The 72,089-nt window shown below is 44.0% G+C and overlaps 1 protein-coding gene across 11 annotated transcripts; it reads right to left on the bottom strand.

The window, feature by feature from the left end:
- Window positions 1-4,043: 4,043 nt before the first annotated feature.
- On the bottom strand, window positions 4,044-57,370 carry LOC147616028 (pentatricopeptide repeat-containing protein At3g02330, mitochondrial-like). Of its 11 annotated transcripts, none has more exons than XM_086778680.1 (6): window positions 57,102-57,340; window positions 56,914-56,972; window positions 56,677-56,824; window positions 7,382-7,555; window positions 5,551-7,163; window positions 4,044-5,410 (listed from the first exon to the last, which is right to left on the bottom strand). In XM_086778680.1, the coding sequence occupies exons 4-6, from the start codon at window positions 7,437-7,439 to the stop codon at window positions 5,384-5,386; spliced, it is 1,698 nt and encodes a 565-aa protein (XP_086634806.1). In that variant the 5' UTR covers window positions 7,440-7,555; window positions 56,677-56,824; window positions 56,914-56,972; window positions 57,102-57,340; the 3' UTR covers window positions 4,044-5,383. The 11 variants fall into 11 exon arrangements, with proteins under 11 accessions (XP_086634806.1, XP_086634801.1, XP_086634803.1 ...); XM_086778675.1 differs by having other exon boundaries at window positions 4,044-7,019; window positions 7,092-7,163; window positions 57,102-57,336; XM_086778677.1 differs by lacking the exon at window positions 56,677-56,824 and having other exon boundaries at window positions 4,044-6,925; window positions 7,092-7,163; window positions 57,102-57,370.
- Between the last annotated feature and the right edge of the window lie 14,719 nt (window positions 57,371-72,089).

Raw genomic sequence — 72,089 nt, forward strand, 5'->3', positions numbered from 1 at the left:
AAAAAAATAGTAAAAAGAACAAGAGCACATTAAGAGGAGAGTTATCCGCACACAATTAGAAACAAGATTGACCTGTCTTCATGAACCTACTGATGCTATATCTGTGTTTGCAAATATGGCAGATGCACGAGCATCACACACTTCATCCACTCCCACCTTTGGTGAGAGGTATCATCTGTACCACCTTTCTCAGATATTTCACATGTGCTATCCTGTAATTAAAACCGAATTGGGTCATATAGATGTACTAGCCACAGCGAGGGAAATGTTGAGGAAAGAGAATGGCTAATTTGCCTATTGACCAACGACTGGCCCCTACTCCGTAGTAGAGGACGTATCCCGGATAGCCCAAGTCTTTGCTTTTCCACAGGATGACTATTCTCGCATAGTTACATTCTTGACGAGTCTATGTGGATGGGAGGACGAAGAAGATATATCTGACGATGAATGGACGGATGAGGAACACATCTCTACAACAACTATGTCCACACACTTATGTAATGGGCACCTCTGCATTACAAGCTCATTGTAAGATATTTTTTGTAATTTAATTTATGTTCTTTATGATTCTATGGTTTATTCACGTGTTTATATATGCGATAGATGTTTATCCATCAACAAGCATTGAGTGGCAACTTGTGGAGTCATTCATCCGAACTTTCAAAGCTATGCTGATCTTGGGTATTATTTTTCGATCAACCATCTTCTTTTTTCATTAACAAGCAGATATTTTTATACAACCCTAAGTATATTGACCTTGCAAGACCAAAAGATTATGGAATATTGGAGAGTTTGCCTATACCAAGCCTAAATTCATTAGATTGGGATCTTCCAGAGACAAAGGTACTCTATTAGCATTTAAATATAAGATTATCTTAGATATTCATAGGTCTATGAAAATAGGTAGGATTTTTGAGAGGATTAATCTATCATGGTTTATACCTCTTCATCTATTTGTGGCATGTTTTCGAGAAGAAAACATGAAGAGGAAAAAAGCGATGTGGCTATCTACACATATATTTGAGTTTGACTTGGATAATGCAATTGGAGCAAGATGGAAAGAGACTGAAGTCATCCATAGGGGTGATTTTATAAAATGTAATGCTTGCATTGATTCTGTGGTGATGGCATACATCTCTTGATAAACCTTGTACATCAGCTTAGAGTACATAGTAGAGGGACTTGGATGCCATTGGATTCAGAGGAAAACTTTGTGCAGTATGACCTAATGATCAACTTGAGTGATGATGACAATAGAGTTGTCCCTTTGAATGCAAAATGGACATTGAGGGATGTGCCAACGTCCTTGGAATTTCTATTAGATGCCAAACCATTAGACTTCAAATTTCAGGTAGATGGTATTATGGTGGGAGGAAGATCCGAAAATACTTTTAGTTGTATGAAATGTCTGTCCCCTGTAATCTTGAAGTTTTCTATACAAGATAATTTTACACCCATTTATCTTGTCTTGTGGATTCATTTTGTAAAATATTTATTTAATATTATTAATAATATTAAGGATGTACAAGGCCAAAGTTAAACGAGAAACTAAACTCAATATCAATCTCATATATATATTTATTACAATGGTATCTATACATGCTTGAGTAGAAGGATACATGTGCATGTCTCTCGTCGTGTACACATGTTGCACCTTTGCCTTCTACCCATCTTTTTCTATCTTGAATTCCAAGATATGCCCCTTCCAATGGTATTGTAGGCGAGCCTCTCCTTTGCCTTTTTATCCTATGAGGACTTTTGCATGATGGTTACATGGTCACCCAATCGTTTAACTTGAAGTTTATACCTTTCCACACACCCTGATCATCTTTAACATTATGAAGGATGCATGATGAAATGGAATTAGGAGTGTGCCTTGGGTTAGACTGTTGTCTCGACGTTGTTTGATGATGAGTAGAGGAGAGGATGATGCAAAAAGACAACGAGAAAGAGGTGCAACCGTGCAGACTAGGGAATCTGAAATGTATTTACTCAAATGTACACCTCATTTTGGGCGGAACCTAAATTTCAAATTTTATTTTTTGAAGTACTGACATTTGATACATGAGGGTAGGCCCTTGAAGTTAGAACCCCTAGAAATAGCCGCGGCATATTACATTAAAGTGGTGATAACCATTAAAATAGCCAACTACTGAAGTTAGTGAATGTAGATATATGACACCCAATGTCATATGTATGGTTGAATGGCGTGTTTCTATTGGTGTCCAAAGCTTAATCCGAATCCGATACAAAGTATTAAAATGCGGCCCTTTTTTAATGTTTTTGGCCCTAATGTACAAGACTAGTCAAGATTAATCCTATCATAGAAGAACCTCCTAACAGACCGGATTTCTATATGGAATACCTTGACTCATTAGAGCGGTTCACGATCCATTTCTTGTATCAGTAAGAAATTATCCCCATGCACTCTCATCAACAACAAAGGTTGAGTATAAAGTTACATGCATTGCATCATGTGAGGCATTGTAGCTAAGGACGATTCTATAAGACATGGGAATGGTGTAGAGCAATCTACAGACAACCAAAGTTGCATAGCCATTACCCGAAATCAAGTGTTTCATGCTCGCACAAAACACACAGAGATTCGATATCACTCTATACATGAGCTCATCGTATGTGTAGGGAGATTGAGATGGTGACCCAACGATAGAGAATTGTGGAGATATCTTTACAAAGGCTCTAAGCACAAGGACCGGATGGAATGGTATCTTCATTGACTCTACATCACATCACAAAGGTAGTTCACCTTTGGGTGGACATTGAGGGGGAGTGTTGGATATCAATACTCCCCCCTCATATTTTGTTGTCCAAGCATCAACAAGTTTGTGTTTGTACGGTCTCCATTATGAGAAGTAGTCAACATCCTCGTATTCACAAGGGATGGAAGCCAAATTTTTTACACATATCACACACACACACGCACACACACACACACACACACACAACATATATACACACTTATTTGCACACACATAACATACACAAACAAACACAAATATATTTACACACATGAAACATATACACATATACATACACACACATATATATGCACATATAACATAGATACACACACATATGTAACATACATACACACATATATACGCACACACATATGGCATATATATAAGCACATACACACATTGTTATATCTATATATTCCTTCTTTATTACTTTCATTTTTTTAAAAGGAGCCAAAGGTCAAAGTATCTAAAAAAGAACTTCTGATGAATATTCGTGTAAAAAATAATGAAGTATACTTAATAGCACAAACATATCCTTCATAATGTATATCCACATAGTTTCATGAAGTGGTACATATGGTCATAAGTAGAAATGCTTTAAGGTTTGTAGTATTTGAAGTGATGCGTCATTTTTTGTCACAAGAAACCTAGAGATTTGGGTTAATGCCTGCAATAGCTTTGAATATCTTTTGAATAGTAACAACAATAGGGTGTTTTGCTACCATTCCAAGTTCATATCAACATTTGTAGTGCATTATGTATGATATGCCATGTGTTATACATTATGTATCATGTGTTAGTTATGTGCAATGTTATATTATGTGTGGTCTCACCTTTGAGGTTAGTGGGCATGCCACACAACAAGGCACATATGTGAGGAGGAAAGCTGTAAAAAACAAGTGTCAAAAAAGACTTGTTTTCAATGGCTTTGTTGACGTTGAATTTAAAATCTTAACCTGTCATGTATCTTGTGTTTGTGTCATGTATGGCATGTATGTCATGCATGCCTTAGTGGCAAGAAACATTTAGTTTTTTTTTGGCCTGGTAAAGTCGTTGCATCCTTCAATAAAAAATAATGTGTTTCAAAAAATTAAATTATCAATAAATTTCTAAAAATACTAAAACTAACATACACATTGACTAAGAAACAAATCAAAATTACATAAATAATAGTTTAAAAGCTGGAAACATAGAAGCTTAAAAGCAAAAACTTTAAGAAGCAAAGTTCCAATTTATTGAGAGGGAGAAAATTATTTAAGTGCTGGAGAGGAGCAAATGAGCTAGAGCAAACACAGGATTTCATCTGAATTAGGCGTGCAAAAAAGAGAAAAGCCAAGCAACGAACTCGAGGTGATTTTTTTTTTCTTTTTTGTTTCGAAAATGTTTCGGGGTAGAAACGTTTTACGGGTTTCTAACCCTCAAAACATTTTATCTTGTTTCCCTGATGTGGCATGTGCTATATACCATTTGTATCATGTATGCCACGCATAATATGGCATGTGCTATATATCATGTGTATCATGTATGCCATGCTATAACATGGCATGTGCTATATATTGTTTGTATGCCACACATAATATGCCATGTGTATCCCTACTCCATTAACCAGGAACAGACCCAAAATCGTTGCTTGACAAGATCAAGTCCACAAACCATCAGCACATCTTTCGACTCTGCCTCTCATGCCCACCATCATGGTGACACCTCCATTCGGCCTCCTCTGACAGCTTCTAGCCAGTGATTATTCACATGCACAAGAGATTCAACAGGTCATGATCTCTCACCGATGGGACCACCATACTGGTCATTGGGAGCACCGATGTTCCAACGTTTGCCTCGGATTACCTTGTCTTCCTCCTTTAGAGGAGCTGCTTTTAAGAATATTTAGTTGATTAGTTGATTGTTGTGCATATGACCTTGCACACCAATTCTGTTCCAGAAATTGATTTGTTGAGAGACAAAAGATGCATGGAGGAAACTTTCAAATCAAGTTTTGAGAGGAATGTTTGAGCACCTCGATTTGCGGGGTGACTTTTGCATTCTACAACACTCAATGATTAATTGATAACCTCAATCAAGGCTCGGCCCAGCTTCTTTCTTTCAGATTTCTCAACTCTTCTACATTGGACACCTTCTTAAGCACGCCCACATCAAAATAAATGCTTGACATTAGCATATACCCAGCAGTATCTTTGTGATTCTTTTTTATGACATGAGCAAAGCATTTTCTTCCTAGCTGTATATTACCATGTGTCTTGCAATGACTGAGTAAAGAATTCCATGCAAGAATTTGAGGTCCAAAAGATGGCATGGTCTGGAGCAAGTCTACTGCCTCATTCAAGTGTCCTGCACGGCCAAGCAAATCTGCAACACAGTGATAGTGTTCCGCTCTTGGACTCGCACTCTTATTGTCTGTTAACATACTGAAATATTGACGTCCTTTCTCAGCTATGCCTAACTGACTGCATGCAGATAAAACACATACAAATGTCACTTTATCTGGATTCAACCCTTTGTGTTGCATGTCTTCAAAATATTGCAACGCCAACTTATAGAAACCATAATATGCATATCCTGCAATCATCGCATTCCACGCAACCAAATCATGCTTTGCCCATTTGTCAAATACTTTGTTTGCATCGTGGAAGCTGCCACATTTAAGATACAAGTCAATCAGTGTGCTGCCTACAAACTTGTCCGAGTCGAATCCACTTTCAATAATGAAAGAGTGAATGAGTTTGCCATGACCAATGGCTGTAATGGTAGTGCATGCTCTTAAAATACTCACACACGTAACACCATCTGGCTTGATACCCTCCTGGTGCATCAACAGAAAGAGTTGAAGAGCCTCCTGACTGTACCCAGTTTGGGCATACCCTGCAAGCATAGCATTCCAAGTCACCACATTTAGCTTTGGCGTACTCTCAAACACACTCCTAGCATCCCTTATGCTTGCATAGTTGGCATACATATGAATGAGGGAATTGCAAACAGACACATCTAGATGCAGCCCACTTCCGGCAACAAGGAAATGAATCAATTTCCCAAGTCTGATGGAGGTTTCACTGGAGCAAGCTTTAAGAATGCTGAGAAAAGTGACACCATCAGGCTCCACGCCTTGCTGTTCCATTTGCTGATAAAGTGACAGAGTTTCTTGACCGTGCCCATGTTCAGCATATGCAGCAATGATTGTATTCCATGATACCAAGTTTTTTTTCAACGATTTGTCAAACTCCTGGCGTGAGCTTTTGAGACTCCCACATTTTGCATACATGCCAATGAGGGCATTGCGAACAACTATGTCCACCTTGCAACCACTTTCATTCATAAAAACATGAATCAGCTTGCCCTGATGAAGTCCTGCTATGCTCGCGCATGCTTTCAAGATCCCAATGAATGTGACATTGTCCGGTTGCATGCCCTCCTGTTGCATTGAATTAAAAAGTTGAAAAGCTTCCTGATGGCAACCGTGCTGGGAATATCCAGTGATCAAAGCATTCCATGTCACTACATTTCGCTTTGATAAGTTGCTGAATAGCGTGTGTGCAATTTCAAGGCTCCCACATTTAGCATACATGTCAATGAGGGCACAACAAACAAACATTTCGCATAAAAGGCCAGACTCAATAGCATATGTATGCATTACCTTACCTTGATTCAGAGCTTCTACACATGAGCAAGCTTTAAGAATGCTCACAAAGGTGACACTGTCAGGTTGCATACCTTCCTGTTGCAGATGCTGAAAAAGCCTGAAGGCCTCATGCCCATGCTTATCCTGAGCATATCCTGTGAGGATAGCATTCCAGGTTACCAAGTTTTTATCTGGCAATTGCTCAAACACTCTCCTTGCATCTACCAAGTTCCCACACTTGACGTACATATTGATGAGAGTGCTACCAACGAAGTTATCGAATGCAAATCCACTCTCTTTGATGTGCATATGAATCTTGTTGCCCTCATTTTCTGCTGCTGTGCTTGCACATGCCTTGAGAACAGCAACAAAAACGTGCTCATCAGGCTTAATCCCTGATTGCTGCATCCGATGGTACAATTCAATAGCATGCTCAGAGTATCCATGCATGGCATGAGCTGAGATTGCCGCACTCCATGTATACACAGTTGGTTCAGGGAGTTCCTGAAAAACTTGATTTGCTTCCCACAAACTTCCACATACAGAAAACATGCGAATCAAGTGACTAGACAAAAAAGCATTTCCACAAAGACCGCACCTCTTTACGAGGTCATGCACTTCTGTTCCTGCTGCCAAATCTTTTTTGTCAATGGACAACTGCAGAAGACGATAGAGGAGATCAACTGAAAGTGTAATACCTTGCTGATACAAAACATCCGCTGTCCACAGTGCTTCCAAAAGCCACCCAGACTCACAAAATCTTCTTAAACCTTCAAAATGTTTGTACTGTAAGCAATCCTTGCTTACCTTTACCATAAAATAGACAAAAAATGAATCAACAATACCATTAAAGGGGCAATCTTTCTGAAAGTTGGAGTTAAACAGAGGCTACATTCACAAAAAAAAGAGGCCATGTAGGCCTTTTACAGAGGAAATATAAAATGAAGCAGGTTTTAAAGAGATAAAAAGAACTTACACCATCCTTTACCTTCCTTTGTGCTTTGACTGCCGTCTTTGTGCCAAAGAACGCCCTTGGGAAGAATCATTAGCCAGCTTGCTTAAAAATTCCAGAGTTTCTTCTGCAATACTTGGTCAGCGCATCGCAAACCACAAAGATACGCTTCTTATCCTCTTTTCTTGCATGAATACCTATTTGCATCAGCTTTAAGATAAAAACAACACCCAAGGATTAGACCAATTCCTTTTTCAACCATTTAGTTGCAATTAAACAAGGAGTTCAAAGTGTCTTTCAACAGAACCACTCTTATCCTTTCTCATTTTTTCCTCTCTAAGAATTATGTTCATTTAATCAGGTATTAACTTGTTTGTTGCCATCTATGACTTGAGGTCCAACAAAAAGATGGAAAAATGAGGTTTCTAGGTCATGGCACCTGGTTATCATTTTGAGCATGCATGCTCCGGGCTATCAATGCCCTACATTATATATAGCTTGCTGTCTCATTGAATACGGCCACATGATTACAGGCTTGTTTTGAGACTTTCCTCTACTACTTGCTGCTCCAAGGTAAGTCTTGGACATCAAAGGAAAAAGGTTGCACTTCCTCAACAATAAGGCTCTTTGGAAGAGAGAATATAGACAGCCCTAATCTACTAAATGTGTTTGATACTCTTGTGGATTACAGTCAAGGCTCTTTGGGAGAGAATATAAACAGCAGAGGACTCGAATACCTAACCTACTAAATTTGTTCAATAACTCTTGCAGACACAATCGTCCTTTTAATCCACAAAACACATGAAGACAGCAAGAAACTCACAGAGCACTTGCACAACCACAAACACTACAACAGCACTGGGTCCTAATGGTCAAGTAAAAACAGCAAATGTTTTACCTTAGAAATCGTTATGAAAGTGGATGCTTTTATTTTTCTCTATTAAAGGATCCTCCCCCAAAGCCCCCACTCCCCCCCCCACACATGGGGTCTGCACCTCCTCCGGTTTGGTGTAACATGCACTTGCTATCATAGATGAGAAGACTCCACAGATTTTTCATTGCCCAACTTACCAACGTTCAAACCCGAACATGAATTTGAACCAAAGAGCCGAGGTAGATCTCTCCAAATCACGAGAGGAGGATGAGGTTAGCCTACTGCAATCTAGGTCAATAGGGTGTAGTCCTGTCATGCCAATGGAACAAGTCTATATAACCCTCTTTGCAAGATGTAATGGTTGTACAAGCCAGACCGGACACTTATGCGTCGTAGAGTTGCGTCCATAGCACACGGTGCTAGTTTAGTGATCTAGAAGAGGGCTTCTGTGCATGATTTCATTGTCACAATTTGCGACTAATCTCTTAAATATACCCTAATCTTGATTATTAGTGAAGAGACACTATTCAAAGGTCGGGTCCTATCGCAAGGGTTATTATGAAGAGGCATGTCTTATCTAAAGGATATGACCCTTTGCCCTAAAGACACACCTGTTCACTCAAAAGATATAACTCTTTGATCAAGAGCCACACACCTGCATTCGGGATGTGACTCTTCATTTGTATCTTTTTGGGTCCTATTTAAGAATGGCCCTAATCTCAATGCAACAACACTCACCTTTCCGCTCAAGTCTCTTATGTTCTATCTTGTCTTTAAAATCAGTATTAATCTCTAATCATGTTTAATTATATAGGAAACCCTTACAATGGTATCGATTCAATTCTTTTCAAAAGCCTCACCGACAAGATGGGCCGTCTTCTAACCACCCATGGCGCAAGCAAATCGGATCAACCATAAGGATCAGATTGTGAATATGACTCTGGTTGCAAAAAATCAACCAACAATAGGCATGATTCCCAAACCTCGTTACAGGGACAGCAGAAACCTAGATTGTGCACCATTTGTTCAAGCAATTATCGATGTTTCAATTGTCCCAAACAACCCAATAACTAGCACAATTCCAACATGAACCCCCTACTCCAAAAGAAAGATCTGAGGATTCTTCCAAAGGCAAACGTGCCACGGTGCAACCTCTTCGCGCACAAGCTACAGCTATTACTTCCATGGTTCATGAACAATCTGCCACGCCACACCAAAAGATGGATATAATCAGTTTATTGATGCAGAACATTGCTCAAGTGTTTCAACTCCTTTTTTATGTAGTGTCATGTATATATATTTTTTTGGTGGCATGGAATGATGGATGATTGGATCATGGATCATGGACAGTGGACCATGGTCTATGAATCATGATCATTTGACATTGATGATGGATTCTCAAAGAGCAAACTGGGCTTCCAAGGGGCTCGTCGTGGAACATACCCAGTACCTTTCCAATAATTATTTTTGTTTCCTGTTTCAAGAAGAAGGTATGGCACTCAATGCTCTAGGTGCAGGACAATGGGTCCTGAGAAATTCCCCTTTGTCCCTATTTCGTTGGACAGCTAACTTCTCTCCTGTTGTTCCCAAACCTATCCTTCGCCCTGTCAAGGTAGAACTAACCAACCTACCTCTACATTTACACCCATTAATCAAGCTCCTGCTTGAACCAATCGGAAGACTATTGGGAGTGAGATCAAATGTTGACCTAAACCCACGTTGGCACCCTCAAGCTCTAGTAGAAATAGACATAAGTAAGATCTCCCCAGTTCCTTTATCTATTAATGAAGGAATGGGTTTCATCTTAAACCAACCATTGTTCTTCAAAAACATCCCGAATACCTGCTTTCACTGTGGAGAAAAAGACCATTTTATTAGGAATTGTCCCATTAAATCCCCCCCCCCCAACCACCAGCCCCCCAGACTAAACTTAAAGAAGACAATCAGGGATTTCAATTTGTTGGGAGGAGAGGCAAAGGCCAAGGGCATCCACAAGGCTCTAGAAACAAGCCAAGAAGGAGAAATTACAAGAAGTTATCCTCTACCTCTTTCTCCGAATCACTTTCTTGGAATTGTGTACTTGGTACCTCTTCATCATCCTCCTCACTTGAGGAGTCTTTGATTGTCTAGGTAGGATCAAAAATGTCAACAAAGAGTGGGGAGAACCTTCTCTAATTTCTCCTTCTTGGCTGGTTTCTAGAGCCTTGTGGACACCCTTGGCCTTTGTCTTTCCTCCCAACAAATTGAAATCCCTGACTGTCCTCTTTAAGTTCAACCTGAGGGGCTGGTGGTTGAGGAGGAGGGGGAATTTAATGGGACAATCCTGATAAAATGGTCTTCTGCTCCACATTGGAAGCAGGTAGTCCGGATGTTTTTGAAGACCAATGGTTGGTCTATGTCACCATTTGGTCCATCTCCATTTCTGGAGCCACTTCTATGGCATGTGAAAGGGTCAGACATCTGGTGTCACATGGACGAGAACCAGTTTTGTGCCACCCATGTGGGACCCGTATTGTGCCATATGGACAAGAGCATGTTTGCTACCACACATGTATGTCTAGGATCTCGTCTTACCCATGGGATTGTCACTCCATGGTAGGACTGATATCTGTGCCGAGCTTTGTCTATGGGATTGTCACTCCATAGGAAGGCCCGTGCCAGGACTTGTGTTTTGCCTACGGGACTGTCACTCCATAGAAAAACCAGGACCTGACATTTCTGTCACGCCAGGTTTGTGCCCGACAAGAAATCCTTGTACAAGTTTCATGAAAGGAAGATTTCGTCCAGTTCATGTGCACATACATTCATGTTTACAAGCACAAACTTGTTTTCACATGACTTGTTTTCGTGTGTTTGCCTGCTATGACGTGCCAGTACACTGGACGAGGACGCCCCCAATGTACCGTGGGTGTGTTGTCTGCTGACAAGTTCGTGTGGCGTGTGAACAGGTGGTAAATATTGCCCTTTTCGGCCTTTTCAAATGTAAAATCCATAAAGTAATGTAAACCTTAATGTTTATAAGGTTGGGTGTTCACACATTTAAAATATTGGCCGGACACTTTCTAGTGTGGGTGCCCAAGAGTTAACCTTTGATTAAGGTTTAATAATATTTAAATTAAGGACTGCATGGGAAACATTTCCTCCCCACACATGGATGGTAAGTGGGGGGGGTGGTTGATGGAAGGAGGCGACTGTTGTATGGAGAGGGGGAGAGTGGTTTTCTGAACCCGCCTCCTCCAACCCACCTAGCTGCTGCCCTAAATCCATTTCCTCCAACCCGCCTGCTGATCTGTGCCTGTTGGAGTACACACCTAGTGCTGGACTACCCGCCTGTCTGCTGGAGTACCCGCCTGCTGCTGCTGCCTTGTACCCGCCTACAAGTACCTGCTGCTGCTGCTGCCTTGTACCCACCTACAGGTACCTGTACCCTACACCCGCCTACAGGCACTTGCTGCTGCTGCTCTGTACCCGCCCTTGTACCTTCTGGTTGCAGCTCCTGTATCTACCTTGTACCCGACTTCTGTACCTGCTGGCTACCATACTTGTACCTATTGTTTGCACCGACCGGGATTACATTAAAAGGGGGGAACAGACTCCTCACTTTACAACCAAATTGAATCTTTGTCAGGTACTTGTTTCTGTATTTTCAAATTCAGATAGTATTAAAATTAAATGTTGTTTTTACAAGTCTTGTGTAGGCAAGCATCACCCTCCCTTCACCACGGAAGGCCACCGGGATGGTGATTTTCCCCGTGATTACCCTGGCCGCACCCTCACATTTAGAGGAGCCAGTGAAGGTCATTGGGATATGAGGAAAACTGGGAGCAAAGCTTACTGTGGAGCATCAGGTATCACTCCCTCCGCGGTGTTTCACCCTACCAAGCGTTAGTACGGGCGTGCTTGTTGGTGCACGGTCCCGGAAGACCAGTGAGCGACGGGTGTTCACCCAATGAAGGTGGAAGACTGCCTGTGATTTGGCGTACTGCAACAACCGATTATTCATCGACAAAAATCTTGTTTTTCAATTGTATTCACTCCATGTTATGGAGAAATCTAACCTTGGGACCCGTGAACACTTGTACATATAAATACTCCAAGAAATACAAACTTTATTGAGGGGGAGAGGGGGGGGAGGGAGGGGCGGCCCTTTCCAGCCCCAGTGATGGTGTCAAGTGTTCTTTGTCATTTTGAGTTTTAATGTTGCTAATAATGTCCATTGTTTGTATTAGTTAAGTGATCTAAAAAATGTATATTTTATCTTCCGATTTGTAGGCCTCCTGTAGGGAGCGGTTACATTGGTATCAGAGCCCGGTTGTCTCTCTTTCTCAAGAGGAGACACGGTGTTTTGAGATCGAAAGCAAACACAGACACTTGACTCAATGGACAGCTAAGTCAACCCTTTGGAAGTGCCAAATTCAAGAGGTCAATCAAGTGCCTCTCGCGATTCCGATGCATTGCATGGAAGGCACAAGCCTCTTGAGAGAGTTTATAACAGTGCTTTGATGGGACACCCATCCTGTGGAAAAGAGCCTATGCATGAGGATGAGCCCAATGAATTGAGGACTGAATTGGAGCACATGAAGAAGCTTTTGCAGGCAAAGGAGTAAGAGCTGAAATTTTTGCATGAAGATCCCCATGTACAAAGTGTCATTGAAGCAAGGAAAACTGATGCTATGGTGGATATAACCTTTGAGTCTATGGCTCGTGAAGTGTACAAGAAGCCAAGGGAGTTAGCAATCTCCTATCTCATCCGAAAGGGTGATCTCAAAGAAGGAGAGCATAGGGAGTTAATGTTCAAGAATCCACCTCGTTTGAAGCATGGAGACCCAGGAAACAAATATGTGCATGTTGGAACTAATGGGCGACATGATGGCCTTGTGGATTCAAAGCATGTTATGATGTTTATCATGGAGAGAGTGGTCAGCATGCAAGCCGAAAGACTTTGCCCATTGAGTTGTCTCGTGGTGAGACATTACATCATTTGGGGAGGTCACATGCATCTAGGCCACATATTCATAATGCACATGCCACCGTGCCTCGTGAAACATCTTCGGTTGCCCATGAAACCCATGCAGAGAGAGCTGCCCTATTGGATAGGGAAAAGAGAGAGGGAAGAACATGAATCACATCCCAAAAAGCTCAAGGAGTTTAAGGCAGGAGACAAGTTCGTGAAGTTTGATGTCTTTCATGGAGAGTATGATGCCTCCAAAGTGCTTGCTTTCGTGGCTCAGTTTGACATTGCTTTTAGTGATGAGGACTTCACTGAGAAGTCGAAAATTCGTCATGCAAGCATTTTTTTGAAGGGGACAGCTGCCCATTGGTGGATCACTGAAAAGACCACCAAAGATCCCATTTGTACTTGGAAAGAGTTGAAGGACAGATTTTATGCCCAATTTTTGCCTCCAAATGCGGAGCAAACTCTCACACAAAGTAGGATAGACTTGACCAAAAAGACAATGAGAGTGTGCAACAATATGTCAACAAATTTTGGAAAGTCTTGCTTGAGGTTACTCCCTTTATGCAACTCTCCGAAGATGAAAAGAAAAGAAAGTTTCGCTCCGGGTTGCAACCAGCTTATCTTTCGGGCATCGAATTGCACCCGAAACACACCCTTCAGCAGCTCATAGCATCTGCTCTTGCTACGAAGCAATTGGTGCTTAAAATTAAGCACGATCAAGGAGGTTCTAAGGGCAAAGAGAGGGATGTCCCAAACCTGCAAAAAGGTGGACAGCCACCTAAAAAGAACTTTCGAGAAGCCCAAAAGGGAGGTAAAGCTGAAAATACTCCATCCAAGGACATTGGACCAAAGAAGAACAAGTTTGGCCTGACTCCCGAGCAAAGGGAGCAGTATGCAAAAGAGGGGAAATGCTTTTCTTGTGGTAGTAAAGACCACATGTTTAGGCAATGCCCTACCCGCAAGCAAAAGCAAAAGGACAAGCCACCCAAGGCAAATGTGCATGCCATTCCTGATGATGTAGAGGGTAACACTAAGCATGATGGCAAAGAGAGGATGGTATGCAAAGCTTAGGAGCAAATCAAGGATCAGCCTGCCTTGTTTATGGTTGATGATTGTGCAATAGATAACTTCATCTCTACACAAATGGAAGCCGCCTTGGGCATAGAGATGGGGACATGGGACCCCAGATTGAGACAGAGGCTACTTTTGTTGGCAAAGAGGTGCAGGTGACTCCTCTTATTGGGTAGTTGCGCATACATATACAAGGTTATTTGGATCATGAGCCTTTCTTGATTACTCCACTGAATCTTTGCTCCCGACATCGCCTTCATGACTTCTCAAGGTGGGAGCTATACCCTTCCTTTCATTCCTTTTTTGATCCTTTGTTTTCGTTGTTGTTTCTTTTGAATGTATAAAGTTTTTGGGACTGGTGTTTAAAGTATATCTCTTTTGATTGCTGATTCATGGACTGAAAAACAAATGAAAACGTATTTTATGTTTCACGCCGTGAGAAGAACCCCAAACTGTTTCACGCCGTGAAGAACCCCAAACTGTTTCACGACGTGAACCATTTTATTGTTTCACGCTGTGAAAAAGTACAAGAAGTTCACGCTGTGAAACAGTAAAAATGTGAAATTAATCACAAACTAACACATGGATTGATCATTTAACGTAGCCGCCTTGTCTGACGGCTACACTATAAAAGCGATTGTTCTCTTAATTTCGTCATTTTCACTTGTGATTATGCATTCTCTTTCATTGATTCCTTGCACAAACCAACAGGATCACTTTTATGCATAAAGGCCGCATGCATGTCATTGATGCTGGCAAAGAAGGGGATTCCATCCCAGTTGTTTCTCACATCCAAATTAATAAGGCAATGAAAAAGAGTCTTTCCACGTACTTGGTTTTTGTTCTTGATAAAATTGAACAAAGTAATGTGAATGTGGATGTATGGACTCAAGAAAGGCTGAATTTTCTTAATGCATATAAAGATTGTTTTACCGATGCATTGCCAGGAGAACTAGCTCCTGAGAGACCCGAGAATCATCGCATAGATCTTGTGCCAAGTAGTTCCCCACCTAACAAACCCGCATATCGTGTGAGTGCCCCACAACAAGAGAAGATCATGAAGCAGGTTAATGAGGTTTTGGAGAAGGGTTTGGTTCAGCCAAGCTCCTCACCCTTTTGTTCTCCTGTGCTTCTTGTGCAAAAGAAGGATGGATCCTTCCGCATGTGTGTGGATTATCAAGCTCTAAACAAGCTCACAATCAAGAACCAGTTTCCAATCCCACGCATAGATGACATCTTGGATAAGCTTGATGGCTCGGCTTGTTTCAGCTGTATAGACTTAAAGAGTGGCTATCACTAGATTCGTGTGGTATCCCAGGATGTCCATAAAACCGCATTCAAGACAGCTTTTGGATTGTATGAGTTTTTGGTGATGCCTTTTGGCCTTACCAATGCCCCGGTAACATTCAACCATATGATGGACAGGATATTTCGACCAAGTGTATTCTTTGATGATATCTTGGAATGAGGAGGAGCATAAGACTCATTTGGCTACAGTGTTTGAAGAGTTGCGAAAGCATAAACTCTTCATAAATGCTAAGAAAAGTGAGTTCCTCCTCTCAAAGATACACTATTTGGGACATATTGTATCCAAAGAGGGTGTAAGAATGGATCATGCTAAGATTGAAACCATTCGGAATCGGCCAGAGTTGCAAAATGTACATCAAGTGCGTAGCTTTCTTGGGTTATGTTCATACTATAGGCGATTCATAAAGCATTTCGCTAAGATTGCCTCACCATTGCATGATCTTACAAAGAAGAAAGCCACCTTCCAATGGACTTCGAATGAGCAAGATGCCTTCTTGCAACTCAAAAATGCCATCATTTGTGGGCCCGTGTTGATTGTTCCCGACTTGCAAAAGCCATTCACGGTGGAATGTGATGCATGTGGGAATTGTATAAGAGCTGTCCTAAATCAAGAGGGTCATGCAGTTGCTTATGAGAGCCGTCGATTGCATGATGCCGAGATCTATATGGACATTTACGAAAAAGAGCTCTTGGCTATAATTCATGCGCATTATCTTCTTGGGGCTGAATTTGTAGTCAAGACAGATCACCAAAGCTTGAGGTACTTTCTATCTCAAACAAAGCTCTTGGAGAAGTAAATGAGAATGGCAAACTTTCTTTCCATGTTCCATTTTCAGATTGTACATACTCCAAGAAAGAAGAATGTAGTGGCAGATGCTTTGTCCAGGAAGCCTTATATTGCTGCAGTTTCAGTGGCCTCTCATGGGGACTTATCTGCCATGCATGATTTGTATCATTTGGATGCTGATTTTTCCCATATATGGACTGATTTGATGGCTGGTCACTCGCATGCCTCTTATGTGATCAAAGAGGGTTATCTTATGAAGGATAATTGCCTATGTGTAGGGAAGGATATGCGTCCAAAGGTTATGGAGGAATGTCACGCTCCATCTTATGTTGGTCATAGAGGTATTTTACCTACGACACATATGATAGAAAGATATTTCTTTTGGCCAAGCATATGTAAAGACATTGAGGCTTATGTACACGCATGTATTACTTGCCAAAAGGTGAAATTTGATAGGCAAAAGCCTCCAAGTTTGCTTCAACCTTTGCCTATTCCCTCGCAACCATGAGAAAGCATTACTATGGACTTCGTTATGGACTTACCTAGATCACAGCATGGAAATGATGCTATTTGGACCATAGTTGACAAGTTTAGCAAGCAAGCTCACTTTTTACCCGTCAAGAAAACCATTAAAGTTGATCAAATGGTGAAGCTTTTCCTTGCTCACATATTCAAGCATCATGGTATGCCTAAGTCCATTGTTGGGGATAGAGATCCCAAGACTACGAGCCTCTTTTGGAGGGCTCTATTTGACAACATGGACACTAACCTTCAGTTCTCATCTGCTTATCACCCCCAAACAGATGGTTAAAGTGAGGCTGCAAATTCTGCTTTGTTGGATTTGTTGAAGTGTTATGTGGCAAATCAAAAGAGTGCCTGGGAGAAGTATCTTCCACTGGTAGAGTTTGCCTACAATAACACAGTACATGCCTCCACCGGAAAGGCCCCGTTTGAGATTATTTATAGCAGAGTGGTCTTGCCACCCATCCTACGCACTCAGGATGAGATTTTTGCAGCCGATGAGTATGTGCGTGACTTGGATGTAGCCTTTGCTCAGGTGCGGACAGCCATTGCACGCTCTCAAGACAAGCATAAGAGCGCTGCGGACAGCCATTGCACGCTCTCAAGAGACAAGCATAAGAGCACTGCCGACAATCATAGAAGGGACATGCAAGTCAAGGAAGGTGATTGGGTATTGCTGAAATTTGAGAAAGCTAGGCTTCGGAAGAGGCCAAGACGAGAGGGATCATATCCAAAGCTTTCTACTCGATATTATGGACCCTTCAAAGTGAATGACAAGGTCAATGAAGTGTCCTACAGGCTTGCTTTACCCAGTCATTGGAAGATTCACAATGCTTTTCACATGAGTCTTTCCGAAAGTATGTGTGGCCAAATCCGGAAGAGCCTGCCACAGAAGATCCACCAGAGATTGATGAGCTTGAGGAGATCCTCCAGCCAGAGTAGAATGTATTTCACAAGGAGAGAAAGCTACCACATGGAAAGCTTTCCAAGAGATACCTTGTGAAATTTAAGAACTACTTACCCATTGATGCAAAGTGGGTAGATGAGGATTACTTCGTTGACTACTCGTAGCTTTTGCAGGCATATCTTGAGGCTTTTCAATTGAGGTCGAGGGGATGTCACCATTTGGTCCATCTCCATTTCTAGAGCCACTTCTATGGGATTGTCAATCCATAGAGCGGCTAGATTTGTACCATGTTCACATGTGGCCAGGCCAGTGCCCCATGTGCAAGGGTTAGTCATCTGGTGTCACATGGACAAGAACCAGTTTTGTGCCACCCATGTGTGACCAGTATTGTGCCATATGGACGAGAGCATGTTTGCTACCACCCGTGTATGACCAGGATCTCGTCTTACCCATGGGACTATCACTCCATGGTAGGACTGATATTTGTGCTGAGCTCTCTATGGGATTGTCACTCCATAGGAAGGCTTGTGCCAAGACTTGTGTTTTGCCTATGGGACTTATCACTCCATAGGAAAACCAGGACTTCACATTTCTGTAACGCCAGTTTTGTGCCTGACAAGAAATCCTTGTACAAGTTTCATGAAAGGGAGATTTCATCCATTTCATGTGCACATGCATTCATGTTTGCATGCACAAACTTGTTTTCACATGACTTGTTTTCGTTTGTTTGCCTACTATGACGTGCCAATACACTAGACGGGAACGCCCCAAGTGTACCGTGGGTGTCCTGTCTACTGACAAGTTCGTGCGGCGTGTGAACAAGTGGTAAGTATTGCCCTTTTGGCCTTTTCAAATGTAAAATCCATAAAGTAATGAAAACCTTAATGTTTATAAGATTGGGTGTTCACACATATTTAAAATATTGGTCGGACACCTTCTAGTGTGGGTGCCCAAGAGTTAACCTTTGATTAAGGTTTAATAATATTTAAATTAAGGACTACATGGAAAACATTTCCTCCCCACACGTGGATGGTAAGTGGGGGGGGGGAGGGGAGCAGGGGGTGGTTGATGGAAGGAGGTGACTGATGTATGGAGAGAGGGAGAGTGGTTTTCTAAACCTGCCTCCTCCAACCCGCCTAGCTGCTACCCTAAATCAATTTCCTCCAACCCGCTGCTGATCTATGCCTGCTAGAGTACTCGCCTACTGCTGGACTACCCGCCTATATGCTGGACTACCCACCTGCTGCTGTTGTCTTGTACCCGCCTGCAAGACCCAGGTACCTGTTGATGTTGCCTTGTACCCGCATACAGGTACCTGCTGCTGCTGCCTTGTACCCACCTACAGGTACCTGCTCCTACTACCCTATACCCGCCTACAAGTACCTGCTGCTACTGCTCTGTACCCGCCCTTGTACCTGCTGGTTGCAGCTCCTGTTTCTACCTTGTACCCGACTTCTGTACCTGCTGGCTGCCATACTTGTACCTGTTGTTTGCACTGACCGGGATTACATTAAAAGGGGGGAACAGACTCCTCACTTTACAACCCAAATTGAATCTTTGTCAAGTACTTGTTTCTGTATTTTCAAATTCAGATAGTATTAAAATTAAATGTTGTTTTTACAAGTCTTGTGTAGGCAAGCATCACCTCCAATTGCCTTCACCAGGGAAGGCCACTGGGATAGTGATTTTTCCCGTGATTACCCTGACCGCACCCTCACATTTAGAGGAGCCAGTGAAGGAGGTCATTGGGACATGAGGGAAACCAAGAGAAAAGCTTACTGTGGAGCACCAAGTATCACTCCCTCCGCAGTGTTTCACCCTGCCAAGCGTTAGTACGGGCGTGCCTGTTGGTGCACGGTCCCGGAAGACCAGTGAGGGGCATGTGCACCCAATGAAGGTGGGGTACTCCAACAATAGATTCTTCATCGACAAAAATCTTGTTGTTTTTCAGTTGTATTCACTCCATGTTATGGAGAAATTTGGCCTTGGGACCCGTGAACACTTGTACATATAATTACTCCAAGAAATACAAACTATATTGACGGAGGGGCGGCCCTTTCCGGCCCCAGTGATGGTGTCAAGTGCTCTTTATCATTTTCAGTTTAAATGTTGCTAATAATGTCCATTGTTTGTATTAGTTAAGTGATCTAAAAAATGTGTATTTTATCTTCTGATTTGTAGGCCTCTTGTAGAGAGCAGTTACAATCTAAGATGAAACCCATTCCTGCACTAATAGATAAGAAACTCACGAGATCCTTACTTATGTCTATTTCTACTAGGGCTTGAGGGTGCCAACATGGGTTTAGATCAACATTTGATCTCACTCCCAACAGTCTTCCGACTAGTTCAAGTAGCAGCTTGATTAATGGGTATAAATGCAGAGGTAGGTTGGGTAGTTCTATCCACACACGGTAGAGAGTAGGTTTGGAACCAACACGAGAAAGTCAACGGTCCAACGAAACAAGGAAAAAGGGGAATTTCTTAGGTCCCATTGTTCTGCAGCTAGAGCATTGAGAGCCATACCTTCTTTAAACAAGAAACAAAAATAATTGTTGAGAAGGTACTAGGTATGTTCCACTGCCAATCCCTTGGAAGCCCAATTTGCTCTAGCCAAGCTTTGAAAACCTCGGTTGGAGGTCTCAGTCCATAGCAAAGGCCAATCAAGGCCCTGGTCTAGTAGATATTCTGCCATTCCTGAACGAAATCCACAGGAAGGGAAACAGAAATCTTACCACTTCCACTTGGCCGATCTTTTCTTGCAATAACTCCATCGCTCCCATCCGAGTGATATTGGTGTCCAGATCCACCCACGCCCCTCTTGGTTTCTTCTACGAACGCCCTTCAACTGGGTCAGTTCCATCTCACTGAGGTAAAAAAATTTGGTCTTTGCATCTCCCCTAGTCTTCATCTTTTTCACTTGGTTGCAGGACGGGCCAGTCAGGCTCTCCATAGCCAGTCTGCAGAGGGATCTGAAAAGAGACCTGGTTTAGGCAAGGAGTCGAATATGGCAAGGGAGAAAAGAGATTATCAACATGCACGAATACAAGTTCTATGTGTGCGGACTGATAGGGCAAGTCGGCGAACAAAGAGCCAGTTTGAATGCTGGCCGCGTGGCTCACATGTGAGAAAAGGAATCCTGCCACCTAGCGTTGCTCCCACTCCCCTCCCTGATTTGTAGTGATTTGTTTCCACTAACTCGGAAGTGACCAAGTTTCGTCCTTTTCTTTGCCTCAACTCCTAGCACCTACTAGGGAAGGTTTCGATGATGACGAAGGCCGTTGTACTATGCTCGGCTTCTGCGAGGCAGACAAAACAGGGGTGAGTCCCCCTAGCCTAGAGGCCATCGGGGCAATACGGGGGGGGGGGTGCTCTTCTTGGCATTGTGAGCAATAGGAGGAGTACGATTCACAGACGAGAAAGGAGCTGATGTGACCACCGACAAAAACCCTAATTTGTCACCATTAGAAGCAGCCATCACACTCACTCAAGACCTCCATCTAAGAAATTTTCGAGGGAGATGATTTTTCCTTCTTACATTCCCCGCCGCCACCCCCCCCCCCCCCCCCCAGCACATTCATCCCCATTTCTGGTGTTCTTTTGGTCCCTTTTGCATGGCCCTTGATTGTGGGCTGGCCACCCCTATTTTATATATTTTTCCAAGATTTTTCCCAACCTGTATGGTTTTTTCCCAGTCAGCCAGCTACTGATGTCCAGTCGGCCAGCATATGCAGTTCCAGTCGGCCAGCTCTCCCCACCTATAAATAGGTGGGCTGGCCTCTCACTTTTTCATCTTTCCTAGTCAATCTTTTGCTCCCTCACTTATGAGACTGCTTGTGTCTCTTGCTTGGGACTGTACCACTTCAATATATTCAGTATAGTTGCTCCATATCTCTCTCTCTCTCTCTCTCTCTTGAACTCTCTATTCAGCACACTCTAGTGCTCTTTTGCTTCCGCTTTGTGCACTCTTTCATGGTATCATCGCTCCCGGTTCAGCGATTCCATCTGCTGCCCCAGATTCAGCGCTATTTACAGCCCCTTAACCTCTGCGTTTTTCTCAGATTTGCAGCCTTCTACTTGCTGCGTTTTCTGGACAGCTTCTGCTGATTGTTTTCCTTTAGTTTGGCTTCATCGCTTGCAGCCAGAAGGTAATTTTCTCATCAGCGTTTCACTTCTACTTGGAGTTTGGATCTGGGCGGCCTGTTTTTTCAGGACAGCAGCCCCTCTTTGGCTGCGTTTTCAATACCTGATGGTTGTGTCGGTGAAGCCAATCTGTAGGAGATGTGACCAGTAGGTGCTGTCCAGAAAAAGCAGCAACAAAGGGGCTGCAATTCTGAGAAAAACGCAGAGGAGAGGGTGCAGAAACAAGGCTGAATCTGGGGCAGCAAAGAGGTTGCTGAACCGGGAGCTCTGATACCATGAAAGAGTGCACAGAGCTGAAGCAAAGGAGCACTAGAGTGTGCTGAATAGAGAGCGCAAGAGAGAGAGAGAGAGATATGGAGCAAACTATGCTGAATGTACTGAAGCAAACACTCCCAAGCAAGAGACACTAGAAGTCGCATAAGTGAGGGAGCAAATATGTACAAGACTGAATGAAAAGTGAGAGGCCAACCCCACCTATTTATAGGTGAGGAGGGCTGGCCGACTGGTAAAATACCAAAAGGGTTGGGAAAAATCCCAAAAAAATATGGAAAAAAGGGGTGGCCAGCAGCCCACAATCAAGGGCCATACAAAAGGGACCAAAAGGACACCAGAAATGGGCAAAAACTAGGGATGAATGTGCTAACAAGACTGACCTACGTAGCTCGTGCCTGACATGTCCCAAACTGGGCTCACAAAGGGGTCATGGCATACGACAAATAAACCCTAAAAGGTACTACTTCTGTACATGAATCTTGCATTGTTGATGAGCCAGTTTGTCACCGTTTACCACAGTGCATGGGTGCACGTGACATTCCCTCCTACTTAGCTTGGCGGCAGATTCATAGCTTCGAGGTAGTCCGCCAATAACTGTGGATACTCCAAGAAAAATTCTTCATCTAGCCAAACGGCTTCATGGGTCTTTGAACTTGGTGTAAAATTGGCGAAGATGTCGTCCAAAACCATGCTTCCAGCGGTGTAGAAGGATCTGCTTAGGCTCTTTAACTTCTATTCATCAACCATTTCTGGTTGTTGCTCTTCTGGAACATTCTGCAATGAAGGTCCAATATAAGGCTTTAACCAAGAGACGTGGAAGACATTGTGCATCGTCCAACTGTCTGGCAATCTTAGTTGCATGGCGACGTCGCTCATCTTCTTTATGATGGGAAAAGAACCAAAACTTCTAAAGGACATGGCTATTGCTCTTCTGGAACATTCTGCAATTAAGGTCCAATATAAGGCTTTAACCAAGAGACGTGGAAGACATTGTGCATCGTCTAACTGTCTAGCAATCTAAGTTGCATAGCGTCGTTGCTCATCTTCTTTATGATGGGAAAAGGACCAAAACTTCTAAAGGACAACTTTGGACAACGCTTGCCCACTTGCTTGAGTCTTTGCTTCATGATCCTTAAATAAACCCATTCACCTTCCTTGAAATTGACGTCTCTCCGTGACTTGTTTGCATGTCTGGTGTAAGCCTCCTGAGCTTTGGTAAGACACTCTTTGACAGATTCAATGATGGCCGAAATAGTTTTTGTCGTCTTGTTGGCTTCCAAGGAAGGAGAGATCATCCTCGTGAGAAGAGATGAAAATCTTCGACCAAAGGCTACCTCATACGGAGTTCTACCAACACTGGATGAGTGAGTGTCATTGAGAATCGCCTGTACCAACGGGAGATGAAGCTCCCACTTCGACTCTTGATCATGGTAGTATGCTTTAAGCACATCGAAAGCCAACTGATTGTCAATCTCGGTTTGGCCATCGGTCTGGGAATGGAATGCACTGGACAATTGCAATTTGGTACCAAAGTTGTCGATCAGAGCTCGCCAAAAGTGAGATGTAAACTTTGGGTCGCGATCTGAAGTAATGGTCCGTGGCAAACCCCAAACTGGGTACCAATGTCGGAGAAAGAGCCGGGCTATATCTTCTCTTGTGGCCGTCTGTTTGCATGGTATAAGCATACAAAATTTATTCAACCTGTCAACTATCGTCATACACTGAGTATTTCGAGATCCAGTAGATGCGAGAAGGGGTCCAACAAAATCCATCAAAATGTCGTGAAACCGACCCTCAGGAACAGGCAATGGCTGAAGCAACCCTGCTTGTTTGGTATGAGCTAAGAAACATAGTTGTACACATCCTTGCGTATCTTCGGCCAATAAAACGATCTTTCTAACTTCTCCAAGGTACTGTTATTCCGCGATGACCACCAACAAGTGAATCATGGGCATCATGGAGGAGTGCCGGTCTTTTCTCCCTGAGAACACATAGTCAACCCTTGTAAAAGAGCCAACCGTGGTGTAATGATCCGATTTTGAATAAAGGGCCATAGTGTAAGGAGTTCCAACTTCTGGACAATCCACATACTGTGTCTTCATACTGTCTAAATCGTTTCCCTGTATCTCTAGCACAGTGGACTCCTAAACTACCTAAATACTACCTTTGCGACTCAGAGCGTCTGCTACGGGATTGTTCTTACCTGGTACATACTCAATCATTCCTCCAAACTGTTGGAACAACTGACTCCACCGATGTTGTCTATCGCTCCACTGCGCACTTGGCATGGTTTGCAACCACTTCAAGGCCTGGTGATCTGTCTTCACAATAAATTCCCTTCCATAAAGAAAAGGTTTCCACTGCTTCAAGGCAGTGATAACCCCTAGCAACTCTTTGCCATATACAAAATAATTTTTTTCTGCAACATTTAACTTCCTGCTGTAATATGCCACTAGTCTGCCTTCCAATTGCAAAACTACTCCTATGGTTACTAGCATCGGTGATTACCTCAAAAGGGTCATCCTATGATGCAAGCTTGAGAATCCGAAGCAACCTTTTGCAAAGCAAAGAAAGCCTCTAAAGCCTTGCCTGTAACTGAAACTTTCTGTCTTCTAGTCGTCACACCCTTGAGCAAATATGTCAATGGCGCGGCAAGGTTAGAAAATCGATCCATATGCGAGCTATATTCCTGGCACAAACCCACCTCTTGGGCTGTCTTTGGAATGTCCCAATTGAGGATTGCCTTTATCTTTTTAGGATCAAGGCAAATGCCATCGAAACCGATCACATAGCCCAGGTGTAAGCTTTTATAGCTTAATTAACATATAAGACAAATGCTACAAGAAAAGACTAAGTGATTGCATTGAGACAGGGGCCTTTTTTAGATAGAGGCCAAAAAGGTACAATTGAAGAGGCACATCCTTGTGAAGGGGTGTGGCTCTTGAATCAATAGTTATGTCCTTAGGACTTAGGGGTGTGTCTTTAATGAATAGGCATGTCCTTTGATAGTGACCCGTGTGCAAGGGTGTGACCCTTCATAGGTGTCTTTACAGTTAATGAGAGATTAAGAAGTAATTACAAAGAGATTAAGAGAGTTAGTCACAATCGTGACATTCCTTCCCACTTAAAATAAGACTTTGGCTAAGAAGAGATGGTTGTCTTTGAAAGAAGTCCCGAAGAAGTTCTCGATATTCTTGTAAGTCTTCATCACTTTGCCAAGTAGAGTTAGAATCATCAAGATCTCTCCATTTAACCAAAAATTCTTTAGTGAGCTTATGTCGTGTTTCTTTCTGTCTGACATCAAGAATTGTCTCTAGAATTAAGAGTATGGGTTCATCTTCGATTTCTAGAACATAATCCAAAACATCTAAAACTGAAAAATCACCGTCCACAAACTTCTTGAGCCAAGAAATATGGAAAGTTGGATGAATTCTAAACCAAGAAGGCGATAATTCCAACTTATAACTAAGAGATGAATTCTTCTTAATAATACGAAAGGGTCCATAATATCTTGGGCGAAGCTTTGGAAAGACTGATTTCACTGTCTTGTATCGATGAGGGACAATATATAATAATACCAAGTCTCCTTCTTGAAATTCAATGTGACGACGATGCTTATTAGCTGTGCGTTGATATTGCTCTTGTACGCTGACCATCTTATCCTTAATCTATAACAGAATATTTTGCATCTCTTGAATGAGTTGGTCTGCTAAAGCCACTTTATGTTGAAGAACAAAGTTGGCAGGAACAAGGGGAGTATGGCCTGCTTGAAAAGGTGTCATTCCAATAGCTGAATGATAAGAATTATTATACGCAAATTCCACCAAAGGTAAATATTATTCCCATGAAGCTAATCAAGACTGAACATAATGATGCAGCACTTCTTCCAGAATTTGATTAACTCGTTCCGTTTGTCTATCTGTCTGTGGATGATAAGCAGAGCTAAAGAGTAAATTCATACCAAGAGAGTCAGAGACTTGAATATCGAAGTCCAAAAATGTCCTGTAAACTTTAGGTCTCGATCAGAAACTATAGATTTTGGCAACCCATGAAGTTTGAAGATATATTGTATGAATAGTATCGCAATATCCGAAGCCTGGGGGTAAAGCTTTGCAGGCACTCTGCTCCACATCCGTACTGCCCCTCCACATGCAGGTACTTGTGCTCCAGGAAACTTGAATATTCAAATTAAGTAAACAAATAAAAGGGGGTAAAGCTTTGCAGGCACTCTACTCCAGATTCTCGCCAGGAAAATTTGCAAGTTGCAGGTGGTCCAGGGTTCAGGCACTTTGGGAAATTTCTCAATTTGAGGCCAAAGAAAAATTGGACATGTTGCTTTGCTTGCAATTTGGGGGTTTTCCAAATTGAGGTCAAAATCAGCAAATTGAGCCTCTTTCAATTGCAGAAATTTAGGGCTTTTGTGAAAATTGGCCAATTAACTACACATTGAAGCGATTGGAGTGCATAAAAATTGGGGCTTTTCAGATTGGAGCATGTAATTGGGCATTACAGCATATGTATACACATTGTGTGTAATTGAACAATTTGGTGCAGGTATACACTTGCTTCAGTTTGCAAGCAAACATTTGCACAAGACATTTGGTTGCCTGGCACTGCACATTGGTGCTTGGTTTGCTTGCAGGTATATTTTGTTGACATGGCTCAAAATGCTACAGATGTATTTGGTGTGCTCACCTAGGAGGACAAGTTGGATGAATCTAACTACTCCCTCTGCTGGAGTTTCATGATCCGTAATTTGCTGGTAGCCAAAGGGCTTTGGGGCATCATGTGTGGTGATGACACATGCCCACTTACCATACAGCCAGCCACGCCTCAAAGGGGAGGTGCTCAAAGAGCTCCTGAAGTAGAACCTGCTCCCACACAAGAGCAGAAGAGATGGGACTCTAGAGATGCACAGGCCATGTCATTGATAGCTCTTTCAGTGAAAAGGACTATTATTCCGCACATTCGTTCTTGCAAGACATCGAAGCTTGCATGGGACACATTGGAAGCAATGTATCAGGTACGCAACGAGGCAAGAGTTGCCTACTTGAAGAGGCAATTCGATCTTCTTTCTATGGATGAGGGTGATTCCATGGCTGATCATCTCACCAAAGTGAAAGATTTGCAGGAACAATTGCTCAACATTGATGAGGTTATCCCAGACAGACAGCTGGTCACCAATAATCTTCATTCTTTACCACCTTCCTACTTGGGCTTTCACACCTCTCTCAACCTCTCTATGAGAGGAGGTGGTGATCCCGTCACTTTTGAAGAGCTGGTGGGTTTACTCTTGCAGGAAGAGCAAACTTAGCGAGCAACCGTGGTGGAGACAAGGCATTTACAGCCAATAATAAGGGTAAAGCAAAGAGCTTTAAGCATGGGGGACAACAGTCTAGCAAGGCTGGTCATGGACAGCCCTCTTCTGGTGGTGAAAAGTCTGACAAAGGGGATGCAAACAAGCCCAAAAATAAGGGCACATGTCACTACTGCCATAAGCCAGGACACTACATTAGTGAATGTAGGAAGCGGATTGCAAAAGAGAAAAGGAAAGAAGCAGGCAATGCAGTAGCAGACTCTTCTGGTGACAAAGCACAGCAATCAGCTAATCTAATTCAAGAAGAGTACACTTTTTTGGTCACATGCACTAGTGACACACCAAGTGCTTCAGACAATGATATGTCTTGCATTGCATCTGACAGACAGGATGTATCATGGTATTTTGATAGTGGTGCTTCGAGCCACATCACTTCATGCAAAGATGTATTTCAGCACTTGGTTTATGCTTCAAATGGCCGCACTGTATCATGTGCAGATCATACCACATATCCAGTAAAGGGAATTGGCAATGTCATACTTATTGCAGCCAATGGTGCCAATATATGTATGAAAAATGTATTGTATGTTCCAGGCCTAAAGAAAAATCTCCTCTCCGTCTCAGCCATTAACGACCAAGGTTTAAAAGTTGAATTTGAAGATAGGAAGTGTTTGGTAAAAGACCCATCAACAAAGGGTTATGAAATAGTCACTTATGGAACACGATACAAAGACTTGTATAAGCTGGACAGCTATGACAAGCGTACTTATGATGCAAATACAATGGCTGCCCACACTCCTTCTATGCATGATGCAGAGCTATGGCATGCTCGTTTTGGGCATGTAAATTTTCGGAGTTTGATGCTCATGCAGAAGCATCATATGGTTGATAATATGCCGCCTCTTGAGTCTCCAACAAGACATGTATGTGAGGGGTGTATTTTGGGAAAGATGCAACGAAAACCATTCCCCAAAGATGGAGCTGTTAGAGCTGAAAGTAAATTACAGCTCATACATAGTGATGTATGTGGTCCAATGCGGACACCATCCATAAGGGGGCATCTTTACTTCATCACATTCATTGATGACTACTCCAGGTTTGCTTGGGTTTACCCTTTGAAAGCGAAAGCAGAGGTGTTTGCATGCTTTCGACACTTTGTAGCAATGGCTGAAAATATGTGTGGATGTAAAGTCCAAACACTCTGCTCAGATAGAGGTGGAGAATACATGTCAAATGCATTCAAGGATTATATGCTTCAAAAGGGCATCAAACACCAATGTATTGTGCCTTATACACCGCAACAAAATGGTGTAGCTGAGAGGAAAAATAGATCTCTCATGGAGATGGCAAGATGCATGGTGAAAGCACAAAAGTTGCCTCACAATTTTTGGATGGAAGCTATATGTGTTGAACAGGTGTCCAACAAAAGCTTTGAAAACCATAACACCATTTGAGGCTTGGTATAGCCGAAAGCCAACAGTGGATTATATGTGTACATTTGGGTGTTTGGCATATGCACATGCGCCAGAACAACTCCGAACAAAGCTAGATGACAAAGCAATGAAATGCATTTTTGTGGGCTACAGCAATGAGAGCAAAGGATGCCGTCTTTATAATCCAACAACACGAAGGATTTTTGTCAGTAGAGATGTGGTATTTGCTGAAAATTCAGAACAGCCCATGTACAGCTTGTATAAAAGTAATGATACAGGCATACAGGACATGTTTGATGGACTGTTACCCATGGCAATTAGAGGGGATTCAGATCAGCCAGCCCCACACAAGAAAATCCTCATGTACAACATGTGGAACAGCCAGCCATTCAGCCCCCTTCTATGGAAGAAGTGGAAGATCTTGTCAGGGAAGAGCAAACAGCCATAGACACGCCAAGTCAGTGCCAAGATGGTTGCTGAAAACTTTGCAAGAAAGCAAACTTGCAGCTCCACTCACAGGTAGAATAAGGGCTAGTTCTAGCCATGCATTGAATATACATCATGGGGAGTCTACATTAGCCATGGGTGGTCTCTTTGATTTAGAAGAGCCTTCTTCTTATGAAGAAGCACATGAGAATGAGCATTGGGTGCAAGCTATGCAAGCTGAAATCTCTTCTATCATCATGGGGAGTCTACATTAGCCATGGCTGGTCTCTTTGATTCAGAAGAGCCTTCTTCTTATGAAGAAGCACATGAGAATGAGCATTGGATGCAAGCTATGCAAGCTGAAATCTCTTCTATCATCATGAAGAACAATACTTGGGATCTTGTGGAATTGCCTAAAGGCAAGCATGTCATTGGAACAAAGTGGGTGTACAAAGTCAAAAGAAAGTCTGATGATACTATTGACAGGTACAAAGCAAGACTTGTGGCGAAAGGCTACTCCCAGAAAAAGGGAATAGATTATGAGGAAACTTTTGCTCCTACTTCGAGAATGACCACAATAAGATCAGTGATTGCATTGGCTGCACATAAAGGATGGAAAGTGCATCAATTGGACATCAAAACTGCATTCTTGAATGGGGATTTACAGAAGGAAGTATATGTAAATCAGCCCATTGGTTTTGTAGTTCCTGGTGAGGAACATAAAGTATGCAGGTTACACAAAGCATTGTATGGGTTAAAGCAAGCTCCAAGAGCTTGGTATGATAAAATACATGCTCATCTAACCAGCCAAGGTTATGTGAATAGTCTAGCTGAAAGCACATTGTATGTGAAGAAAACCGATGCCGATATTCTCATAGTCATCTTGTATGTAGATGACATGCTCATTACAGGTACTAGCAAAGCACAAATTTCAGATTTCAAAGCTGATTTGAAAGCTGAATTTGATATGTCAGATTTGGGACCTTTACACTACTATCTTGGCATACAGTTTATGCATACAGATGATGGCATAATTATGCCGCAAACTAAGTACATAAAAAGTTTGCTAAAAAGGTTTCACATGGATGAATGTAAGCCCATTTCTACTCCAATAGAACCAGGTGTACGGCTGACTATGCATGATATTGGTTCATGCACAGCCCAGGCACAAAACATTGGCAAGCAGTCAAACGCATATTTCGTTATCTTCAAGGTACCCTGGATCTTGGTTTGTTCTATCCCAGAGGGGGTAGCTTGCAACTTTATGCATACAGTGATTCCAATTGGGCTGGTGATTATGATACCAGGCAATCCACCAGTGGGAATTGTTTTTTTCTTGGCAGTTCATTGTGTATGGTTGAGGAGATTATTGGCTGATCTTCGTGAGTGTCGGCAGGCAGACACCCACCACCATTCTCACTAATAGCCAGAGTGTTACGGCCGTGGCACGAAATCCAGTATTTCATGCACGTACCAAGCACATTGAGATTCATTATCACTATGTCAGAGAGAGATTACATGCTGGGGAGATCAGTTTATCTTATTACCCTACACAGGATAATGTTGCAGATCTATTCACAAAGGCTTTACCTCGAGAAAAGTATGAAGCTTTCCGCAAAGCTTTGGGCTTACTCTCATACAGAGAGTGATCTGCTACCTTGTACAGGTTCACACTTCCACTAAGGGGGGATTTGTAGGCATATGCTCACTTATGGTAGTGCTATGTGTGAACAGGGCTTAACCAAGGGCACTTTTTCCCATGTGGTTTTTCCCCTTGGATATTAAGTGTGAAAGGACACTCTACATATAATATTTTGTACTTCTATATTATATGGATGTGGCCCACATGCAAGGGTTGACTTGCATTTTGTGGCTACCACACTTTTGGCTCTCTCTCTCTCTCTCTCTCTCTCTCTCTCTCTCTCTCTCTCTCTCTCTCTCTCATTTCTGTGTGAGCTTCTCCATCCTGCACCTAACTGTAATGTGCAGGTTTGTGTGTGTGAGTGTGTGAGTCCAACACCAACAACATCGAACTCTCAGAGGTGAGAAGTCGGTGTGGCTATTTGAACACGGTAATGAGTGGGCTGTAAGGAGGGGGGCACACTCACTGGAACAGGGACAGAGACCAGTGGAGAAACATGGGTAGGAGAGGGCACTATGAGGGTGTATCCTGTAAATAATTGAATTCATAGGTTTCCTCTGCCATAAGCCGTCGGAGAAGAGGGTAATGTGAGTCCACGTGATCTGGGAGGTGCTCTTAAACCCATAAAAAGTAATACTGGCCCCTGATGAGTGGAGAGCACACAAAAGAATGAAGTGACGGGTTTCCGATATTATAATGCGCCACATTCTGTGAGATTTTAATGCCCAAGAAAATGGAAAAATCACACCTGGAAAATGTTGCCATAAGTGATGCTGCTGCTTTAGGAGAAGCACCAGGGAGAAGGTGGCGGTCAATCATACGAGAATCTTCAAAGGGGAGCGGCTGGTCCAAGCAAAGAGAGTGGATAGCAAGAAGCACATGGCAAAGGGCTGAGGCAGGCTGGTATGCTGGAGCCATCAAGAAGGCGACGGCTGCAGGCTGGCGCACGCGGAAAGAAGCACGAACCAGCACGAACAAGTGGTGCCGGGTAGTTGTGGCTCACGTATAGTTTTTTTTTTTTGGGTATGCATGGCAATTTACACCTTAGGCCCATAACATTTATTTTTTTTTTGGTCTGTGTTGTGTTTTTTTTTTATAAAAGAAACATCAACTCGTCGTGTGACTCACAAAAGGGCAGCCGGCTAGAGCGAACCCACAAAGGGGCGTGGCTATACGATGGAGGGGTAGGAGGGGTGCCTTTCCAATGAAGGGGTACCGGCTAAAGAGGTAAGCTCCCTTATTGATAGGTTGCATGCTGTCTTGCCTCTGTTCAAGAATTTTATGCATATGGCTGGCCCGGCATTAATCAGCAAAAATTGGGAGTTTGGGGCTGAATTTGATGGGGCATTCTCTCTTGCTCTTCCATTCAATACCTGCTACACTCAATTTTAGGGTTTGGGCTGATTGATTTTAGGGTTAGGATTAGGGTTTGGACATGTCACAGGGCAGAAAAAAGTTTGCTCTGATACCACTGTAAAGTTTTTATAGCTTAATTAACATGATTAAAGACTTGATTAATGAACATAAAACAAATGCTGGAGGAAAAGACTGAATGATTGCATTGAGACAAGGACCTTTCTTAAATAGAGGCCGAAAAGGTACAATTGAAGAGGCACATCCTTGTGAAGGGGTGTGGCTCTTGAATCATAGTTATGTCCTTAGGACTTAGGGGTGTGTCTTTAATGAATAGGCATGTCCTTTGATAGTGACCCGTGTGCAAGGGTGTGACCCTTCACAGGTGTAATGAGGGATTACGGAGTAATTAGAGAGAGATTAAGAGAGTTGGGGTGGAGGGCAAGGTTGCTGCCGTACGTGCGTACGGATCCGTACAGTACGGTACAGCGGTGCAGTACGGTACCATACCGTACTGTGCGGATCCGTACGGAATCATTTAAAAAATAAAAAATATGTGGCGTGTGGCGAGACGCGTGTGTGGCGATCATGCGATTGTAGATAAGCGACCAAAATTTGGGCATTTTGTGTGTACTTGCAAAATCGTGTCCTCTGTGTGTACCTGCAAAACTTTGCAGAGCAAATTTCTTCGCTCTCTCTCCCGCCCAGACTTCATCATGCCGCGCAAGACTAACCCAAACTGGGCAATCCACACCAATGTCCTGAGGGTTGTTAACACCCCTTCTCAGCAAGGGTCAGGTACTCGGCTATGGGCATGCAAGTATTGCGGGGAGCAGTACACTAGCACCATAACTCGCGTCATCAAGCACATGACAGGTATCGGGTGCACCAATCAATGTGGTCCATGTGATAAAATACCACAAGCTGTGAGGGACCAATTGATTGCGGAGAATTGTCCTGCAATGGGTGGTGCAAGCAGTGTTAGAGGTGGTGAAAGTACGCAAGATACTCTCCATGATGCTTTTATTGGAGATGTTACAGGTTCAGGTACACTAGATGAGGGTGTATCGATGAAGAGGGCAATGGTATCAATGATGGAGGCATGCTCTCTTCAGAAGACTCATCATCTTCATCTGATGATGAGATTTGAGACTCTTGCGTCTAGACTCTAGAGTCTAGACAACTGTAGTGTTTCATTGTTTTGCTTTTTGCACTTGTGGACCAGGACATGTGCTGTAGACATGATATTTGTACTCTCTTTTATCATCTATGACTTTCATGGTTCTTGCTTATATCACTATGACTGTTGACATGAGGTATTGTGTAATGGGCTTGGTAACTGATAATTGATTTAAACTTTAAGTAATGAGGTTCAGTCTTTATTTTAAGTATTTTGGTTGCTATGTCTACAAAATATTCAGGTTTCTAGGACTGTTTACAAATGGTACGTACTGTTTACGTACCTTAAAATTTGTTCCGTACAGAAGTAGGTTCCGTACGTACTGATAGCGTGCCGTACACTACGTACCTTTCCACCTTGGTGGAGGGGGTGGTACAGCTATGGCGGTAGCCACTATAGAGGCTGGTTGTTTTCTCTTTTCCAGCTGCCATTTGGTACAATCCTTCTTGGCATGTCTTGTGTGGTGGCAGAAAAAACAATGGTTCTCTTTGAAGTATCATTCCTTCTCATCTAACTGCAGGAATACTCCAGTAAGGCCCTCCTTCATCTTTTCTTTAAGGGTCTTCCTAGGTCCACCTTGTAGCTCCTTCCAAGGGCTATTCAGGCCCTTCTTCTTTTGATCCTTGTTGTTGTTGTTGTTGGGAGTCCCCTTACCTAACTGTTGGTTAGACGCCTGGTTCTGCTGGGTGGTTTGCATCAGCTGCTGAGGTTTGGGGGTGACTGGAGCGGTCTTGGGCTTGCCTCCATTGAGCATCATCTCATAATTGAGAATCCCAAGGATGCATGGGATACATTGGTAAAACTGTTTGACACAGATACTAGTGCTCGTAAGTCTCAATTGAGACAACAGATTCATAATGTGAAGCGGAAAGGAAGGAGTATTCATGATTATGTAGAAGAGATAAAGAAGTATGGAGATGCATTGGCAACTATCAATGCCCCCATGCCTGATGATGATCTGGTAGACATTGCCTTGCGTGGTCTTGGCAAGGAGTACAAGTCTTTTGATACATCTATCTCTATTCGGAGTACAGGTTTACCAGATTTTGATGAGTTGGTTTCACTCTTGCTTGTTGAGGAAATCAAACTCAGTGACTCTTTTCATGATGCATCTACTAGCCATGATGATAATGGCAGGAATCAGGCTTTCTATTCACAAAGGGGATTTAGAGGCAGGGGGAGATTTGCATCACGAGGTCGTGGTAATGGTCGTGGATGGCAAGATAGGTCACTGCAACTGTCACCAATTGTTAACCCATGGCGGACATTGAGACGTACTATGTTTTACGTCATTAATTTAAATATTCTGAGTCATGGGCCGGGCTTGTCGGCACCATAGATTAAGGATGAAGGGATTGGGTGATCGCCGATGAGAGGCGCACCTTGAATATCAGTAGGATAAGGGTTAGGATTGGCCGGCCATGTATGGGCGCCCAAGTGTGAATGGCCAAGTCACCTATAAGAGTCAAATGTAACCCTAAAATCCTCATTCTCATGTGTTGTGAATACAAGAGTGCTCTTGCCTTATCTCCTTGGTTTCCTTCTCCTGCGTGTGAGAGAGAGAGAGAGAGAGAGAGAGTGAGAGAGCGATCGAGCGCACTGTGTAGTGGCACGGCGGCGGCGGCGAGGCGGTAGAGCGGCGCGACGGCGGCTCCTTCACGGCTGCGACGCGGGAATCCTTCAAGGCGGCAGTTAAGCGGTGAGTGACACACCTTTTGCATTCTGTTTTGAGCTTGCCTTCCTGGTTGTATGCTTGCAGCCATTCGTGGCTCGCATACGGTGTTTGGCAAGTCCCCAGCTACGACCTGTGCGGCAAAGGCGCACATTTTTGGCGCCGCTGCCGGGGAGTTGCCCTGCACCAAGCTCCAGTTTGCAGCTCGGCTGCTGCGTGAAGTTTAATTTACACTGTAGGAAAACGACTGTGTGTTTGTTGTTGAGGTGTTTCTGTGTTTTACAATCCGTTTCTGCAATTCGTCTTCTGCATTTCTGTTTCTTTTGCTTTTTTCTGCTCCGCATGTGGGCGTGCGTTCTGTTATATCTGGTTATCTGAGTGCGGGGGGGGTTTCTGAATCCCCAGATCTGTGCTGTGTGCGAACTGCGCCGCGGCCAAGGCTGAACCCTAAAGAAACCCTAGAAAACTTATCTTTTTAAAAAAAACAGAGAATAAAAATTTTTAAAAAAATAGAAAAAATAAAAAATAAAAAATTTTATTTTATTTTTAAAGAAAGAACCAAACGTGTGGAGAGGAAAGATTTTCTAATTGGAGAAAAAAATTTTGAAAAGAAAGAACCCCAATTGACCCACGACCCCGGCCTCGGTCTCGGTCTCGGTCTCGGTCTTTTGATATATATATATAGGAGAGAGAGCCTCCATAGCTTTCTTTCAAGTGAGAGCTTATGGGAAGTCGTGCCCTATATGTAGCCCACTCCCCAAGGAGTAAAGTGAGCATGTGGGATAAAGCCCTCACCCTTTCCTCCACAAGCAAATAGGCTTTTGCCCCTTCCCCCCAAGGGAAACGGACTGTTTTGAGGACTACAGGAGCTCTAGATAGAGCACACTAGGACCCTTTGAACGATACCCTCGTTTCGAGCTATCACACGCCCTAGTCCAAGTTCGACCGTAAGTAAGGGGGTCAAAAACGAGTTAAAAACAATCTAAAAACAAGTAAAAACGGGGTGCGAAATACCCAAGAAACCACTTGTGTGGGCTTTAAGGGTAGTTACCAACGCACGTAGGGTACCCACGTCACATGCATCTACGTTCTGGTCGGGTGCTAGAGCCTGAACCACTAGAAAGTGTTTCAGTTTACGCAGGCTCACACCATCCCTCCACGTTGGCATCTTGGCCTTCGGCTGGAACCCAAGGGAGTGCAACCCAAGATCCACGAATAGTGGATAGTGACTCGTCCTCTGACTCAGAAGCCATGGAAGGACACCTTACCAAGAACCCTGAGGAGACAAGCCAAAACATGCCAGTGTGGGCCCTACAACCTGGATCTAGCATGTTTAGTCGTCTAATAAAGACCTTTAGTAGAGCTACACGCTCTGAGCATGCGACAAGCGAAGTAAATGAAGAAGGAGGGGTAGTAGATTCACCATTCATATCTTATGTAGACCCTACCCTCCCAAAGAGTGTCCATGTGGATATTCTACCCCCTTCGTTTAATGAGGGCCCTACTGAGCTACCAACTTCCGATGCTCTTCCTAAAGTAGAGGTCCCTAGAAGCCAACCCATAAGAAGTGACATTGCGTCCACTTCAAGAGAACCGTTTGGCACACCAAGTCTAGATGGGATATTTCTCAATGAAAATTGGGAATATGATCTACACACAGAGACTCTAACGGACCTATACACGGGTTACACATACCATGTGGGTTGGTTAGAAGTCCTACGATCTACATCTAGTGCCACTAATCTAGAGGAGCAACAACACATGATATGTGAGGTAATTCATAGAATTATCCAATTTGAGAGGCAAAATAGGAGAGTGAACCTAGTGTCCACTGGCCCTATGAGATTTTTGGATACGGGCAAGGCCAAACAACCAACCCTATCACAATTGGAGACTCCCTCGGTGAGTCCCATAGACCCTTCGTATGTTGTTTCGCCTGGAGTCTCAATGCAGGTTGAGCCCACGAGCAGTAACTTTAGCTTCCCAACCTTGGCTCAACTTTCCATTAGGGAATCCACAATGCCTACCCCAATGATGAGCATGACAGAAAGTGCACCTGTTACCACTGTAGTTAGTACGACACCACTACCTAGTGGAACAGTACCTACAACAGTGCGTGGTAGTGCCTATCGGCCTTATGTACCTATTGCTACTCATGCTCATGTAGCTCCTACGCCTCCTAGTATGCCAATGGCGTATGCTCCAAGACTGCCTTATCACAACCCTTATCCAAGAGGGGCTAGGCCTAGCTACATATCATATCCTACGTCATTTGCCAACATACTCAGACCAACGCCAACTCCTATCAGCCAGGCTATCCCAGAAGTGCCTCCACCACCTATGCCTGCTCACCTAGGTGATCTCGCAGCGTTTGCTCATACGATCGGACGATCCATTGCGGAAAACATGCGGGGCATGCCTGAGAGAGAACCTAGAAGCAAGGCAGTACAAGTGGCTAAGCTCACTCAAAACTTCAGCGGTAACGAGGACGTTAGGAAGCACATTGAAGTCTTTGAACACGTGTGTGATTCCTTGGAAGAGCACAATGAGCTGCATAAGTGTAAAGCCTTAGGCTTAACCTTGAGTGGGAAGGCCGGAGATTGGTATCGAACCTTAAGGGTTGAAGAGCGCACTCACTACCCCACTCTCAAGAGATTGTTCTTGAAAGAATACATACGCAAGGGTGTGCTTTGGGGAGTAGCATCTCAACTCCAAAAAGCTGAGCGCGAGGAAGGGGAGTCAGTGAGAGACTTTATAAGTCGATTGAAGCATCTAAATTCTCGCTGCACTCCCGATGAACGCTTCATTAACAACCAACTCCTCGATAGATTCATCCGAGGATTGCGCCACGAGGACATTTACAATGGCCTAGTCATTAGAGGTCTTACAACGTGGGAAGCAGTCACGGCCAATGCAATCCAGTTAGAAGACAACTTGATGATTGCAGGTAAAAAGGTGTCTTCAGAAACAAAATCTGTTAGTTCGCAAGTATCTGGGCATGAGCCAATGACGGTAAAACCTATTGCCAAGGAGCCCAAGATATCTGAAATGTCTGTGTGACCGACCTTACTAAGGCTCTCCAAGAATACTTTAGGGGTAATCGAGCTCCTCAGAATAGCCATATGTACCCAAGGAGAGAGCAACAATGGTGTTCGGTGTGCTTAGGACCACATAGCACGAGTGAATGTCCCACATTCAGAGTCAAATTCAATGGGAATTGCAATGCATGTGGTAAGTATGGCCATCAATCTAAAGATTGCCTAGTACTTAAGCGAATGTTGGCAAATCAGGCCCCACTAGCCTGGTCAAACACACCTCAAGTACCCGCGCTAATGCCTGCACAACCTGTCGAGCAACCGTCACAGCACATAGTTCCAAGGAATCCGAATGTAGTCCAGTCTGTGCCATTACCACCGCCAGTGTTAGAACCACAACCTCCACATCCAAGGATTACCCCAATAAACCAGATGGGTTGTGAGTCACATAGTGCGTGTGGGGATTATGAAGAGGAGATAGACCCCACTGCTCCCTACGGGATTGATACGTTTGAAATGACTCCCCAGTACTACATGGAGGATCATTTCGGGCAAGTCAAGCCTGTATATCAAGCGGCTGCTCTCGCCACTAGAGGGCAAAACCTTAATACCTTGGCGAGGAGACCACCTCTTCAATGCTACGATTGTGGTGGACCGCATCGTGTAGCGGAGTGCCCTAACAGGCTACAGAAGATCGCTACTCAGATGCAACCAAATCAAGGGAGTACATCGGGAATGCCGGTACTTACATGTAATCGTTGTGGCATAGATCATTTGATCGCTCAATGTCCACATAATCCTAATGCACCCAAGATTACGCCATTGAATTTGGTTGAGGTCACCAACCAAGCACGAGGATCCACACCCATTGTACCCGCGAATGTAGTTACACGGTCAATGCTTCAAAATCAAAACTACATTCTTGAAGAGAGGGATACTGCATCAATCGCTCAGGCAAAGAAAAAGAAAACACGGCGAAAGAGATCGCTTAATGCCACAAGCTCCAAGCCCAGTTCAAAGACTAACATAGGGACAGGAGACGACCCCGTGTATATGAATGATCCTGAAGATGATTCTGATTCAATAGAAACCATGGGGACCAAAGCCACTACCTTAAGGGAGGAACCCACACGGGAGCTCAATGAAGGAGAATCAAGCGAGTACATAAATAAGGGGAAACAGAAGGAAACTTCCTCGGCCCCACAACCAAGTCAGTTAATGCACTCTCAACCACCCAAACTGACTGAGACTCCCCAAGACAAGCCACGTGGGCCAAAAACCCTCAAGAAAAAGATTGGAACTTACCCAAACCCAGTTGAGGAGATTGAACAAGTGCAACACTTAAGGGGTTTGGTGGAAGAAACACAAAGAGAACTGGAGCCAAACCTGAGAAAAATCAAAATTCCAGACACAGTGTTTCCTACGCAAGTTCAGCCTCACAGGAACCATAAACCGTTAGCTATACCTAGTATCATTCGGAAGGAAAGTGAGGACAGGACATCAGGAAGTGGGCAACCACCCTTCCTGCTGGAAAGAATGTTTAGTGAGGGAATGCCTGACCCTATTGAAGAGGAAGTGATTCCATCTTCACCAGTCCCTAGTCAAGGGGCGATATCTCGAAAAGTACCGTTGAATGTGTCTAAGCTAATGGATTTCATGTCCTCTGAAATCAGAACCACGATCATATCCAAATTATACGGAGATCCTGAGCTATTCTTAGCTCTTCGGGCATTTCTCCATGGAGAACTAAAGGCGGGGTTACCACAATTTGCAAATATGGATAGACCCGACACGCTTCAAGATGAAGGGGGACATTGGGATCTACAACCCAACCTAGATAAAGACTCGGTCGTTGAAATACCTGTGAACAAGTTGGGACAGTACTTTGAAGGGGACGAATCTAATGCAACCCTCCCCATTACTACCAAGGGGTTAACTCTAAAGGGAATCCTTGATGGTGGTGCTGGCGTGAGCATTGTGACTAAAAACTGTTGGGAATCTATGGGAAGACCTCACCTCGAGGTCACAAACATAGTGGTTAAGATGGCAAACGGAACTATTGCTAAGCCTATTGGAATGTTAAGGGACCTTAAGATCAAGGTTCTGGGGTACAAGGTAAGACATACCTTCATTGTAATGGATTTCTCCAAGCATCCTATGTCATATCAAATGATCTTAGGACGTCCTTTCATGAGGGAAGCACAAATGGTGCATGACTGGTCGAAAAACCATGTCTACCTACAATTCCACGACTCTATCATTCGAGTTGATCTTGAGAATGGTCGTGCACATCCTTTAGGAAGCAAGGTTATCATTGATAATCGATCGGATACCACTATTCACTCCGCCCCATTAAGGTATTGCTATACATGCAAAAAAGAGACTGATGATGGGAAAGATTCTCCTTATATGGATGTCCTACCGGGTATGACTGAGTCGGATAACGTGGATTGGGTACACCTAGCGGCAACCATAGACACATGGGGGAATAGAGGCACAAGCTGGGTAACACCTGACGGGCAAGATATGCCACCGTTAGTGCGAATAAACATGATAGGTGTTTTGCACTTGACTCTTGATGGCGAGAAAGTGGCAAACTCCACTGACACTGACAGTAGCGAAGACTCTGACCAATGTAACTCTGAGTATGAATCTCAAGAAGAAACTGACTCTGAGCCTGATGGGAGGGATGAATCAAATATTCACCCAAATGGGGAAGAAATGTGCTCAAGGCCTAGGACAGTGACCTCCTGCAGTTCATCCGAAAGTGAAGATCGACCAAGTGAGTCCGAATCTGATAGAAACAAGAATCAAAAACTTGGTAAGAAGAAAACGAGACATAAGCGTCAACGCTATCGAGCCAATGTACGCACTGCAATAAACAAGGAAAGATCCACTGCAGAATGACTCAGTTATGTAGGAGCCATTGGAAGTTAGCGGATAATTGGGGACAATACCTCCAAAGTGTCATGTGGTGTATTCCGCAACCTCATGACGTCGCCCAATTAGAAATTGATGAGAAGCCAAAACTAAGTCGTACTGCAAGAAGGCGGCAAAACCAAGAGTTGGCTCAGCAACAAAAGGAAGCGGAATTGAAAGAAAAAAGCCTGGCACAACAAGAACCAGTAGACTTACACCCCGCACCCGAGCATTTCAAATCATTCACCACAGGGGAACGTAAAGTAGTCTACACAAAAGCCCAACGAACGCCTACCAATGGGAGTAGCGGTGTCTACGATGGCCCTGCGGTAGTTAAGGAGATAGACTTAGCAAATCCGGGTGAGGAGTCTAAACCAGTTTTTATTGCTCAAGACCTCACCAAGGCGGAAGAAGCTGCACTTACGAAGCTTCTTAAAGAATTCAAGGACATATTTGCTTGGACATATCATGATATGAAGGGTGTTCCACCCTCGGTGGTGCAACACACGATTTCAATGATTAGCACTGCTAAACCAGTCCAGCAACGTCCCTACCCAATGAATCCTAAGTACGCAAAGATTGTACAAGAGGAAATTGAAAAGCTTGTAAAATGTGGATTCATATACCCTATTGAGCACTCGGAATGGATTTCTCCGATAGTCATCGTACCAAAGAAGAATGGGAAACTCAGAGTGTGCGTTGATCTCAAAAAGGTTAATGCAGCCACCAGAAGGGATCATTACCCCTTGCCGTATTCTGAACATGTGCTTGAAAGAGTGGCAGACAAGGAGGCATATAGCTTTTTAGATGGGTACTCGGGTTACAATCAGATCACAATTGCAGTCGAGGACCAAGCTAAAACAGCATTTATCACGGAGTTTGGAGTGTTTGCCTTTCGCGTCATGGCTTTTGGCTTGACCAATGCACCTGCAACATTCCAACGATTGATAAACACGGCCTTTAAGGAATATCTAAGGGACTTCTGTGAAGCTTTCTTAGATGATCTTTGTGTTCATTTCTCTTGGGACGAGCACTTGATGTGTTTACGGAAAATATTTGAAAGGTGTAGATTATATCGCATCTCATTGAATCCTTTCAAATGCCAATTCTGGGTTAAACACGGAGTTATCTTAGGGCATATAGTGTCCAAAAATGGGATTTCCACTGACGAGAGTAAAATCAAGGTCATTCTGGAATTACCCCCACCCACCAACTACAAGGGAGTCCAACGGTTTATGGGCCATGTTGGTTATTATCGAAGGTTTATTCTATTCTTCGCCGAGATAGCTCGACCATTGTATAAGCTTCTCATCGAGTTTATTTGGACCGAAGAATGTGACCGTGCCTATGAGCTATTAAAGAAGGCCTTGGCGAGTGCTCCAATCTTGAGAATGCCTAACTGGGATTTACTCTTCCATGTGCATATTGATGCATCAAACTTTGCTATTGGGTGTGTGTTAACTCAACCTGGAGAGCACAAGCTAGACTACCCCATTAGCTTTGCCAGTCGCCAGTTGAACGATGCTGAGATGAACTACACCACTACGGAGCGAGAAGGGTTGGCAATGATATATGCAGTAAAGAAATTTCGTTATTACCTCCTTGCCACCAAGTTTGTTTTCTATGTAGATCATCAAGCATTGTTGTATCTGGTAAACAAACCATGCTCCACAGGAAGAATCACACGATGGCTATTGATTCTTCTTGAGTTTGATTTCACTGTTGTTGTGAGACCTGGCAAAAAACATGTTATGGCTGATCATTTGTCTCGCATACCTAATGGTGAGGCTCCTACGGGGGTTGATGATGACTTACCGGACACTTCCCTGTTCATGGTGGAGACAATGCCTGAATGGAGTGAGAAGATTGTTAACTTTTTGGTTAATGGCTTTCCACCCAAGGAGCTTCGTAAAGATCTAGCTCGAAAGCTGATCAAAGAATGCGAACCCTATTGCCTGATAGCCGGGACTCTTTATAAAAGAGAAAAGGATGACGTTCTTAGGCGTTGTGCCCGAGAGGATGAATATCTATACATTTTGCAAGAGGCACATATGGGTGTAGCCGGTGGTCACTTCTCAGGAGACTTAACTGCGCGAAAGATCTTACAATCAGGGTATTGGTGGCCCACTATGTTCCAAGATGCATCACTCTTTGTGAAGGGTTGCGATGAATGCCAACGATACAAGAAACCCCAGAGGAAAGATCAGATGCCCCTACATCCAATCAAAGTAAACCAACCATTTGAAAAGTGGGGTTTAGACTTTGTAGGTCCAATTAGTCCAGCGGCCCGAAACACACAATCTCGCTATATTATTGTGGCCACCGACTATATGACCAAATGGGCTGAAGCGAAAGCGACACGTAAGGCAGATGCGAGGACAACAGCCAAGTTCCTCTTTGAAAATATAATCACACGATTCGGTTGTCCTTTTGAACTTGTAAGCGACAATGGTACGCATTTTATAAATGAAGTGATTAAGGAGCTCACAACAAATTTCATGATATCCCATCATAAATCTACTCCTTACTATCCGCAAGCGAATGGCCAAGCCGAGAGTACCAACAAGACTTTAATCTCTATTTTGACAAAGACAGTTGAAGCTCATCGCACGGATTGGGATCTAAAGCTTACGACAGCTTTATGGGCCTATCATACTGCGTACAAAGTGGCTATTAATTGCACACCATTCAAAATGGATATGGCCAAGAAGCAGTCATGCCGTGGGAATTTGTCATTCCTAGTCTTCGTGTTGCTACTCAAGAGGGTTGGGATGGTAATCCCTTAGCAGAGCGACTGTATATCCTTGAGCGGCTAAACGAAGAAAGACAATTGGCTGTGTACAATGCCCTTGTGGAGAAGGATAGAAGGAAAAAATGGTTTGATCGCCACCTCAAGGACAAGGACATCAAGGTTGGGGATAAAGTCCTGATGTATGGAGTGCGTAATGAAAAGAAGAAGCTCAAATATGCTGGTAAGGGACCATATAGAGTATGTGAAATTACCCCGCAAGGTACCATTAGAGTGGAGACTCTCGACGGAGTTGAAACCATTGGATTCCTTAATGGGAGCAAATTCAAAAGGTACTATGACCCCCTGAGCCAAGAGGAGTTACATGCAATCCATCAAAAGAAGGCAGCCAAAGAACAAGCTGAGCTTAAAAAGATACAAGCGAGAGTCGAAGCAAAAGAACGTCAACAGCGTGCTAGGCGCCAACGAGAAGCCAACTTGGGAATTACGCAAGTATTTTTCGAGGAAGCAGAAGAGGATGCACTGGAATCTGACCCACCTCTAAGATACCCAATTGAGTTACAGAGTCCTTACGGGGAGGTGCTGTATAATGCATTATTGGATACAGGAGCTCAACACAATTTGCTATCATATGGCGTGTGGTGTCAATTGGGAAAACCACCTTTAACCAAGAGTTCTATCCAAGTTCAAGGAATCAACAAGAAGAAAACCCCTGTCTCAGGAATTCTGCACACTCCGGTTGCTTATGACAAGGGAACCATAATTCAAAGCTTTTTGGTTATGCCTGCTGGTACCATGGAAGGGACTGTAATCTTAGGGCGCAAATGGATGATGGCCACCAAGTGCAATATCGATTGGGCAACCAGACAAGTCACAACGCAAAAACCAACACTAGGTCTGACCGCTCAAAATCTCGCACCTAAGTCATCCACTCAAATATTAGATAATGAAAAATCACAAAGTCCAGTGGCAAAACCATCTTCGATTGCTGGCCACCCCGCTAACGCTTCAATGCCAAGAGTGGAAACAGGCAAGGTGGTTCCTAAAGCTCCGCTTACTATGCCAAAAAATACATACAAATGGGTCCCTAAAGCTTCGTTAACAGCTACTTCCCCAGCTCAATCTCGTTCAGCCACCAAGAAGCCTCGTAAAAGGAAAGCAGCTAACCACCCGAGAAAGGGCAATGTAACATCGCGATGGATTCTTAAAAAATTATTAGTAGCCCAAGGGTACTACGAGGGGAATGACCAGATTTGGGTCCCTAAACATAAGTTGAATCCCTCTACATCACCTGTAAAACCTTGCAAACCAATTGTTGCCACCCCAATGACAATTCAAGACCGTGGTAAGGAAAAAGTAATAGAGTGCTCTGCACCACTTCTTCCAGAGTTAGTTTGGATTCCCAAACGATATCGATCATTACCACCTAGCTCAGGAAGGGGGGAGCCACATGAAGCTTCTAGCTCCTCATGCCAGGCACACACTCATATAGAAGTTTCTACATGCTCTACACCTACTCTTGTCAACACCCAACAAAAAACCGATGAGTCTACGTCTCCCCTTGTAATAGTATCGTCGGAAACCATTTCCTCCATTCGTCAATGGGAGCGTACACTACCATCTCTGCAATTGGATGTGGCCACAAGGGTCATAAAAAGCTATCAGCCCACATCACAACCTATGACCCGCTGGACAAATTGGTTCCAAGAGGCTGCAACATCATTGCAAATAATATGATCTACCCAAGGAAAGGGGGAGCATGTACTCACGCTCGAAATTCTATTGCTTCCTCCTTAACCTTCTCCCCTGACCATGTAATTGCCAAATTCAAGGGGATGTATATATATAGCTTCATACATAGAAAAGAAAAGAGAAAAACAAAAATAGTAAAAAGAGCAAGAGCACAAAAACAAGAGAAATATCCGTATACAATCAAGAACTAGATTGTCCTGTCATAAACCTACTGATGCTATATCTGTGTTTGCAGATATGGCAGATGCCCGATCATCATACACTTCATCCACTCCTACCTTTGGTGAGAGGTATCATCTGTACCTTTCTCAGATATTCTACATGTGCTATCCTGTAATTGAAACTGAATGGGATCATATAGATATACTAGCCAGAGAGGAAAATGTTGAGGAATTAGAATGGCTAATTCGCCTATTGACCATGACTGACCCCTACTCCGTAGTAGAGGACATATCCCCGATAGCCCAATGCTTTCCTTTTCCACAAGATGACTATCCTCGCATGGCTACATTTTTGATGAGTTTATGTGGATGGAAAAAAGAGGAAATATCTGACAATGATGAATGGACGGATGAAACTCATGGCACTACTGAGGTTGACTTTATTTGTTTGGATGATGCGGATAGAGGCTTAGCCTTAGGGCTAGAGCCAAGACTCTACAACATCCTCTTACCGTATCCTCAGTAGTAGTGTGGTGACTGGTAGGTAGGTTAGAGTTTTCTAGTTTTTTCTAGTTTGGATTCCTTAAATGAGTCTTTAATTTTTCACACTGATGTGCCTCTCGAGGTATAGTGCTTGTTAGTTGATTGTACAGGTTAAAAAGTTTGAGGTGGGTTCGCTTTCAAGTCCTGAGACTGCCGCAACATTCATCAAAATATATCTACATCAAATTGCAAGCTGTCTCGTCAAATCAAGGAGATCTCCAATTTCAGGTGTAATTCTTCCATACCCACTTTCTTCCGTTTTTTCTGTTCAATTAATTGCATGAACTATAATGCATGACCACATGGAAATTGTCAATGAACTACTTAGTTTTTGAAGTTGCTTGACGTGCTAGTGTAAATCATTAACAAGCTTAACCTTATTGGATATATTCCTGAGAATGCATGACGTCTTTAGTTAACCTTGGAATACGATTGTCTTAGGTCTAGGGTCAAACCATCTTAATGTTTGACACCTGGCCATGTGTGTGTTGACCTCTAGGACATAGCTATTACCCCTTTGTCGAAAGGATGCAAGACAAATTATAGTTCAGGAGAGCGAAGATCAAAAGAAATAGATTTTTTTTTTTTAAGCCTACAATAAATGGCAATACAAGTCTATGATGTGCTTTAACGTTGGCCTATCGCCTTATTGATACTTGGTAAGCGAGGAGTATTCTACTCTCCAGACCGATGCCTTGGTTGGTAGGGGGTAGCCTTGCCTAAAGTGAGCTAATAGATTCCTGGATAATGCCTTGTGTTAAACATGGTACCAAGATCGATGTTAGTTTTGCCTTAGGAAGGTCGCCATTGTGTGTAAAAATTGTCTAGCGCCAAAAAAAAAAAAAAAAAAAAAGGCAAAAAGCTCCTGTAACTCTGATGTTTCTTGTGTCCCTAGGCTCGTGGTATTAACTTGTTCTTAGAGTAGACACAGTGTGGTCATCTGTTTATTTATTAAGCTTGGTTATTTTCCTTGACTTAGGCCAGTTATAAACCTTGATTAACCTTTGACACCTTGCTAACTCTTGATTTACTTTCAATAATTTTAAACTCCTGTTAATTTGCTACACTAGCTCACTCATGTGACCCTTAAACTAAGTTCTCATAGCAACATCCATTGTGGTCTAACATGCTTGAATTTATACACTTTATATCTTTTGAATTCCAGCATACCTTCACTCTACTTCCCTGTTTTGCAGACGGTCTACCACAACAACCCTCTCGAGCTTACCATACCATAGCTTCCGAGGACGGAATCTACATCAGGAAGGGGGGCATGTTAACCCATGGCGGACATTGAGACATACTATGTTTTACGTCATTAATTTAAATATTCTGAGTCATGGGCCGGGCTTGTCGGCACCATAGGTTAAGGATGAAGGGATTGGGTGATCGCCGATGAGAGGCGCACCTTGAATATCAGTAGGATAAGGGTTAGGATTGGCCGGCCATGTATGGGCGCCCAAGTGTGAATGGCCAAGTCACCTATAAGAGTCAAATGTAACCCTAAAATCCTCATTCTCATGTGTTGTGAATACAAGAGTGCTCTTGCCTTATCTCCTTGGTTTCCTTCTCCTGCGTGTGAGAGAGAGAGAGAGAGAGAGAGTGAGTGAGAGAGCGATCGAGCGCACTGTGTAGCGGCACGGCGGCGGCGACGAGGCGGTAGAGCAGCGCGACGGCGGCTCCTCCTTCACGGCTGCGACGCGGGAATCCTTCAAGGCGGCAGTTAAGCGGTGAGTGACACACCTTTTGCATTCTGTTTTGAGCTTGCCTTCCTGGTTGTATGCTTGCAGCCATTCGTGGCTCGCGTACGGTGTTTGGCAAGTCCCCAGCTACGACCTGTGTGGCAAAAGCGCACACCAATTGGCCGACCATTTGGTCCATCTCCAGTTTTTGCGTCTCGTTCACTTGAGGCCAGGCCGGTGTCTCATGTGAAGAGGCCAGTATTTTGCTGACATGGACGGGAGCCAGACTGGTGCCACCCGTGTGTTAGCAGGATGGTGTCGTATGGACGGGAGCCAGACCAGTGCCACCCGTGTATGACCTGGACTGTGTTCGATCCATGGGATTGTCACGCCATGGAAGAGCCAGTATTCGTGCCGTGTTTTGCCTATGGGACTGTCACACCATAGGGAGACTCGTGCCTGGAACTGTGTCTTACCTATGGGACTGTCACTCCATAGGAAGACCAGGTTTTTATGTTTTATGTCGTGCCAGTTTTGTGCCGACAGATATTTTGTACTTGTTCCATGAACGGGAGATATGTCCATGTTACTATTTGCACATGCACACATGATTTGCATGCTTGAAACTGTTTTCGCATGACATGTATTTGTGTGTTTGCCTGCTTGACGTGTTACTTACTGAGCGGGGACGCCTGCCAATGAGTCGTGAAGTCTGCTCTGTATTCTGACAAGTTTTGGTGCATGTGAACAGGTGGTAAGTATGTCGCACTTGTTGTTTTAATGTTTTTTATTCTAACCCTTTATTTTATAAGGTTAGGTGTTCACACTTATTTAAAAGTGGGCACCCACTTTGGGGCCAAGGTGGGGAGCCCCACTTTTAAGTGAGTGTGGGGGTGGGCATGGTCACCTACCCCCACTAATCCCCCCACATGCATGCGTGGGTATCACAAAGTAAAACTTCACTTTAGTTTTATTAAACTCCCTCCTTCAAGCGTGAAAAAATCCATCGCATCTATCTGGCGTTGGTTCATCACCCGGCGATCTCCTACGCTGGCTGTCCTATCGGCTGCTCCACCATCCATACAAACGGCTGCCTCTACTCTCCCCAGGCGGCTGGCTGCAACTGCACTGCAGGCGGCTACTCTCCCCAGGCGGCTGGCTGCAACTGCAGGCGGCTGCCATCTTCCCCTGTACTGCTGCGCCTGTTTTCTTGCAGGCTGTTTTGCCTACACAAAGGCGGCTGCTACCACCTGAAGGCTCTACTACAGCCGGCTGCTCCTCCAGGCGTATCTCCTCTTCAGGCTACAGCCAGGCGACAGTACCTGCAGGCTGCCCATCTTATACTGGTTGCACCTCCCCATGCTCCCTTGCAGGCGACTGGCTACTATTCATGCTTCTCTACTGTTCATGCAAACTCCTGGCTGCACATGAATTTCTGCAAGTGACTGTGCACTCCATCTCCAATCAGGCAAGAGGTTGTGCACTCCATCTCCAATCAGCAGCCAGGTTTCTCTCCTCCCTTGCAAGTGGATGTTTCTCACTCACAGCAGGCGGCTGTGTCTTTTGCGGTGATTCTTGTCTTGGTGGTTCACCACGAGGCCAACTGTTTCTTCATCAAGGGTGGCTTCAGCATACCACAAGTATTGGTTCTCTATCAACCATCTACAAGTAAGTGATTTTCAGATTTGAGTAAAGTATTTTATGTTTAAATCTGATAAGGGATTCATCCCGCTCGGCCAACACCCGTTCGGTGCCGGGTTGTCCAAGCTATATTGGCGAACCTCGGTCCAAAGGTGCTGAGATCGGGAGAGCCAGGCGTTAGTACGAGAGCGCCTGTTTGTGCGTGGTCTCGGAACACCAGTGAGGCGCTCTCCGCGGAGTCCAGTGAAAGCACAGGACCGTAGAGATTGGACCACACTAGTGGTCGTTCTGCTACGAGCTTCTACATCGAAATTCGAGCGTACTTGTTTGGTACTGTTTTCATATGTACATGGACATTATCTGGTTCTTGGAACCCATGGAGCATTGTATTCATTAAATACTCCCAATAAATATATCATATATTGAGGGGGGGGTCGGCCCGTTCCGGCCCCAGTGCTGGTGTCCATCTTTCCATTTCATTTCATTTAAATTTCAAGTTGTTTTAAGTTGTCCATTTCATATTTGTGGTTTTAAAGTTGTGCTATTAAACGTGTGGGTGTCCAACGGAGTCTTTCCCACTTGACGGGATCGGTTTCAGCAACAGAATTTTCAGCCTTCATATGGTGCCAGAGGTGGTTGTGGATATACACCTCAGAGAGGCAGAGGTAATCCTCATGGAAGAGGACGTTGGCAAGGCCAACAAGCATCTATGCAAAATGTGGAATGCCATTATTGTGGGAAGTTTGGTCATATGGCACGTGATTGTTACTGCAAACAAAATGATTTGAGAGGGGGTAGAGCACAACATGGTAGACATTATGCACAACATGGTGGAAGTTATGCAAATGGTGGAAATTTTGCATCAAGCAGTAATGATGGCAGCGCAAATCACTTGTTTGCATGAAACATGTCGTGGGATCTATGATGACAAAGGGTGACAGTGATGACACTTGGTATATGGACTCTGGAACATCAAACCATATGACTTGTCATGGCGAATGGTTTGAGCATATAAAGCCAAGGGATATGAAAGGCTATGTGGAGACAGGAGATGATTCCCAACATGCTATCACACATGTTGGAAATATATCATTGGTCATGCACAATGGTGAAGCAAAGTCTATGGCAGATGTCTTGTATGTGCCTTCTATTACAAAAAGTTTGGCCTCAGTTGGTCAAATGGTGAAACAGGGTTTACAGGTTCGTTTCTACGAGCATGGTTGCTTCGTTGAGGATTTCAAAAATGGATATAGAGTCATTGCCAAAGACAAGAAAGAAGACAGGTTATTTAAGTTGGATGCTGGGATTCCTGAGTTGAAATCAGCCATGTTCTCTAAAAGCTGAAATGTGGTACAGGACATTCACATGTGGCATAAAAGGATTGGACATGTGAACATACAAAGGTTAAAGAACATGCAAGCAAGAGGCATTGTTAGTGGGCTACCTAGATTCAAGTATGATGGGAATATGCATGTCTGTGATGCTTGCCAGTTTGGAAAGCAAGCAAGGTTGCCATTCCTAAAGAAGGCAACATGAATAGCAGGCCACTTGAGATAGTTCATAGTGATGTATGGGGTCCTGCACAAAACCCATCCATTAAAGGCAGCTTGTATTATGTGACATTCATTGATGATTTCAGCAGAATGACTTGGATTTACTTTCTCAGAGAGAAATGTGAAGTATTGAAAAAGTTTATGGACTTCAAAGCTTTTGCAGAGAAGCAATATGACTCTTGGATAAAATGTTTGAGAACAGAGAGATGGTGAATACACCTCACATGCTTTTGAGAATTTCTTGAGAAAGCATGGCATAAGAAGACAGTTAACTTGCAGGTACACACCTCAGCAAAATGGTGTTGCTGAGAGGAAAAATAGAGTCATTTGTGATGTGGCCAAGGCAATGCTCAATGAAAAGAGCATGCCAAACTATTATTGCGCAGAAGCATGTGCCACAGCGGTGTATGTACTTAATAAGACACCCACAGCAGCCATACATGGAAGTACGCCAGAGATGCGTCTTACAGGTTTTAGGCCAGACATTGGACACCTCAAAGTGTTTGGTAGCATAGCTTATGTGCATGTGCCAGATGAGAGAAGGAGGAAGTTGGATCCTAAGGCAGAAAAGCACATTTTTGTTGGGTATGCACAGGATCGCAAGACGTATAAATGTTACAATCCACAAACTAGACAAGTGGTTCTCTCACGAGATGTGGTGTTTGATGAACTTCCTAGTTGGTACAAGGCAAAGGATGAGGGTGTGATTGATTCCGTTGATGCTGATGTGCATGTGAACTTGCCACAAGCAAGTTCTATTTCTATGTCTTGGCCAGCAGAGTGAGAGTAGTACTATACGTCCATGGTCAGGACGCTTGAGACATGAGAGTGAGCATTGGGAGTAGTACTGTGGATAAAGGGAAAAAGAAGGTTGAAGGAATCAAGTTCAGAAAGTTTGGATGAGGAAGTTAGCATACCAGTTTTACGCACACCAGGTGCAAGGCAGAATAGATATGTGCCTCCACATGCTAGAGTGACAGGTGTTCACAGTGATCCGCATGCATTGCGGAGATTCCAAAGGGTCAGGTATCCAGTTGACAAGTTGACATATCATGACTTTGCTATGCATTACGCATATATGACCTCTTTGGTGAAGCATGTGGAACTTACATGCTATACAGAAGCTATTGCGAAGCATGTATGGGAGAAGGCAATGGATGTTGAGATGGATACATTGGTTCATAATGAAACTTGGGATTTGGTTGCCTTACCACAAGGCAAAAATGTCATTGGTTGCAAATAGGTTTATAAGGTGAAATGCAAATCAGATGGTTCCATTGAGTGCCATAAAGCACGGTTGATAGCTAAGGATTATGCACAAACCCAAGACTTGGACTATGATGAAACATTTAGTCCAGTTGCAAAGATGGGAACAGTGAGAGCAGTCATTGCTATGGCTGCAACAAATGGTTGGGAAATGCATCAAATGGATGTGAAAAATGCATTTCTAAATGGTGATTTACAAGAGGAAGTTTATATGGCACAGCCAGAAGGATATGTACACCCGAGGTACCCCACTCATGTATGCAGATTAAGAAAAGCATTATATGGTTTGAAGCAAGCACCTCGTACTTGGAGTGATAAGATAAGCCGATATCTTATCTCCCTTGGATTTTAGGTTTCTTCAATAGATTCTTTACTCTATGTGACGAAAACAGATCATGGGATTATCTTACTTGTCATCTATACGGATGACTTGATTTTGTCACAGGAGATCGTGCTACAGATGTTATGTATGTCAAGAAGGCATTGAGTGGACAGTTTGATATGAAAGACTTGGGTGAATTGAGATATTTTCTTGGGATTGAAGTGATCAAAGACATACAGGGACATGGTTAGTGCAACGCCAATATGCATTGGATATGTTGGCAAAATATGGGATGACAGGGTGTAAGCCAATGAGTACACCTTTGGAGCAGAATTTGAAGCTGCGGGCTGATTTTGGTGAAGAGTTGGATGATCCGTCTATGTATAGAAAGATGGTTGGCAATCTTATTTACATGACTATCACATGACCGGATCTCAGTTATGCTGTGAGGCTAGTAAGCCAATTTATGCAAAGCCCCAGAAAACCTCATTTGGATGCAGTGAGCTATGTAAAGACCACTGCACATTATGGTCTTCTTTATGAGCATGGTAAAGGCTTGGATGTACACGGCTACACAGATGCAGATTGGGTAGGTAGCTCGTATGACACGAGGTCTACTAGTGGCTATGCCTTTACATTTGGAAGTGCAGTGGTGAGTTGGAGCAGCAAGAAGCAACCTACTGTTGCTTTATCTAGTACAGATGCTGAATACAGGGATGGAGCCATTGCTACATGGAGTATGGTTAAAGAGTCTCTTGGCTGATTTGGATGAGTCTATTGATGGCAAGGTTGTCATTCATTGTGACAACATGTGCAGCATACAGTTGGCCAAGAATCCAGTTTTTCATGCGCGGACCAAACACATAGAGATCCACTATCATTTTGTCAAAGAGAAAGTGTTGGATGGTAGAGTGGATTTGCAGTATGTGAAGATTGAAGAGCAGGTGGCCGACATCTTTACAAAGCCACTTAGCAGAGAGAAGTTTGAGTACTTCCGTGCTATGTTGGGAGTACATGGGATGGGCTTGAGGGGGGTGGGGAGTGTTGAGAGCTTTGATAGCCCAAGCTCATCTACATCTTCATCTATGGCAGTACATCATGAGCTTGAGAGGGGCTGTTGAGATTCAAGCTCGATGTCAGCTTATGCCAGTTGCACTATGTGCTGGCATGTTAGGTAGTAACATGTGTGAGACATAAATGACCACGTCCAGCTGGTCATAGTGTGTGGACATTAGCTAGGGTTAGCAGTGTGGACACAACACATGTAGTGTGTTGTAGATTATGGATTAGGGCTTTATGCATTGTGTGAGAAGGAAGATGGCTTCCCTCTATGGTTAGGGTTTGCTTAATACATTAGGGTTTGCTCCTGTGTGTGTGTCTCCTCTCCCTCTACCTGTTTTTCATCAATCATTCAAGTTGTGACTCACAGTACGGACTGGCTCTCCTCCATGTTCGGACTAGCACACCTGACCAAGACCATGTACGAGACTTGTACACCTCACCCTCCTGGACATTTAGAGTGGAACCCTGGCTGAGTCGTCCTAGACTGAGGCTCACAAGGAACCAATTACCACTCCAGGTCCTACACCTGCTGTGTACAGATATGTACACATGGCATCCCAAGTGCGGATGCACGTGACAAGGTAAGGGCTAAGGCACTTATGTGGATGCTAGGAAGGAAACCATGAATTCGATTTAGGGCTTACATTTGGTTAGTCTCCTAGTAGGGATTCACGAGGACATGAATCTATATTAAGGGGGAGATAATGTTACGTCCCAAACTGGTCTAGGGCTAGTATTAACCAGGCTTAGGATAACCCTAGGTTATGGGATAAGCTAACCTAGCATTAGGGTTAGGGCTTAGCCGAGCGTGGGAGCCGCCAAGATCCATCCACAAGGCTAAGGGCTAGCAAGATGAGGTCTCGATTGACTTAGACTCAGTTAGAAGTAAGCCAAGGGCTATATATGGCAAAAAGCTAATAATAAAGCTATAGGCCAACAATAGCCGGCTATTACTATATAAGTGACTTGAGGGTCATTTATGAGGATTATTGAGGATCCCTCATGGTGGAGGAGCTCCACAGGACGAACTAGGCCTCTAGGCCAAAGTAGCTACAGGCAAGCACGCGATCTCGTGGTATGGGACGCCAAAGCAAGCTGTCGGGGCCTAGCTAACTCATGGCAATCAAACCTCAAGCTTGGAGATGGTTCCGGAAGGGAATCTATGGCTAGGTGGTGAGCCGCTAGCCACAATCTTTTGCGGTCGTTGATCTTGGATCCGACTAGGGTTTATCTAACTCTAATTTGATGCAGGTTAACTAACCCTGCTAAGTACGCGGTCCTTACACTGTTACCTTTGGGGGGGCACCTACATTGTGATCAAACCGATGGCGCTCCTGGGGAGGCGGGCAGTGGCACTGTTAGGGCAATGGACTGCCTGCCATTGGCTAGAGCCCTCTTCCTACTAAGCCTAGGAGAGAGGTTGGGCCGTAGGGGTCAGCTGGAGACAAGAACCTCCATCCTGGCCTCCGATCCCGACTCTCCTCCTCTTGCCTGTTGTGCCTACGGAGGCCTCAGTCGAGGGGGCCTTGAGCCCAGTCGGCTAGCATGGGAGAGTCTCTATCGGCCCACAGCCACACATGTATGAAAGCGCATGCATAAACAACATTTTCAGCCTCTCATGGACATAAGTCATGAGGCCGACATGCATATGAAGGGACCGACTACAAGTCTGGTGTGTCCTCATAAATAGACCAACAGCATAAAAATGGCCGACTTGTTGTAGGTGGGCCTATATAAGCCCTTCTCGGTCCCAATCACTTAACCATCTAACTCTTGCATAATTTAGCAGCGAACAAAGCAGTTACCATGCATGCCTAAGTCCAGGACTTGTTCATACATATCTTCAGCGTGCTACACTCCTAGGCAGCCAGAAGTCATCTTCCGATTTCACCCAAATTTGCTTAGGGAATGCAGGATTTTTGAAGAAGATCAATGATGTCTCCACGAAGTTGAAGTTACCAGACAATTGCAATATGCATGATGTCTTCCACGTCTCATGCTTGAAGCCTTATGTTGAACCATCATTGCACCGGATTCCCGATGAGCTCCGGCATGAGGTGGTCATTGAGGCAGAAGTAATCGAGCTCAAGCAGATTCTCCTCCACAAGTGGAAGCCTGGTTCAAGTCGAAGACTCGCATGGTTTTATACCAAGTTTAAGGACCGAGGCACACGTGAAGATGTTTGGCACGACAAGGAATTTTTCCAAGAGCACCCCCAAATTTTGGCAAACTATTTGGAATCCATGCAACTGTCGCCAAACTAAGCGAGAGACATGCCACCAAACTAAGCGAGAGGCATGCACCCATGTGTCACTTAACCCAGTTGGAGAACAATCGCATGTACATCATCCTAGTGTAGTAGTCTATAACAAGCATGTAAAAGCATTAAGGGCTTTAGGCTTAGCCTTAGGGCCAGCCATAAGTGGGCTCCCATATGGGTTGCCCAAGAGCCACAAAGGGCCATCCATGCTACACCCCAAACCCTACTATGTTTCCCTAATTCTACCCTAATCACACAGGCAACACACACACACACATGCTGGAAATGAAATAGACTATGATATCAAATGTAAGACTGTTGGTGCTGTGAAAGCGTGAACAGAGAGAATCTAACAGCTGAAGACTTGTACACTCATAATCACACACCAATATTTATGCGAGATTTGGTGTAGATCCTGAGAGCCCAAGCTTAATTATACAAGAAATGGTGTACAATGGTGTGCCCAAGTTGATGGAGAACACTGATTTCCCTCAATCAGGGGCGATCTCCTTGCTGATTCTCACCTTCAAACGTGCACGTTAACTTTCTTCCTTGCTGCTCCAATGCTACAGACGGTTGACTGTGTGGAGAGGGGAGCATGTCTATTTATATGGCCATTTCAGATCCAATCAGGGTTGGCTTGCTCGGCCTGATACCCGACTGTTGCCCGAGCTGCATGTGCTTTTTCACAGATAGTAGTCAAAATTATGCTACCTATTAAAAATATGGCATCACATGGAAAGACTTCTATGACCACCTACCTGTGATAGATGCGAGAATTTGTGCATTTGATCCACTTTGGATGGATTAAAGCATGTAGCTGTACAAAGAATGAGAAATATCAGCCGCAACACAGCAGGGCTCTGCTCAGAATTCGTGCCCTCTTTTGCTTGAACAATATGATACCCAAATGCCACCATCCAAAATGGGTGGACAGTCTCAATCTCACCCTTCTGCTGCTGCCAACTATGGTGTAGGCCGATGCCAAAGAAGATGTCCACCATCGCGTAACAGCTCTGCTCTGCTCTTCCCAATCCGTGTAGAAATAACTGCACTTTTCCTCCTGCTGCTCCCCTCCAAACCTCCTCTTCTCTCTCTCTCTCTCTCTCTCTCTCTCTCTCTCTGTGTGTCGTGTTAACCTCTCGCTATCTCTCGTCTCTCAACAATCCGTGTAAATATAAATGTGTTTTTCTTCCTCCTGCTCCCGCGCCCCTGTAATTGATAGCTTCCCTTTTTTTAATTTGAATTTGTAATTGATCAATTTTTTAGTTCTATTTTAAATTAGTTAATTATACTTCAGTAGGTAGTTGTTTTTAAATCTATTTCATATTTTAAATTAGTTAATTATACTTCAGTATTTAGTAGGTAGTTGTTTTTAAATCTATTTCATATTTTTTACTAGGTAACGTAAAAATTTAAAAATATAAAGTTGAGTTAACAAATTTTAGAAAATAAAGAATTATAGTAGAATTGGTTACAAATTTATAGAGTGAAATTAATTTCTTAAGAGTAGAGTTTGATGTTTCTAATGAATTGTAGGTGTTTATAATTGTAATGATGTGAAAGAACAACATAGCACGATAGTAAGCATGATAGTAAGGCTATGACTAAGCACGTTCTAGCCAAGCACAACGTAGATGTTGCACAGCATTATGCAATGTTGAAAAAAGAAACTATTGGTGACACTTTCAACACTGACATGTTTTCATTTATCGGGGAAGGATACGTTTCTCTATATTTATAAAATGAAGGGGAGACTTGTGCCACCTCTCTATCCTCGACACATGTTAGAAAGAGAGCATAGAACTTCATATCTTGAAAAGTTGATGTCAGTTGACAATATTCTACGTATATCCTCTTTTCATGGAATCATCAATAGCAGTCTCTTTCATTATATGGTCAAAGCGTGCATGTTGAAACTATGGATCAAGCTCTCCTACTAGCAAAATATCTACCTAATCAAGCCTAATCTTAGGCTAATTAAACATGATAAATATGATTAATCTAAGGTGGATGTAATCTAAGTTTACTCTCATGATGATGAGTATGTGCAATAGACTCGAGCACAATTAGATTACAAGATTAAGACTTGTACTCATAAAAAGACTTGAGATATGTGCAAGTGATATGATTTCATTGCTTGAAATGGTCCTTTTTTCTATGAGGAGGTGCACGCTTTGACTTGTACATCGAAGTGGGATAAATACCTTTGCTCATGTGGCTTCATGCTAGGCTTTGTACTTTCTTGGCTACTCATTCTCACTCCCCACCACTTCCTTGTGCTCTTTCATTTCTCAACACCCCCCCTTGGTGCCTTTTCTCTGGGCTACTCAAGGTGGTTGGATGTCGATTACAAAATATTTTCACCTCCCCCCCTCCCCCCTCCCCCCTCCTCATTTCTAACTTAGCTGGGTAACTCAAAGACTCTTTGACTTGGTTACTCGCTAGCTAAGAGGTTACTTTAGAGGTGGTCGGGTTGATTTTCACTCCCCCAAGGTGCTACTTTGGCTACTCTCTGGTGGTTGATTATGCTTAAAACATACAAATTTGCCTACTCATTTGGTGGCTTTTACAACATATAATTTAGGTTAGAGTGGTGCTTGGTAGCTCGATGTTGCTTTAGTGTTGCTACTGGCTCGAGATCTCCTTGATTTTGCTTGATGAAGATCCCTTATTACTTACTTCATTCTTTGTCGGCTCTTTGGCCTTTACTCTTTGGGTTGACTCTTGGCTCTTTGAGTGCTTGTCTTCATGTCATGCTTTTTCTTTTAGCTGCCTCCTCATTGTGCCTTTGATGTAGATCTCATGCTTAGGATGGTGTTTTATTGCTTCATCTTTGAATGCTTTTGATACTTCAATACATATGCTTTCATGCATGAGTGCCATACATGCGGTCACTTCATGCATGTGTGCTTTTGGATGTGAAAGAGCTTGTGTGTATGCTTTTGTGCTTATCAAAGTATATGATGCTGTCCTGATGCACATGCCTATCCCTTTGGTGACGTTTGCCATTTGAGGTGGGCTTATGTGCATGTTGTTGATGAACATGGCCGCTTGCTCTCTGCTCTCTTTATTGTGCTACTCTAATGCTCGCCTCCTCTCCTTCCGTTCATTCACGGCTCTGTATCACTTGTGTAGCCGCCTGCTATGGAGCTGCCTATCGGCAATCAATTGACTTGAGAGCCACCTTTCTACAACTCTCCCTCTACACTACAATCCATCCCTTCTTCTCAGCTCACCTTTGAAATCTACTATGTTGTAGCTTGCATGCCTACTTACGCAAACATAATTTCTCTAGAGTTTGTTTCCTAATTGTTTTCACAAAAGCTAAGAGGCTTTACACTCACTAATGCAAGAGAGCAAAATACCTAACTAGAGGAGAAAATGATTAAGAAAACCCTAGGTTCACTACCAACCTTCTTATTAATGACAAATGAAATCCACCTAGCCTAAGCATGTTGAAATTATGGATCAAGCTCTCCTACTAGCAAAACATCTACCGTGCATCTACCTAATCAAGCCTAATCTTAGGCTAATTAAACATGATAAATATGATTAATCTAGAAAATAATCCACCTTAAATTTACTATTATGTTTACCTTAGCTTAGGGGAGAAAAGATCTCAACAGGCATGTCGGGTCAGAGATAACGCTTTGTTTCTCAATCCAAATGGTTATTTATGTGCAAAAAGTGCTGATGTATAAGCATGTAGAAGAAGGAATACACAGAGACAGTTATGTATCCTTATCTCAAAATTTTATGTGAGTACTGTATGTTTTGTAATCTGTGTAATGATTATTTGAATGTTCATTAATGTTGTAATTATGTTTAATGTTAAATCCATGAATATTATGTTGGTTTATTTGACAACACTTTTGATGATCCTATTGCAATCAATTCTTTGCACATGCTCTGGCTTATGATCTCAGCATCATGCAAATTTTTCATTGGATCTGGCATGGGTGGTTTTTTTTCCCTTATCCATTAAGTTGCGGATCGTTCATTTTCTCTCAGGCCATCCTTCACTCTGTTTTTGTTGTCACCATCCTTTACTCTGTTTTTGTTGTTACTCAAACTTTGATGGCATATGTTGTTCTGTCTTACATGTTGATGTGGTCTCCTTATGTGAAGGGGTTTTCGCTATTTTACATATCTATGTTTTGGTAAAACCTATTTGTGGCATCTCATTGATCAAGTCAAAGTGATTACATTTCATGGGGCTTTGCCTATTTTACATATCTATGTTTTGTTAAAACCTATTTGTGGCATCTAGTTAATCAAGTCAAAGTGATTACATTTCGTGGGTGTTCCTCTCTAGGTCTATTAGAATGTTTTTCATTTTAGCATTCAACATAGTTTTTATCACTTCTATGTGCTAGTTTTCCCTATCCATGCTCAAGTAGATGTGCAAGACTTTCTTCTTCTAGAAGTAAAGCATGGCAACAATGGCTCTTATTAGGCTTTATTGCTGGATCATTCATTTATGACAAATCAAGACCAGCATTATGATCCTCATCGGCAAGAGCACCAACACTATGTAGCACTGGATAGTCTATGGGAGGATGCACCCCCCCATAGAAGATGAGGAATATGAGGCCCCCATAGAAGATGAGGAATATGAGGCTACTGAAGAAGATGAGGTACCCACTTAAGAGGAGGATGAGCCTACAGACATTAGAGTTGTGGAAGATATAGTCGAAGGACAGCCAACACATGGATGCTTACAACCTAGTCGACTCACCAGTACCTATCTCAAGCATGGCCCAAAACTTATTGATTTCTTGACTGCTACTTATGCTAGATTAGGTGTGGATATATCCGACATGTCATCTCCAAAGGCTCTAACTAGTTGCTCTTGCATGTTAGGGTGGTGCCCATTTAGTCTTGCAGGTGCATCATTACCTCCACTATTACCCATCGTGGCTTAACGAGCATCTCTCAAATATCCAAAGTTCCATGGTAAGAAGGAGGATCTAGATACACATGTGGTAATTTTTAAGAACACCTACTTAGCCATTGGCATGCCATCCAACTATAGCTACTCAGAAGCATAATTCAGTGGTACTTTTGATGGGCAAGCAACCAACTGGCATTTTCAGTATGGCCCCAACGCATTGCCAACATATGAGCAATTGCATGATGCATTTCTACACCAATTTTGGAAGGATAAGACATTCTTGCAAGTGCTAGAGAAACTACACTACCTTGAGAAGAAAATGTTACCAATAGAAGATTACGTGACTGAATTTCACACTCTACAGAGTCGAGTGGACCCAATGGATCGGCCAATTGAGGCACTTATGGGAGAAAGGTTTGTCTAGGGTTTACGAAAGAAGTTGAAGCCTGTAGCATCCGTTGATCTCACCATTAGCAAATTTGATGGGCTAGTGGAATATGCTCAAAGATTGGAGCATAATTTTTTAAGAGAAAGATCGACTTCAAAGAAGGGGAAAAAAAAGCAAGAAGTAGATTTCCCAGAGGCTGAGAAAGAAGATGACACTTTAATGATGACTCCGATGCAAAGTTAGATTCAAAATCCAAGCACAAGAAGCACAAGAAGAAAAGCTAGAAGCTAGAGACGGTTGAAGAACTAGTGGCACAACACGGACTAAGATTCATGGTACAAGGGCAGGGGGAGCTAGATCTGGACTGCAATCAGATGTGTGGTGTGCATGAAGTGTTCAAATCAAGGTCACAACAAGGAGGAATGTAAGCTTACTCCCTACTGTGCTATATGTCACACCACCACTCATGTTATAGAGGCCTGCCCCACCAGTACAATGGCAGAGTGCATCATCAAGCAGAGAAAACCTAGGCTTCTACAGTTCTAATCCAATAGATAGCACCAGTCAACCACATCACTACATGCATACCTGTTTCTCGCTCATTTCCCTCTCAACGGAAAGGCAAGACAACAGTCTGGTGTGACAGACCACAAGTCAAGCAATGTCGTGTCCTAAGTGCTATCTCTATAACAAGCTTCATAACACAGGCTGTCAACCATAGTTGAGAGCATACAATAACTACACCCTTCATAACACAGGCTGTCAACCATAGTTGAGAGCATACAATAACTACACCCTTCATACATCCATTCTATCTAAGTGTCTCTCTCTCTCTCTCTCTCTCTCTCTCTCTCTCTCTCTCTCTCTCTCTCTCTCTCTCTCTCTGTGTGCATGTGCTCCCGCCAGCAACCCCCTCTGCGCCCCCTCCCGCTAGCCCCCCCCCTCTCTCTCTCTCTCTCTCTCTCTCTCTCTCTCTCTCTCTCTCTCTCTCTCTCTCTCTCTCTCTCTCTCTCCAGCAACCCCCTCTGCGCCAGCCCCCCTCTTCGCCCCCTCCCGCCAGCCTCTCTCTCTCTCTCTCTCTCTCTCTCTCTCTCTCTCTCTCTCTCTCTCTCTCTCTCTCTCTCTCTCTCCCCCACCAGCAACCCCCTCTGCGCGCCAGCCCCCTCTGCGCCCCCTCCCGCTAGCCCCTCGCCTCCCTGCGGCGCCAGCCCCCTCTGCACCCCCTCTCGCCACCAGCAACCCCCTCTGTGCCAGCCCCCTCTGCGCCCGCCCGCCCTCCCGCCAGCCCCCCTGCCCTCTCTCTCTCTCTCTCTCTCTCTCTCTCTCTCTCTCTCTCCCACCTGTGCATCCCCTCCCACCTCTCTCTCCCGCTGCCCACCTCTCTCTCTCTCTCTCTCTCTCTCTCTCTCTCTCTCTCTCTCTCTCTCTCTCTCTCTCTCGTCGCCTTCGCATCTCTCTCCCCGTCGCCTCTCTCTCTTTCTCTCCCCGTCTCGCCTGCGCTTTCTCTCTCCCCGTCGCCTGCGCATCCCCTCCCCGTTGCTTCGTTTTGTCGCCGCCTGTGTTGCTGTTGCCGCCATGTGAAGCCCCAGTCCACAAGCCAGGTTATGTTTGCTACCCTTTCCCCACCCCCACCCTTGCTCAGGCCTCCACTCAAGCCTCCAAGGCAGCAACATAAGTGTTAGGGTTCTATCTCTCCGAGGTACGTAGATATGGCGAAGGGTGCAAGCAAAGAGGAGATAGTCAAAATGGAGGAACATCTCTATCAGAGAAAACAAGAAGACGGCGGACTCGGCCATCAACATCATCAACCGACTTTCCAAAGTCGAGAAGGAGATCGAAGCTTTACAAAAAGAGAAGGAAGCTTGGAAAAGGGAGAAGGAGACTTGGGAGAAGGAGAGGGAGAAAGAGAAGGAAGGAGAAAGAAGCATGGAAAGAGGAGAGAGGGATGGAAGAAGGAACGGGACACTATGAAGGAGGAAATCGACATCCTCAAAGGCGGAGGTGATCTCTCTACGGGACAGACCACCACAGGAGGAGGGGGAGATTGTGGAAGTTGACAAAGAGGCCATCAAAGAGGAACTCACCAAGGCAATCACCAAGAGCCTAGAAAGTAAGATGGGGCAACAAGGGAGGGAGCAGTGGTGAAGAGGAACATCAAAAAGGAAGTGAAAGAGGATGCCCAAAAAGAAGGGCTCCAAATTGTCAGCACCACCATTGAGGAGGAACGGATGCGACAGGCTCGTAGACTCAATGTGAGAGTCACGGGGATTCCCGAGGTAGTTGACTCTACCCCCAAGGGGGATGGGCGGACACTATGCACATGACTTGGATACTCACATGAGGGACCCCCCTTCCTCAAAGCTTGGAGGGCTGGGAAAGACATGACAAAGAAGAGATCTCTCATCATATAGTTTCGGGATGTGGAGGCACGCACCATCTTCATGAGGAAGAAGTTCATACTACGAGGCTTAGAGGGAGCTCCTATTTTCTTGGATGATGATCTCACGAGGATGCAGCTAGAGCATAGGAGAGCTTGCATGCCAGAGTCTTACACGCGTGAGGAGAGAAGGAAAGAAGGCCTTCTATCGAGATGGTCGGGTCATCATTGATGGCCGACCCATGGATTAGTGGTTTGGGGCCTATGGGACACAGACCAGGCCACTGACAGAGATACACATGGCAGTATGGAACTGTAATGGTTCACTATGGGATGACTAGAGCATGTTATGGTGAGGAGAGACATCATACTTCTGACAGAGACACATCAGAGCCCAGAGAGAGGGCTACCTCAAGTAGAGGGATTCCAGTGGGAGTCAACATACAAGAGGACCACACACACTAGGGTACCTCGAGAGGGTTGGGGGGAGTAGCAGTTCTATTTAGATAAGAGCTACAGAGGAGACTGAGAGTGGTAGCACACAGAGGCCAGATACATGTGGATCAGCTTACAGCTCTCCTCACAGGACAGGGTTATATACATAGCCCTATGTTACTTTCCTCCATCAGGATCCTCCTATGTCATTACAGAGGACATGCCATAGGAGGAGGAGACAGGAGCCTCGCCATGCATTATTTTACACTAGGGGAGGTATTTCTTACAGGTGACTTCAATGCCCACACACAGAGCAGATAATAGTGTGAGGTGTATGACTATGATGACATGGAGATCCTCCACCCTGTGGACCCAGAGGAGATAGGGGCTACTCGGGCATCAGAGGACACTGGACTAGACAGAGGACATTATGGGGACCACTTACTAGAGTTGGGAGCCAGGTATTGTCTCGTTATTTATAACGAGATCCTACAGTAGCTGGGATAAGGAGGGTTGACATGCTTCCCACCACATGGGGGTCATACACGGACTGGAGGCACGGTGGTAGACTACATTATGGGGTCTTTGGAGGCATCACAGCTTGTCACCTCATTCTCCATCCCACCTCATCCTATTGGGGCAAATCGTACATACTTGGCATTTTCACTAACCGGATCACCGGTATCACCAGGCCCCCCACATATCGACGCCACACACTATCTACTTCTTCACACATGACATGGCTGACATATACACTGGCAGAGTAGAGGATGGGCTCCTACTCATGGATCCCCTGGCACCTATGGATACCATTACAGCCCAGCTGGCATCACTCCTACACACGGCTGCATTACAGATGGGACTATGCCCCAGAACACATGGTATGATGACAAGTGCAGAGCCCTATACTCATGGCTCTGCATACAGAGAGCCTTGGGAGAGCCATCACAGAGTAGGAGTCGAGGAGAGAGATGAGAAGACTTACTCGCCGCAAAAGGCGGGCCTTCGCAGAGATACAGGAGCTAGAGATCTTCCATTTGTTCATGAGTAGAGATAGCCCTATCTCATGGCGGCACTTCAGAGAGCCCCAGACACTAACACCCATTGCAAACCCACAGACATGGCACACATATCAGAGGGCCTATACCACGACCCACAGCAGCCACCTATACCTCAGCGCCACAGGAGCCTCGACCTACCACAGCTAGCTTCTTTACCCACTCGATGGTAAAGGAAGCTATCCGCTGCCTACAGCATGGACGGGCTGCCGACCATATAGGCCTACAGGGTGAGCATCTCATATATGCAGTAGATTCTTTGGCTCCTTTTCTTGCACACTTGTTTAACAAGGCACTAGCAGAGGGTTTGCCTGTGGAGTGGACGATGCACACCATTGTGCCGATCCACAAAACAGGGGATACGCTCGATCCGAGCAACTACAGGTAGGTTATGGTTGGCCACGTGTTGGCCAAACTCTATGGTGCAGTGTTGGACCAAGAGCTTGGACCAAGAGCTTAGCTTATATGCTGAGCGAGCAGGTTTACGCTCATCAGGGCAGGCAGGCTTCAGGAGAGCTTTCTCTACCACTGATCATGTATTCACTTTGAGATGTATGATTGATCAGGCTAGAGTGAGGAAGAGAAAGCTCTATTGCTGCTTTGTGGATTTCCGCAAAGGCATTTGACACAGTACCACAAGAGAGGCTCTTTCAGCGCTGCAGTCTCTTGGCATACCAGCAGATATGACATGGGGCATATATGCATTATATGAGCAGGTTTTTGGGCGAGTCAGATGCCCAGGAGGTAAGTCCGAGACTACTGCTAGCACCATTGGTGTGAAGCAAGGATGCCCACTTTCCCCCACGCTATTTGGGTTATACATTGATGAGGTGGCTGACTTCATTACACGGGGAGACGGAGATGGAGTTGATCTAGCAGGTACCTCATTACATATTATGCTTTATGTTGATGATATTGTATTAGTGTCGGAGTCTCCAGGAGGTCTACAGCAGCATCTACATGCACTCGAGGATTTCTGCACACAGAGGGGTCTTACTGTGAACCTTGGGAAAACCAAGGTTATGGTCTTTCATACATCGAGACAGGGCAGGAGTTAGCTGACATTCACTCTCGCAAGACGCCAGGTGGAGGTGGTGACATCATATGTGTACCTAGGGGTTACCTTCTCTGCAGCAGTAGCCCATGCGCTTCACCATGGGTTTAGCAGCCAGAGCTAGATTGACATGGGGATATGCAGCATTGGCTATGCTAGAGAGACAGTGCCACCAGGCACATTTTCAGGAGCCCCGGACGAAGGGGTGGCTATTTGACACATTATTCACACGAGTAGTGGTATGGGCGCCAGGCCTTGCTACCCATTGGTGGACATAGATAGAGAGACCACAGGCCCTCATGATGGCATGCATGATACGCAGCAAACTATCAGTACCTCATGACATTATCCGAGCAGAGTTTGCTGCGCCTCTTATGATGGTAGAGGCCATATTCCAGACTATATGCCTGCTAGACAGATTCAGAGAGATGCCACAAGGCAGATTGTCATACAGAGCTTTTGAGGCATCTAGACAGCTTGTTGGCATCTAGACAGCTTACCACATGGCTCCCGAGTAGCTATTGGTCAGCTTAGAGTCTCATCACATCGATTGGAGATCGAGACTGGTAGAGCAGCACGGATCCCCCGAGAGGAGGGGGTATGCAGATTGTGCAGAGAGGAGGTGGAGAGTGAGGATCATTATGTTTGTAGATGCAGAGCATATACAGCCATCAGACAGAGAGATCCCATTTTATTCAGAGAGCCACATTCCCTACGCCAGCTCTTTGAGGTAGCAGACCAGCGCATACTGGGGAGATTCATTCTAGACATACAACGTCACAGAGAGACATCATTACAGGCTTAGACAGCTCTAGAGGGGGGATGACAGACACAGATTACTTTATTTTTTCAGAGATCCACCCCACTCCTCCCAGCCCCTACACAGCAAGGAATTACTCTCTAGAGAGCAGAGACACTCAGAGCCCGCAGGAGACAGAGGACATGGCTCGCTTCAGAGCAGACCCAGGCATGTTCTTCAGGGAGCTGTGGACACCCCCTTCATTGATGTATACCATTTTATACCCCCAGTATGGTACAGGATGGAGCTAGCTAGGTTGCATATCATGATTGTATACTCCATGCATATAGCTTTGCATTCTCCTAGTAGTAGAGCTCCATCCCCTCCCCCACTCATTGTACTTATTGCACACCCAGATTCAGCTTTTTTAGTTTAGTACTTTTTCATTTTGTTGGGATGACAGAGGATACCCCACACATGTACACTAATTTGTCTCATAAGCCGAGTTCGGTCTTTTGGAAGATGTTAATAAAATCTTTCTTTCTTTCTCTCTCTCTTTCTCTCTCTCTCTCTCTCTCTCTCTCTCTCTCTCTCTCTCTCTCTCTCTCTTTCTCTCTCCGTAGTGATCAGTTGCCCTTTTAAGCTGAGACTTCTTGTTCTTTGCCAATGGCTCTCTGGTGGTTACAGTCCACCACCTCCACACGTGTGATACCGAGATGGTTCTCACGACATGTGGAGTGGGTTGACTGCGCCTTCTGTTGCGACTAAGCTATTGGGCACAACACCTGGCATGCCCGGTGCTTGAGCTTCTGCTCTCCGGAAACCAGTTTCCCTAACAAATTTTCCTTTGATTTTTTTTAAACATTTCTAGGGGAGTGTGATCTAGGATGTATACATCATCGAAGTAGGTGGCGTGCTTCTGCATCTTCTTTAATTTTAATGCTTATTCTTTTGAGCAACCCAGACCCTTGTTGTAGGTTTGTGGTGTCTTCAAAAACTTTTACCACCAATCTGAGTGGGGTCTTCCCTAGAATCTTCTTTTCTTCCATTGGTATGGGCCTCCACTCAACCTGTACAGCTTCTTCATATTCTGTTAGATCGTTTAAAGGTGGGCTTTGTACCTTTTCCGCTTCCGGGTCTCCGGTGCTCCACTTCCAAACACTGGCACTTGTAGGTGGTTGTATTCTAGGTGGAAGCATTTTCCTTCCCTTCAGCGTTTGTGAGAACAAGTATTGTGAGCATAGGTGCTCTAGAGGAAGAGGTTTCCTAGCAAGTATGGATTTTATTATGTTTGCATTTTGAAAATATTACTATAGCTCTGTATTAGCCCTCAGTAGCTCAGAGGACATCACATGTGAATCCTGAAAGAAGGGATTGTCTAGGCTGGCCGATGGTGTCTATTTTAAATTTTGTGCTCCTTTCAAGCTTCTGTTTTTGTATTCTTATGCATGCTCTTTGGCCTTGTCTCTGTCTTGGAGAGCTTCTCTCAATATTTTCACATAATCCTCAGGGCTTGCAGCACCTGATCCCATACCTTGCTAAGTCTAGCCTTCACTGTTTTTATTACTGCTACTTTGGCATCTAGTAGAAGGCACATAACCTCTTCTTCATTCTGGTTCTTTAGGGCTTGGGCTTCTGACTAGGAAACCGCCAAAGCCGTTGTGTTGTTTAGCATTTCATCCTTCAGTCCTTTGTTGGCTTTTTTTCTTTCGCTAATTTTGCTTTTCACTGATGAGGGCTCTGATCTTCCCTTCGCTCAGCTCTTTTTGCTGCACTAGGGCCTTTTCCACCGTAGTGATCTTCTTCCGCATCTCCTCATTTTGTTGTGCCATCATCTGTGACTTATTCTCTAAATCTTTGGCTTTAGCTATGGCATTCATTAGAATCCCATGTTGTTTATGGTTCAGGACACACATCTGATTGATGGTGCTCTGGGCCTTTGTCTCATAATCCTCCATCAAAGAGAGATCCTATGAGAGGATGTTATGGGCCATAGACATTAGCCCTCTATCCATGTCTAGCTGTTGGCTGGGGAGTTCGGCCTCCAGCTCTCCGAGTAGCTTAAAGCTGTGGCTTGGGCCTTCCTACACCTTTTGTGCCAGAGTCGCCACCGAAGGCCGAAGTTCCATTGGTATGACAACAATTTATGTTCGCATAGGCAGCTTCCCCTTTTGAGCTGCTTCTTCCTCCTCTTTTTGTGTTGTTCTCCTTCTCTCCTCTTTTCTCTTCTTCCTCCTTCATTCTCTTTTCTTCTTCCTCCTTTTCCTTTTCCTCTTCTTCTTTTTAGCTTCTGCACAACGGCTTCCTGCTTCTATCTCTCCTCCAGCTCCCTTTTTCTTTCTTCTTCTGCTTTCTGTTTCTTGACCTCTTCCGGGTCAGGCAGCATCTCTTCATCTATTCTTTGTTTTCTCTTTTTGCTGGTTTTCTGGGCAATCTTCTTCCATCCCTCCTCATCATCTGTATCATCTTCAAACAAACTGAAAGTCACTTTGGCAACTTTCGAGGATACTCTAGCTTCCTTATGTTGTTGTTTGGCATAGGCGTCTCCTGTTCGGAGATCCATCAACTTGGCAGCCTGAGCAATTTCTCTTAGATGCGCATCCTTAGCCTAGGTGGCTGCCCTTTTCTCTAGATTTTCTTTGTAGATGGTGGCCCAATTTATTTTCTCTCCTACTTTTGCTGCTCTGAGCAGTCTGTAATTTTTATTGGACATCCTCTGGCTTGCCCATGAACATGACATTATGCAAGAAAAAGATGAACTATTCTCGTCGGGTTTCATTCGCCACGTCCTTCACTTGGTGCATGTTGCTAGTCTTAGGGATTTCTTCTTCCACCCTAGGTTTCAAGTTTGTGTCCATCGCTCCATCCATTGACACTCCTAGTGCATGATGCATTGCAAGCTCCCAAACCTTTATGGGCTCCTTCCCCTCTATATGTATAGTGTTGGTCTCCAAAATTTGATTACCATCTTCCCCCCATCCTCGGGGTCCTACAGCTCCTCCCACTTGTGCTCTAGTAGTCTTTCAAACCTACACTTCCTTGCCCACTCTTGATGTTATTTCTTCCTCTCATGACTGGGATTATCATGGGCATGCAGATGCTTTTCTCAGGCCTTAGGGTCTTGTTGATCTTCAGCATGGTGTTGTCTTCTGAGAGAGTGTTGGAGATGGGTGAGAAAGTTATGAGCAAGAGGGCAGATTGTGAATGTGCGTGTTTAGACTCCTTGTGCTCGTTTTTGCGATGTTTTTTCCTTTTCGCTTCCTTTTTTGGGGCATTGTCATTTTCGGCTTTCCAATTTTCGTTTTAATGATGTTGTGACACTTGTCCTCCATATAGTTGCTTATGCCAACATCGTGGCTTTTTGATTTATTGACGTGGATCGAGCTGGCGTACACCTAGTCACTTGCTTTTTTACTCATGTGGCTTTGATTGGTTGTGGAAATCTGAGCTTTTGCAGACTACACACCCTTCTATGGCTTTGTGGTTTTCTGAATTTTTCACATCCACCTCCACTAGTGAGACCATGCCACAAGATATGCTCCAAACCAGCTCTTGGTTCTCTGCTTCTCCTTCTTCCAGTGTAATTACCACTGGTTGGTCCTTGTATTTTCTCGTCCTGAATCTATTTACTATTTTTGGAGAAGGTTTTCCATCCAAGTTTTCTAAGGTAAATGCATTCTGGATGAGCGGGTCTTTTACTATGAATGGTCCTATCCACCAGATTTTGAACTTTTCGAGGTGAGATCCCAACTTGGAATTGTAGACCAATACAAGATCTCCTTTCTCAAAAATCATGTGCTTGAGATGCCTAGCCTGTCAGTTCAAGCCTTTCTTCTCCACTGCACTATTTCCACCTATAGAGAGTTGATTTGCCTTCCTTCCGCTAAGGCTAGGAGTTCCTGTATTCTCTACGCTGCCAGGATTCTTCCATTGGCAGCTTCTCGTGGATGGCCACTCTTAGACTGGACACCATAAATTCCATAGGCATTACTATTTCCAACCCATAAACTAGCTTGAATGGTGTTTGTCCAGTTGAGACTTTGCAATCATTTTGTTGACATTTATAATTTTCTTTAGAATTTTGGTTAGAACTTTGTTGGTAGTTTCCGCTTGGCCATTGCACCGTGGATAATAGGGTGAGGACTTCTTGTGATTGATCAGGTATCTCTCCATCAACCCTTTCATTACTTTGTTCATGAAATGCCTGCCCTAGTCATTGACTATTTCCACTGACAACCCATGCCTAGCACTGATGTCCTTGAAGAGGAACTTCACCACCTCTTCTATGGAGTTGCTCTTTATAGCTTTAGCTTCCGGCGACTTGGTGAAATAGTCAGTAGCCCAATGATGTACTCACATCTATTGCCTTTTGTGGGTGTCTTGATTGGTGTAACAAAATCCAATCCCCACTTCATGAATAGAGATAGTGGTAGTATAGGTGACATGGGCAATCTATTGGTATCTCTAGGTTGACCCATCCATTTTGACAGACATCACACTACTTTGCTTCATTGTTGGCATCCCTCATGATAGTTGGTCACCATAGGCCTACTTGCAAATTTTTTTGGGCTGTTATTTCTCTGCCCATATGTCCTCCCACGATACCACAGTGTGCTTCTCTTAACACTACTTGCTACTCATGATATGGGACACATCTATGTAGGATCTATCTATACCTTTTTTATAGAGTTGCTCAGTAATCATGGTGAAATTTGTGCTTCTTAGGGCAATTCTCTTCTTTCAGTCAATAGTGTACCCTTCTAGAAAAGTCCCATCTTCCAAAAACTACATCATATCATAATACCAGATTTCTTCTACTTTCAGCTACTACTACTACTACTTCCAGTCAATAGTGTACCCTTCTAGAAAAGTCCCATCTTCCAAAAACTACATCATATCATAATACCAGATTTCTTCTACTTTCAGCTACTACTATGAATAAGTTGGTATTTGGGAGTTGATCATCTACACCATCCAGAGCAGGTTCTT

This window comes from Cibotium barometz, chromosome 39, assembly GCF_041138505.1.
Source record: "Cibotium barometz isolate CiBa-2024 chromosome 39, ASM4113850v1, whole genome shotgun sequence".
Classification (NCBI taxonomy): Eukaryota; Viridiplantae; Streptophyta; class Polypodiopsida; order Cyatheales; family Cibotiaceae; genus Cibotium; species Cibotium barometz.

Excerpts from the sequence above, each read along its gene's own strand:
- LOC147616028 (XM_086778671.1), bottom strand. The coding sequence starts at position 7,439 with ATGATTCTTCCCAAGGGCGTTCTTTGGCACAAAGACGGCAGTCAAAGC. Across the intron at positions 7,164-7,381 it reads CAGTCAAAGCACAAAGGAAG|GTTTAAGAAGATTTTGTGAG; the intron begins GTAAAGGATGGT and ends AACATTTTGAAG.